At 46.1% G+C, this 71,854-nt stretch overlaps 3 protein-coding genes across 7 annotated transcripts; 1 reads left to right on the top strand and 2 right to left on the bottom strand.

The window, feature by feature from the left end:
• Window positions 1-20,743: 20,743 nt before the first annotated feature.
• LOC106592860 (kinesin heavy chain-like) lies at window positions 20,744-45,921 on the bottom strand. The gene is given in 26 exon segments (XM_045699420.1): window positions 20,744-21,023; window positions 21,025-21,050; window positions 21,275-21,491; window positions 23,575-23,679; window positions 25,757-25,828; window positions 26,095-26,257; window positions 29,026-29,135; window positions 29,283-29,359; window positions 29,457-29,574; window positions 29,788-29,985; window positions 30,275-30,421; window positions 30,678-30,797; window positions 31,213-31,299; window positions 32,567-32,635; window positions 32,889-33,070; window positions 33,488-33,636; window positions 36,955-37,103; window positions 38,208-38,312; window positions 38,724-38,848; window positions 39,267-39,354; window positions 39,738-39,793; window positions 40,154-40,202; window positions 40,505-40,609; window positions 41,221-41,294; window positions 42,309-42,396; window positions 45,440-45,921. Coding segments are annotated over 26 exon segments (2,880 nt in total). The 5' UTR covers window positions 45,569-45,921; the 3' UTR covers window positions 20,744-20,951.
• Window positions 45,922-46,242: 321 nt separating this feature from the next.
• LOC106593260 (methyl-CpG-binding domain protein 5) lies at window positions 46,243-65,168 on the bottom strand. Its single transcript, XM_045699419.1, is given in 13 exon segments — window positions 46,243-49,217; window positions 50,965-51,040; window positions 52,252-52,325; window positions 53,351-54,322; window positions 54,324-54,698; window positions 54,942-55,192; window positions 57,999-59,877; window positions 59,880-60,205; window positions 60,208-60,492; window positions 60,932-61,112; window positions 61,843-61,945; window positions 62,156-62,656; window positions 64,588-65,168. Coding segments are annotated over 12 exon segments (4,716 nt in total). The 5' UTR covers window positions 62,278-62,656; window positions 64,588-65,168; the 3' UTR covers window positions 46,243-49,145.
• Window positions 65,169-66,124: 956 nt separating this feature from the next.
• On the top strand, window positions 66,125-71,561 carry LOC106574755 (origin recognition complex, subunit 4). 5 transcript variants are annotated; one of them, XM_014150796.2, is made up of 14 exons: window positions 66,335-66,448; window positions 66,666-66,734; window positions 67,068-67,144; window positions 67,936-68,026; window positions 68,131-68,206; window positions 68,294-68,379; window positions 68,461-68,509; window positions 68,609-68,760; window positions 69,095-69,268; window positions 69,405-69,491; window positions 69,662-69,770; window positions 69,895-69,990; window positions 70,076-70,143; window positions 71,177-71,561. In XM_014150796.2, exons 2-14 carry the CDS (start codon window positions 66,678-66,680, stop codon window positions 71,357-71,359), a joined length of 1,305 nt encoding a protein of 434 aa, XP_014006271.1. In that variant the 5' UTR covers window positions 66,335-66,448; window positions 66,666-66,677; the 3' UTR covers window positions 71,360-71,561. The 5 variants fall into 5 exon arrangements, with proteins under 5 accessions (XP_045555373.1, XP_045555371.1, XP_014006271.1 ...); XM_014150799.2 differs by having other exon boundaries at window positions 66,395-66,532; XM_045699417.1 differs by lacking the exon at window positions 66,335-66,448 and adding an exon at window positions 66,125-66,237 and having other exon boundaries at window positions 68,294-68,509.
• The last annotated feature ends 293 nt before the right edge of the window (window positions 71,562-71,854 follow it).

Genomic DNA, 71,854 nt, shown 5'->3' with positions numbered 1-71,854 from the left:
CACAAAATGGGACAAACACCAAATTGAGAGAGTGCATGCAGAATTCTGCAAAAATATCCTCTGTGTACAACGTAAAACACCAAATAATACCTGCAGATTAATTATCAAAATCTAGAAAAATAGCTGTTAAATTCTACAACCACCTAAAAGGAAGTGATTCCCAAACCTTCCATAACAAGGCCATCACCTACAGAGCAATGAACCTGGAGAAGAGTCCCCTAAGCAAGCTGGTCCTGGGGCTCTGTTCACAAACACAAACACACACCACAGAGCCCCAGGACAGCAACACAATTAGACCCAACCAAATCATGAGAAAACAAAAAGATAATTACTTGACACATTGGAAATAATTTTTGGGGCCCTTAACAGAGAGTACACAGTGGCAGAATACCTGACCACCGTGACTGACCCAAACTTAAGGAAATCTTTGACTATGTACAGACTCCCAAATGTATGATAATATTAGAGACACATATTTCCCTAAAATTACACAGACCCACAAAGAATTAGAAAACAAATTCAATTTTGATAAACTCCCATATCTATTGGATGAAATATCACAGTGTGACATCACAGCAGCAAGATTTGTGACCTGTTGCCACAAGAAAAGGTCAACCAGTGAAGAACAAACACCATTGTAAATACAACCCATATTTATGTTTATTTATTTTCCCTTTTGTAACTATTTGCACATCATTATAACACTGTATATAGACATAATATGACATTTGAAATGTCTTTATTCTTTTGGAACTTTTGTGAGTGTAATGTTTACTGTTAATTTTGTATTGTTTATTATCTTGCTTTGGCAATGTAAGCATATGTTTCCTATGCCAATAAAGCCTCTTAAATTGAAAATTGAAAATTGAAATTGAGAGAGAGAGAGAGGAGAGAGAGGAGAGAGAGAGAGAGGAGAGAGAGAGAGAGGAGAGAAAGAAAGAAAGAAAGAAAGAAAGAAAGAAAGAAAGAAAGAAAGAAAGAAAGAAAGAAAGAAAGAAAGAAAGAAAGAAAGAAAGAAAGAAAGAAAGAAAGAAAGAAAGAAAAGGGAGTTGATAAAATGATGACTTCTTCGTTGGTTCCTAGAGGGCATCATTACAATCAAACATTCCTGAGGATACCATGGTTAACTGGGTTGGATTCATTCCTGAGGATACCATGGTTAACTGGGTTGGATTCATTCCTGAGGATACCATGGTTAACTGGGTTGGATTCATTCCTGAGGATACCATGGTTAACTGGGTTGGATTCATTCCTGAGGATACCATGGTTAACTGGGTTGGATTCAAACAACATAGTGTGACTGACCATCCATTACAAAGCTGTTGCGAAGAATCCACAGGATACATAAACGTGATGGATACTAGGACAAAGGACAGAATGACCCATGTAATGTCAGCCAAGCCTAGTGAACCTTTTCAGTGAGGAGTCCAGCCAAGCCTAGTGAACCTTTTCAGTGAGGAGTCCAGCCAAGCCTAGTGAACCTTTTCAGTGAGGAGTCCAGCCAAGCCTAGTGAACCTTTTCAGTGAGGAGTCCAGCCAAGCCTAGTGAACCTTTTCAGTGAGGAATCCAGCCAAGCCTAGTGAACCTTTTCAGTGAGGAATCCAGCCAAGCCTAGTGAACCTTTTCAGTGAGGAGTCCAGCCAAGCCTAGTGAACCTTTTCAGTGAGGAATCCAGCCAAGCCTAGTGAACCTTTTCAGTGAGGAGTCCAGCCAAGCCTAGTGAACCTTTTCAGTGAGGAGTCCAGCCAAGCCTAGTGAACCTTTTCAGTGAGGAGTCCAGCCAAGCCTAGTGAACCTTTTCAGTGAGGAGTCCAGCCAAGCCTAGTGAACCTTTTCAGTGAGGTATCTTTTCAGAAGGACCAAAAGTGAACAGGGACTCTATGGGGTATGAGTTATACATGGTATCAAGGGAAACCTCTGTCCTGCAGCACCGTCTGTCCTAAACATGTTATAAACCTCTGTCCTGCATTACGGTCTGTCCTAAACATGTTATAAACCTCTGTCCTGCATCACGGTCTGTCCTAAACATGTTATAAACCTCTGTCCTGCATTACGGTCTGTCCTAAACATGTTATAAACCTCTGTCCTGCAGAACCGTCTGTCCTAAACATGTTATAAACCTCTGTCCTGCATCACGGTCTGTCCTAAACATGTTATAAACCTCTGTCCTGCATCACGGTCTGTCCTAAACATGTTATAAACCTCTGTCCTGCATCACGGTCTGTCCTAAACATGTTATAAACCTCTGTCCTGCATCACGGTCTGTCCTAAACATGTTATAAACCTCTGTCCTGCATCACGGTCTGTCCTAAACATGTTATAAACCTCTGTTCTGCAGCACTGTTTGTTCTAAACATGTTAGAAACATTATAGTCTATCAATTATGTATTAACACATTTTAATGTTTCAACAATGTTTACATGAACTTGAGGAAATGATGTCATCTAATATGTAAATACTGTAAATTCTCTTGATTAATTCTAACCGTATCAACCTGTTACAACTGGATTCAGTGATGTCATATGTAGAGACAGGCTATCTAGTATTGTAGGTCCCCCCTTTAAAGCATACATCTTTACACCTGACAGCCGTGGTCCCTGCGGCTGCTACTATAGCTTATCATAATACTATTTACCAGGTTTACTGTCCTAAATGATATAGCAGTGTTGTGATATTGGACATCAAAAGGAGGTCAGCTGCTCTGCATGGTTGAATATGTTGTCTTCTGCTGCCTACTCAAACAAACTGTATGTGTGTGTTACAGTGTGCATGTGTGTGAGCTGTCTGTCTGTCTGTCTGTCTGTCTGTCTGTCTGTCTGTCTGTCTGTCTGTCTGTCTGTCTGTCTGTCTGTCTGTCTGTCTGTCTGTCTGTCTGTCTGTCTGTCTGTCTGTCAGCCTGGGTGGTCTGTGACCCTGTGATGACATTTTGTCTCATCTGTGACCTACTCTATGGTGTCTCAGAAGGCTATTCTTACTTCCTACCCTGGCCTGACATGCACCGATCCCTCAGAGGCCTGTCATCAGCAGCAACACAGTGGCAGGCAGAGTCAGTCATTCTACCATCCACTCGTGTTACCTTTTCAAGTTTAACTTCCATGTGTAATGAATATATTGGAAAACTTACTCATTCACTGACTGCACAGAGAGACTATCCGCCCACTGAACTTGAAGATGACTATCTGACACAATAATTCATCTCGGTTACCCAGAAGTACTTCTGTGGGGATTATAGTTAAAGGAGCAATATGCAGGAATCGCTCCACCATTTCCTGGTTTGTAAAGTTCTTATAGTTCTCCTGATATCAGTTTATGTGCCAAATCAAGCAGTAGTAGATCTTTAACCTAAATTATTGTATTTTCAGCTGTTTGAAGCTGGTGTACAAAACCGAAAGTAAAAGACGAAAAAATGGAACTTAAGCACGGGAAGCATAGAAATAGCATACATCTACCTGTCACGCCCTGACCTAGGAGAACAGTTTTTTCTCTGTTTAGTTAGGTCGGGGTGTGATGGGGGTGTGCCTTCTATGTTTTTGTTTCTATGTTTTGGCCGGGTATGGTTTCCAATCAGAGGCAGCTGTCTATCGTTGTCTCTGATTGGAAGCCATACTTAGGCAGCCTTTTCCCACTTGGTTTTCGTAGGTAGTTGTTTTCTGTTTCGTTTGTGTAACCTGGCAGAACTGTTGGCTGTTGTTTATTTGTCTAAGTGTTCGATTTCATTAAAATTCAAGATGAGCACTCAACACGCTGCGCCTTGGTCCCCCCTATACGACGCCCGTTACACTACCGCTTCTTAGACTTGCTTTCAATGAGAATGACAGATCTATAACTCACAATTCTATGTGAATTTGGTCAGGTCGACCCAAAAAGTTACATACTGCAGCTTTAACAATTGTGCAAAGGAAGGAAGCAACGTCTCCTCCCTCGCAAACGGAAACTCGGCCATACCCCTCCCTTCTGCTAATTTCACCTGTGTTTATCACAGCCAAAAAGCACATTTTTGTTATCATACATTGTTATGATACAGACAATTATGACTTTGTGACTGTGGTATCTAGTGGAAAAATTGTATTATCCGCACATGGGGTTGAAAATCACAGCACCAGTTTAAGCACCGCCAATCGCCCAATCCTGATTCGTCCAAATAATCAACAACAAAAACCCCAAACCAGGAACTACTGCTGCTTGAAATCACATAATTCTATGCAGGCCATGACAGATTCTCGCCTTTTTATGTCCATGAGAATTTTCCCACAATAATTTTTATTTATTATTTAACCTTTATTTAACTAGACAAGTCAGTTAAGAACAAATTCTACCCCGGCCAAATCCGGACAACACTGGGCCAATTGTGCGTCGCTGTATGGGACTCCCAATCACGCCTGGATTCAAACCAGGGACTGTAGTGACACGTCTTGCGCTGAGATGCAGTGCCTTAGACCGCTGCGCCACTCCCAAATTACAAAATAATAAAAGAATATGAAAGTCATGTCAATATAATAATAATATAATTTACAGATTGAAAGTGAAGCTTGTTTTTCAACCTCTGCCCACATGATGTCAGTTACCTCCTCTTAAACTCTGCTAGTCTCGCTAGGTGCCACTTAGGGGTTAAGACTGCCTTTGAGGCGCCTGCTTAGCCTGCTTAACAGGGCTGATCGCCCCTGAGCCCCCAACGGCCTGTAAAACAGACAGAAGAAAGTGTTGGAATCCCTCTACGACATGAACAATTAGTGCACTGACCTCTGGCCGCTGGAGGAATGTTAATCCAGACAGATGTAGAGATATTAACAGAATGCACATAACACAGAATAACACTATTTAGCACTGGGATAGCACATTCAGTAATAACACTACGAGGGCTGTTCAGCACTGGGACAGCACATTCAGTAATAACACTACGAGGGCTGTTCAGCACTGGGACAACACATTCAGTAATAACACTACGAGGGCTGTTCAGCACTGGGACAACACATTCAGTAATAACACTACGAGGGCTGTTCAGCATTGGGACAGCACATTCAGTAATAACACTACGAGGGCTGTTCAGCACTGGGATAGCACATTCAGTAATAACACTACGAGGGCTGTTCAGCACTGGGACAGCACATTCAGTAATAACACTACGAGGGCTGTTCAGCATTGGGACAGCACATTCAGTAATAACACTACGAGGGCTGTTCAGCATTGGGATAGCACATTCAGTAATAACACTACGAGGGCTGTTCAGCACTGGGACAGCACATTCAGTAATAACACTACGAGGGCTGTTCAGCACTGGGACAGCACATTCAGTAATAACACTACGAGGGCTGTTCAGCACTGGGACAGCACATTCAGTAATAACACTACGAGGGCTGTTCAGCACTGGGATAGCACATTCAGTAATAACACTACGAGGGCTGTTCAGCACTGGGCCAGTACATTCAGTAATAACACTACGAGGGCTGTTCAGCACTGGGACAGCGCATTCGGTAATAACACTACGAGAGCTGTTCAGCACTGGGACAGCCCATTCAGTAATAACACTACGAGGGCTGTTCAGCACTGGGACAGCACATTCGGTAATAACACTACGAGGGCTGTTCAGCACTGAGACAGCACATTCAGTAATAACACTACGAGGGCTGTTCAGCACTGGGACAGCACATTCAGTAATAACACTACGAGGGCTGTTCAGCACTGGGACAGCACATTCAGTAATAACACTATGAGGGCTGTTCAGCACTGGGACAGCACATTCAGTAATAACACTACCCGGGCTGTTTAGCACTGGGACAGCCCATTCAGTAATAACACTACGAGGGCTGTTCAGCACTGGGACAGCACATTCAGTAATAACACTACGAGGGCTGTTCAGCACTGGGACAGCACATTCAGTAATAACACTACGAGGGCTGTTCAGCACTGGGACAACACATTCAGTAATAACACTACGAGGGCTGTTCAGCATTGGGACAGCACATTCAGTAATAACACTACGAGGGCTGTTCAGCACTGGGACAACACATTCAGTAATAACACTACGTGGGCTGTTCAGCACTGGGACAGCACATTCAGTAATAACACTACGAGGGCTGTTTAGCACTGGGACAGCCCATTCAGTAATAACACTACGAGGGCTGTTCATCACTGGGACAACACATTCAGTAATAACACTACGAGGGCTGTTCAGCATTGGGACAGCACATTCAGTAATAACACTACGAGGGCTGTTCAGCATTGGGACAGCACATTCAGTAATAACACTACGAGAGCTGTTCAGCACTGGGACAGCACATTCAGTAATAACACTACGAGGGCTGTTCAGCACTGGGACAGCACATTCAGTAATAACACTACGAGGGCTGTTCAGCACTGGGACAGCACATTCAGTAATAACACTACGAGGGTTGTTCAGCACTGGGACAGCACATTCAGTAATAACACTACGAGGGCTGTTCAGCACTGGGACAGCACATTCAGTAATAACACTACGAGGGCTGTTCAGCACTGGGACAGCACATTCAGTAATAACACTACGAGGGCTGTTCAGCACTGGGACAGCACATTCAGTAATAACACTACGAGGGCTGTTCAGCACTGGGACAGCACATTCAGTAATAACACTACGAGGGCTGTTCAGCACTGGGACAGCACATTCAGTAATAACACTACGAGGGCTGTTCAGCACTGGGACAGCACATTCAGTAATAACACTACGAGGGCTGTTCAGCACTGGGACAGCACATTCAGTAATAACACTACGAGGGTTGCTCAGCACTGGGACAACACATTCAGTAATAACACTACGAGGGCTGTTCAGCACTGGGACAACACATTCAGTAATAACACTACGAGGGTTGCTCAGCACTGGGACAGCACATTCAGTAATAACACTACCAGGGCTGTTCAGCACTGGGACAGCACATTCAGTAAGCAGAGAACATCTTTATGAGTATGGAAGAGGATACCAGTTTCAAAAGAGCATGCTCTGCTAGATGACCCTTTCATAGTCCTACAAGCATATCAGAAAACCCCACACTAGTATTATGCTTCAGATGATACTTCTACTCAAAATCCCAGCACAAGATATGCATCCAGTCGTATAGACAGAGGACTGTATATGTTTCCCAAGGAGGATCAACGACACAGTCATATAGACAGAGGACTGTATATGTTTCCCAAGGAGGATCAACGACACAGTCATATAGACAGAGGACTGTATATGTTTCCCAAGGAGGATCAACGACACAGTCATATAGACAGAGGACTGTATATGTTTCCCAAGGAGGATCAACGACACAGTCATATAGGCAGAGGACTGTATATGTTTCCCAAGGAGGATCAATGACATGAGCCCTTCAGTCATCCCTGAAATATCTCTGATAATTTCTCTGACATGAGAAGCACAGAGGATGGGGATGATGACGGCTGTACTGACAGTCCCATGATGACGGCTGTACTGACAGTCCCATGTTGACGGCTGTACTGACAGTCCCATGTTGACGGCTGTACTGACAGTCCCATGTTGACGGCTGTACGGACAGTCCCATGATGACAGCTTTACTGACAGTCCCATGATGACGGCTGTACTGACAGTCCATAATGACGGTGGTACTGACAGTCCCATGATGACGGCTGTACTGACAGTCCCATGATGACGGCTGTACTGACAGTCCCATGTTGACGGCTGTACTGACAGTCCCATGATGACGGTGGTACTGACAGTCCATGATGACAGCTGTACTGACAGTCCATAATGACAGTGGTACTGACAGTCCCATGATGACGGTGGTACTGACAGTCCCATGATGACAGTGGTACTGACAGTCCATGATGACAGCTGTACTGAGAGTCCCATGATGACGGCTGTACTGACAGTCCATGATGACGGCTGTACTGACAGTCCATGATGACAGCTGTACTGACAGTCCATGATGACGGTGGTACTGACAGTCCATGGTGACGGTGGTACTGACAGTCCCATGATGACGGTGGTACTGACAGTCCCATGATGACGGTGGTACTGACAGTCCATGATGACGGTGGTACTGACAGTCCCATGATGACGGCTGTACTGACAGTCCATGATGATGGTGGTACTGACAGTCCCATGATGACGGCTGTACTGACAGTCCCATGATGACGGCTGTACTGACAGTCCATGATGACGGCTGTACTGACAGTCCATGATGACGGCTGTACTGACAGTCCATGATGACGGCGGTACTGACAGTCCATGATAACGGTGGTACTGACAGTCCATGATGATGGTGGTACTGACAGTCCATGATGACGGCTGTACTGACAGTCCATGATGACGGCTGTACTGACAGTCCATGATGACGGTGGTACTGACAGTCCATGATGACGGTGGTACTGACAGTCCATGATGACGGTGGTACTGACAGTCCATGATGACGGTGGTACTGACAGTCCCATGATGACGGCTGTACTGACAGTCCATGATGACGGCTGTACTGACAGTCCATGATGACGGCTGTACTGACAGTCCATGATGACGGCTGTACTGACAGTCCATGATGACGGCGGTACTGACAGTCCATGATAACGGCGGTACTGACAGTCCATGATGATGGTGGTACTGACAGTCCATGATGACGGCTGTACTGACAGTCCATGATGACGGCTATACTGACAGTCCATGATGACGGTGGTACTGACAGTCCATGATGACGGTGGTACTGACAGTCCATGATGACGGTGGTACTGACAGTCCCATGATGACGGCTGTACTGACAGTCCATGATGACGGCTGTACTGACAGTCCATGATGACGGCTGTACTGACAGTCCATGATGACAGCTGTACTGACAGTCCATAATGACAGTGGTACTGACAGTCCCATGATGACGGTGGTACTGACAGTCCCATGATGACAGTGGTACTGACAGTCCATGATGACGGCTGTACTGACAGTCCCATGATGACGGCTGTACTGACAGTCCCATGATGACGGCTGTACTGACAGTCCATGATGACGGCTGTACTGACAGTCCATGATGACGGTGGTACTGACAGTCCATGATGACGGTGGTACTGACAGTCCATGATGATGGTGGTACTGACAGTCCCATGATGACGGCTGTACTGACAGTCCATGATGACGGCTGTACTGACAGTCCATGATGACGGCTGTACTGACAGTCCATGATGACGGCTGTACTGACAGTCCATGATGACGGCGGTACTGACAGTCCATGATAACGGCGGTACTGACAGTCCATGATGATGGTGGTACTGACAGTCCATGATGACGGCTGTACTGACAGTCCATGATGACGGCTATACTGACAGTCCATGATGACGGTGGTACTGACAGTCCATGATGACGGTGGTACTGACAGTCCCATGATGACGGCTGTACTGACAGTCCATGATGACGGCTGTACTGACAGTCCATGATGACGGCTGTACTGACAGTCCATGATGACAGCTGTACTGACAGTCCATAATGACAGTGGTACTGACAGTCCCATGATGACGGTGGTACTGACAGTCCCATGATGACAGTGGTACTGACAGTCCATGATGACAGCTGTACTGACAGTCCATAATGACAGTGGTACTGACAGTCCCATGATGACGGTGGTACTGACAGTCCCATGATGACAGTGGTACTGACAGTCCATGATGACAGCTGTACTGACAGTCCCATGATGACGGCTGTACTGACAGTCCCATGATGACGGCTGTACTGACAGTCCATGATGACGGCTGTACTGACAGTCCATGATGACAGCTGTACTGACAGTCCATGATGACGGTGGTACTGACAGTCCATGGTGACGGTGGTACTGACAGTGCCATGATGACGGTGGTACTGACAGTCCATGATGACGGTGGTACTGACAGTCCCATGATGACGGCTGTACTGACAGTCCATGATGACGGCTGTACTGACAGTCCATGATGACGGCGGTACTGACAGTCCATGATGACGGTGGTACTGACAGTCCATGATGATGGTGGTACTGACAGTCCATGATGACGGCTGTACTCACAGTCCATGATGACGGCTGTACTGACAGTCCATGATGACGGTGGTACTGACAGTCCATGATGACGGTGGTACTGACAGTCCATGATGATGGTGGTACTGACAGTCCCATGATGACGGCTGTACTGACAGTCCATGATGACGGCTGTACTGACAGTCCATGATGACGGTGGTACTGACAGTCCATGATGACAGTGGTACTTACAGTCCATGATGACAGCTGTACTGACAGTCCCATGATGACAGCTGTACTGACAGTCCATGGTGACGGTGGTACTGACAGTCCCATGATAACGGCTGTAATGACAGTCCCATGATGACGGTGGTACTGACAGTCCATGATGACGGCTGTACTGACAGTCCATGATGACGGCTGTACTGACAGTCCATGATGACGGTGGTACTGACAGTCCCATGATGACAGCTGTACTGACAGTCCATGATGACGGCTGTACTGACAGTCCATAATGACGGCTGTACTGACAGTCCATGATGATGGCTGTACTGACAGTCCCATGATGATGGTGGAACTGACAGTCCATGATGACGGCTGTACTGACAGTCCATGATGACGGCTGTACTGACAGTCCATGATGACGGCTGTACTGACAGTCCATGATGATGGCTGTACAGACAGTCCCATGATGACCGTGGTACTAACAGTCCCTTGACAAATGTAGGTATTTCAGTAGTAAATGTCCAGACAGACGGGAAGGAACCGTACTAGCCCGACAGATGGAGGTATTTCAGTAGTAAATGTCCAGACAGACAGGAAGGAACCGTACTAGCCCGACAGATGGAGGTATTTCAGTAGTAAATTTCCAGACAGACAGGAAGGAACCGTACTAGCCCGAAAGATGGAGGTATTTCAGTAGTAAATGTCCAGACAGACAGGAAGGAACCGTACTAGCCCGACAGATGGAGGTATTTCAGTAGTAAATGTCCAGACAGACAGGAAGGAACCGTTTGGTGGTGCAGTAGTGACGGCCTAGTCCATCTTCATTAATCCATGTCACAGCATGACACACACGTTCCCTGAAGGCACTGACATCCTTCTACGGCTACAGACTTCGTCTAAACTTTAAAGGGATGTGTCATCAATTAAAGTGGGTCTCTAAATAACCTAGGACAGAAACAAGGTCTGTCATATGTCACATGTGGAACAGAGAGGTGATGTGGAAGCCGTGGCTTCATCTAATCTGTATGTTTCTGGAACAACTCAACGCTTTGCAAGAAAGCACACAAGATGCCCAATGTTCCTTTGAATGAATGATATGACTTACTGCTCTTTAAAGCTAAGAAAATGTCCACACAGATTCTAACTCAACCAGCCTGCAGGACTCTAGAACTCAGTAGAGTAGCAAAAAGGCGAACAACAGCTATTGCACAGCGTTGTTTAGAAGTATTTAAAGTAGTGTTTGCGGCACAGGCAATATTGACAGGAATGGCGATCAGTTGCCCAATGTGTTGTATGACTTATACTCAGGTTACTGAAACGCTAGGATGGGGGTGACACAGTGCATGGGAAAGTAAACTGAAAAACACAGTCAGAGAAATCCAAACACATCCCATACATCTCTGGTTCAACAAACAGACCCTCTGAACCAACCCACTTGGTACACAACACATGACTGAGTCGGTTGAAAAACAATTCATCAGGTTTTTAGTAATACCCACACGGCAGTCATAGACACTGGTTAACATGGATCTTGCATTGATGAATACACAATAAAACATGATGCATTGCTGTTGTCCACATTTTGAAAATATTGTGTCTATAAACTTGTAATCAGTTAGTCTGTTATGAACAGATCAGTCAGTTAGTTTGTTATGAACAGGTCAGTTAGTAGTCTGTAATGAACAGGTCAGTCAGTTAGTCTGTTATGAACAGATCCGTTAGTTAGTCTGTTATGAACAGATCAGTTAGTTAGTCTGTTATGAACAGATCCGTTAGTTAGTCTGTTATGAACAGATCAGTTAGTTAGTCTGTTATGAACAGATCAGTCAGTTAGTCTGTTATGAACAGATCAGTTAGTTAGTCTGTTATGAACAGATCAGTCAGTTAGTAGTCTGTTATGAACAGATCAGTCAGTTAGTAGTATGTTATGAACAGATCGGTCAGTTAGTCTGTTATGAACAGATCAGTCAGTTAGTAGTCTGTTGTGAACAGATCAGTTAGTTAGTCTGTTATGAACAGGTCAGTCAGTTAGTCTGTTATGAACAGATCAGTTAGTAGTCTGTTGCGAACAGATCAGTTAGTTAGTCTGTTATGAACAGATCAGTTAGTTAGTCTGTTATGAACAGATCAGTCAGTTAGTCTGTTATGAACAGATCAGTTAGTTAGTCTGTTATGAACAGATCAGTCAGTTAGTCTGTTATGAACAGATCAGTTAGTAGTCTGTTATGAACAGATCAGTTAGTTAGTCTGTTATGAACAGATCAGTTAGTAGTCTGTTATGAACAGATCAGTCAGTTAGTAGTCTGTTATGAACAGATCAGTCAGTTAGTCTGTTATGAACAGATCAGTCAGTTAGTCTGTTATGAACAGATCGGTTAGTAGTCTGTTATGAACAGATCAGTCAGTTAGTCTGTTATGAACAGATCAGTCAGTTAGTCTGTTATGAACAGATCGGTCAGTTAGTCTGTTATGAACAGATCAGTCAGTTAGTCTGTTATGAACAGATCAGTCAGTTAGTCTGTTATGAACAGATCAGTTAGTAGTCTGTTATGAACAGATCAGGTAGTTAGTCTGTTATGAACAGATCAGTTAGTAGTCTGTAATGAACAGGTCAGTCAGTTAGTAGTCTGTTATGAACAGATCAGTTAGTAGTCTGTTATGAACAGATCAGTCAGTTAGTCTGTTTACGAACAGGTCAGTTAGTAGTCTGTTATGAACAGATCAGTCAGTTAGTCTGTTATGAACAGATCAGTTAGTAGTCTGTTATGAACAGATCAGTTAGTAGTCTGTTATGAACAGATCAGTCAGTTAGTCTGTTATGAACAGATCAGTCAGTTAGTGTCTGTTATGAACAGATCAGTCAGTTAGTCTGTTATGAACAGATCAGTCAGTTAGTCTGTTATGAACAGATCAGTTAGTTAGTCTGTTATGAACAGATCAGTTAGTTAGTTGTCTGTTACGAACAGATCAGTCAGTTAGTCTGTTGTGAACAGATCAGTTAGTAGTCTGTTATGAACAGATCAGTCAGTTAGTCTGTTATGAACAGATCAGTTAGTAGTCTGTAATGAACAGATCAGTCAGTTAGTATGTCATGAACAGATCAGTCAGTTAGTCTGTTATGAACAGATCAGTTAGTTAGTCTGTTATGAACAGGTAGTCAGTTAGTAGTCTGTTATGAACAGATCAGTCAGTTAGTCTGTTATGAACAGATCAGTCAGTTAGTCTGTTATGAACAGATCAGTTAGTAGTCTGTTATGAACAGATCAGTCAGTTAGTCTGTTATGAACAGATCAGTTAGTAGTCTGTTATGAACAGATCAGTGAGTTAGTAGTCTGTTATGAACAGATCAGTCAGTTAGTAGTCTGTTATGAACAGATCAGTTAGTTAGTCTGTTATGAACAGATCAGTTAGTAGTCTGTTATGAACAGATCAGTTAGTTAGTCTGTTATGAACAGATCGGTCAGTTAGTCTGTTATGAACAGATCAGTCAGTTAGTATGTTATGAACAGGTCAGTTAGTAGTCTGTTATGAACAGATCAGTCAGTTAGTTAGTCTGTTATGAACAGATCAGTCAGTTAGTCTGTTATGAACAGGTCAGTTAGTAGTCTGTTATGAACAGATCAGTCAGTTAGTAGTCTGTTATGAACAGATCAGTTAGTAGTCTGTTATGAACAGATCAGTCCATTAGTCTGTTATGAACAGATCAGTCAGTTAGTCTGTTATGAACAGATCAGTCAGTTAGTATGTTATGAACAGATCAGTCAGTTAGTCTGTTATGAACAGATCAGTCAGTTAGTCTGTTATGAACAGGTCAGTTAGTAGTCTGTTATAAACAGATCAGTCAGTTAGTAGTCTGTTATGAACAGATCAGTCAGTTAGTAGTCTGTTATGAACAGGTCAGTCCGTTAGTAGTCAGTCAGTTAGTCTGTTATGACCAGGTCAGCCAGTTAGTCTGTTATGAACAGATCAGTCAGTTAGTAGTCTGTTATGAACAGGTCAGTCCGTTAGTAGTCAGTCAGTTAGTCTGTTATGACCAGGTCAGCCAGTTAGTCTGTTATGAACAGATCAGTCAGTTAGTATGTTATGAACAGATCAGTCAGTTAGTATGTTATGAACAGATCAGTTAGTAGTCTGTTATGAACAGATCAGTTAGTAGTCTGTTATGAACAGATCAGTCAGTTAGTCTGTTATGAACAGATCAGTCAGTTAGTCTGTTATGAACAGATCGGTCAGTTAGTCTGTTATGAACAGATCAGTTAGTTAGTCTGTTATGAACAGATCAGTCAGTTAGTAGTCTGTTATGAACAGATCAGTCAGTTAGTCTGTTATGAACAGATCAGTCAGTTAGTCTGTTATGAACAGATCAGTCAGTTAGTCTGTTATGAACAGATCAGTTAGTTAGTTGTCTGTTACGAACAGATCAGTCAGTTAGTCTGTTATGAACAGATCAGTTAGTAGTCTGTTATGAACAGATCAGTTAGTTAGTCTGTTATGAGCAGATCAGTTAGTAGTCTGTAATGAACAGATCAGTCAGTTAGTATGTTATGAACAGATCAGTTAGTTAGTCTGTTATGAACAGATCAGTCAGTTAGTCTGTTATGAACAGGTCAGTCAGTTAGTAGTCTGTTATGAACAGATCAGTCAGTTAGTCTGTTATGAACAGATCAGTCAGTTAGTCTGTTATGAACAGATCAGTTAGTAGTCTGTTATGAACAGATCAGTCAGTTAGTCTGTTATGAACAGATCAGTTAGTAGTCTGTTATGAACAGATCAGTGAGTTAGTAGTCTGTTGTGAACAGATCAGTCAGTTAGTAGTCTGTTATGAACAGATCAGTTAGTTAGTCTGTTATGAACAGATCAGTTAGTAGTCTGTTATGAACAGATCAGTTAGTTAGTCTGTTATGAACAGATCGGTCAGTTAGTCTGTTATGAACAGATCAGTCAGTTAGTATGTTATGAACAGGTCAGTTAGTAGTCTGTTATGAACAGATCAGTCAGTTAGTTAGTCTGTTATGAACAGATCAGTCAGTTAGTCTGTTATGAACAGGTCAGTTAGTAGTCTGTTATGAACAGATCAGTCAGTTAGTAGTCTGTTATGAACAGATCAGTTAGTAGTCTGTTATGAACAGATCAGTCCATTAGTCTGTTATGAACAGATCAGTCAGTTAGTCTGTTATGAACAGATCAGTCAGTTAGTATGTTATGAACAGATCAGTCAGTTAGTATGTTATGAACAGATCGGTCAGTTAGTCTGTTATGAACAGATCAGTCAGTTAGTCTGTTATGAACAGGTCAGTTAGTAGTCTGTTATAAACAGATCAGTCAGTTAGTAGTCTGTTATGAACAGATCAGTCAGTTAGTAGTCTGTTATGAACAGGTCAGTCCGTTAGTAGTCAGTCAGTTAGTCTGTTATGACCAGGTCAGCCAGTTAGTCTGTTATGAACAGATCAGTCAGTTAGTAGTCTGTTATGAACAGGTCAGGCCGTTAGTAGTCAGTCAGTCTGTTATGACCAGGTCAGCCAGTTAGTCTGTTATGAACAGATCAGTCAGTTAGTAGTCTGTTATGAACAGGTCAGTCCGTTAGTAGTCAGTCAGTTAGTCTGTTATGACCAGGTCAGCCAGTTAGTCTGTTATGAACAGATCAGTCAGTTAGTATGTTATGAACAGATCAGTCAGTTAGTATGTTATGAACAGATCAGTTAGTAGTCTGTTATGAACAGATCAGTTAGTAGTCTGTTATGAACAGATCAGTCAGTTAGTATGTTATGAACAGATCAGTTAGTAGTCTGTTATGAACAGATCAGTTAGTAGTCTGTTATGAACAGATCAGTTAGTAGTCTGTTATGAACAGATCAGTCAGTTAGTATGTTATGAACAGATCAGTTAGTAGTCTGTTATGAACAGATCAGTCAGTTAGTAGTCTGTTATAAACAGATCAGTCAGTTAGTAGTCTGTTATGAACAGATCAGTCAGTTAGTAGTCTGTTATGAACAGGTCAGTCCGTTAGTAGTCAGTCAGTTAGTCTGTTATGACCAGGTCAGCCAGTTAGTCTGTTATGAACAGATCAGTCATTCATACTCATGGGACAACACATTGGTCTATTCACACCACTGACTGTCTGTAGACCTGAACATGAACATGGGAGAGGGATTTAAATCCAGAGGTATTAGTAAATGATTCATTAAGATACAAGTAATCTGCCCAGGTGTGTCGGGGTTAGATGTTCTGGATTTCATAGGGCTACAGCAGAATACAGTGTTTAATTCAGTTCTGGATTTCATAGGGCTACAGGAAAATACAGTGTTTAATTCAGTTCTGGATTTCATAGGGCTACAACAGAATACAGTGTTTAATTCAGTTCTGGATTTCATAGGGCTACAACAGAATACAGTGTTTAATTCAGTTCTGGATTTCATAGGGCTACAGCAGAATACAGTGTTTTATTCAGTTCTGGATTTCATAGGGCTACAACAGAATACAGTGTTTAATTCAGTTCTGGATTTCATATGGTTATAACAGAATACAGTGTTTTATTCAGTTCTGGATTTCATAGGGCTACAACAGAATACAGTGTTTTATTCAGTTCTGGATTTCATCACTGTTGAACTTTCAGAGCATTACATTTTTTACCTCCTCCAATGCTGAGTAGATTTTACTGAATTTTTGTGGTGAACTGTTTGTGTGGACGTGCTGTGTGTGGGAAACAACGAAGAAACTGAGGAAAATGTGACTGTTATCAACCCTCTATTGACTAAATAAGACATGCTATGTTAGTTAGCAGATGTTCCACTCCCTGGACACATCAGAGCTTGACATCATTCAGTCATGTTTAACCTGTTGGGGTGTAGGGGGCAGTATTTTCACGGCCGGATGAAAAACGTACCCAATTTAAACAGGTTACTACTCTGGCCCAGAAACTAGAATATGCATATTATTAGTAGATTTGGATAGAAAACACTCTGAAGTTTCTAAAACTGTTTGAATGGTGTCTGTGAGTATAACAGAACTCATATGGCAGGCAAAAACCTGAGAAAAATCCAAGCAGGAAGTGGAAAGTCTGAGAATTGTAGTTCTTCTTTTGATTCTCAATCGAAACTACAGTGTCTGTGGGGTGACGTTGCACTTCCTAAGGCTTCCATTAGCTGTCAACAGCCTTCAGAAAGTGGTTTGAGCATTCTCCTGTCACTGGGCAGAGTATAGAAGCTCAGTTACTGAGTGGTCTGCCTGGCAACAAAGGGATTCGATATGCTCGGTCCCGCGAGCACGCCGTTCCTTCTTTTTCTTCTTGAATGAATATGCTATTGTCCGGTTGGAATATTATCGCAATTTTACGTAAAAAATACCATAAAGATTGATTTTAAACAGCGTTTGACATGCTTCTAAGTACGGTAATGGAACATTTTGACTTTTCGTCTCTGGTTCCGCGCTCGCGCGTTATGCCTTTGGATAAGTGATCTGTACGCACGAACAAAACTGAGGTATTTGTACACAAATATGGATTATTTCGAACAAAAACAACATTTCTTGTGGAAGTAGCAGTCCTGGGAGTGCATTCTGACGAAGATCAGCATAGGTAAGAGAATATTTCTAATACTAATTCTGAGTTTAGGTTGCCCCGAACTTGGCGGGTGTCTGTATAGATCGCTGTGATGGCTGAGCTATGTACTCAGAATATTGAAAAATGTGCTTTCTCCGTAAAGCTATTTTAAAATCTGACACAGCGGTTGCATCCAGGAGTAGTCTATCTATAATTCTTTAAATCATTTTTATATATTTTGTCAACGTTTATGATGAGTATTTTTGTAAATTGATGTGCACATTCACCGGAAGTTTTGGTGGGAATACATTTTCTGAACATCACGCGCCAATGTAAAATGCTGTTTCTGGATATAAATATGAACTTTATCGAACAAAACATACATGTATTGTGTAATATAATGTCCAAGGAGTGTCATCTGATGAAGATCGTCAAAGGTTAGTGTTTCATTGAGCTGTGTTTTGGGTTTTATTGACATGTCCTTGGAAAATGGCTGTGTGATTATTTTTGTCTATGTACTCTCCTAACATAATCTAATGTTTTGCTTTCGCTGTAAAGTCTTTTTGAAATCGGACAATGTGGTTACATCAAGGAGAAGTGTATCTTTAAAATGGTGTAAAATAGTTGTATGTTTGAGAAAGTTGAATTATGACATTTTGTTGTTTTTGAATTTGCCGCCCTGATATTTCACTGGCTGTGTCCCGCAGGTGGGCCCACGTAGCCCATAGAAGTAATCAACAAACTAAGAGCCTTGTGTAAACTTGAGTGAAGTTTCAATAAAAACAAACAGTTTGTTAAATATCTTTATTTATTCGCTTCGATTTAAACATTTAAAATGAATTATACACCATGCAGTTATAATTGCCATTAATCAATCATATTCCTGCTTTTATTTTGAGCCATCCATATGTTCACAGGCAGAGTTCAAAGCAACATCTCAAAGCTAATTTGCCTTGTGGTGCTGTTCCTTCATTGAGGGAACGTCTTACAATATCCCATAGCCATACTACGGTAAGCAGCTATAGGCATGGTGGTGAAAGCTGAAAAAAATTCATAATTTACAAATGGAACACACATCTAGAACCTTATGTACATATATCCAAATCATGCTCTGAGATGATCAAATTAAAAGCATGACAGAATTATCAACACATACTTGGGGATGGATCTCCATTCAGATTAAACATAATTCACTTCCTGATGAGATTTATTTACATGACCTTACTTAAAATGAGTTTATATTAGGCGAGTCAGTTACGAAGACATGTTTATTTACAATGGCGGTTTGGCAAGTGGTGAGAGGCAAGTACGGTGATAAATAACTAAAACAATTGGAGCCACAGTGTAAGTAAAAAGCTTACATTAAAACCTACATTTTTACCATCTTCTCTTTCTGTGTTTTGGATATGGAGTGTATTGCACTGTTCCCCAGGATCACTGCATGAACATCTCTGATTGGCTGATCAGCATCACTGCATTAGCCTAGTATAGATACAGTGCAGTGCACTAAACTGTCAAACACTGCCCTCTACTGGTGGATGTTGAAATCTACCTCACAATTTGAGGCTCTTGGTAAAATTGGGAAATTGTTTTTGGTCTATGCCCCACAAGTTTCTCAATGCAGTGGTCATTACAATCAGTTGCATAATTGAAATTAAAACTGGGTGGTTCGAGCCCTGAATGCTGATTGGCTGACAGCCGTGGTATATCAGACCGTATACCACGGGTATGGCAAAACATACATATTTTACTGCTCTAATTACATTGGTAACCAGTTTATAATAGAATATGGCACCTCGGGGGTTTGTGGTGTATGGCCAATATCCCACGGCTAAGGTCTGTATCCAGGCACTCCACGTTGCGTCGTGGTTAAGAACAGCCCTTAGCGGTGGTATATTGGCCACATACCACACCCCCTCAGGCCTTATTGCTTAAATAGAGCACAGCTTGTTTTGTAAGTGAATTAAAACATTACATTCAGACTTAGCTTCTTTTAAGAATAAAGTGTCCCTAAAAGCATTGGTAAACCATTATCAATATGCTTACCAATAGAATAGAGTAAAAACAATGTGCTGATCATAACTGAAGTAAATGAATGTGGTGAAAAAAACAGTGCAGGTGGGTGATCATTCCAATCTGAACTTTGAACTTCTTTAGGTAAACTATCATACATTCCTAATGCAGTCGGCAAAGCAAAGGATTCTTCAACAACAAGTCAAGATCCAGTTTACATTACTGTGACTGTCATATACTATACAATGTGGTTCTTAGTGATGGCATAACACCCTCTGTAATATACATGTAACCTATCAGCACACATCTTCTCCTCCAAGACAACACTACAATGAAATATATATGTACATGTACAATGGAAAAGAGAGAGACATACAGTATGTGAAAACTATGAAAGATGCCACAGAGTAGAGTGGAAGGGGGCAGAGGGGTCTTACTCCTAGACCCAGAGGAAGGACAGGAGGATTAGGACAGAGGGGTCTTACTCCTAGACCCAGAGGAAGGACAGGAGGATTAGGACAGAGGGGTCTTACTCCTAGACCCAGAGGAAGGACAGGAGGATTAGGACAGAGGGGTCTTACTCCTAGACCCAGAGGAAGGACAGGAGGATGAGGACAGAGGGGTCTTACTCCTAGACCCAGAGGAAGGACAGGAGGATGAGGACAGAGGGCTCTTACTCCTAGACCCAGAGGAAGGACAGGAGGATGAGGACAGAGGGGTCTTACTCCTAGACCCAGAGGAAGGACAGGAGGATTAGGACAGAGGGGTCTTACTCCTAGACCCAGAGGAAGGACAGGAGGATGAGGACAGAGGGGTCTTACTCCTAGACCCAGAGGAAGGACAGGAGGATGAGGGCAGAGGGGTCTTACTCCTAGACCCAGAGGAAGGACAGGAGGATGAGGGCAGAGGGGTCTTACTCCTAGACCCAGAGGAAGGACAGGAGGATGAGGACAGAGGGGTCTTACTCCTAGACCCAGAGGAAGGACTGGAGGATGTGGGCAGAGGGGTCTTACTCCTAGACCCAGAGGAAGGACAGGAGGATGAGGACAGAGGGGTCTTACTCCTAGACCCAGAGGAAGGACAGGAGGATGAGGACAGAGGGGTCTTACTCCTAGACCCAGAGGAAGGACAGGAGGATGAGGACAGAGGGGTCTTACTGGGAATGGGACAGTCTGTACCTACCACACATGCACTCGTGACTCAGGATCTACATTCTACATGGTTACTTGGTGCTGTGGTTGTAGCTGTGGCTGTAGAGGCCTCCTCCTCTGATGACTGTAGGGGAAGACAGGGGGGTGTTGGCCTGGCCGGATGGGCTTAGCTGGAAGACAGAACATAGTCATCAATACAAACACACACTGCCACCCCCACACACTCCACCAACCCACCCTCTCCTCCCTCCCTTCCTTCCTTCCTCCCTCCCTTTCTCCATCCTTACCGATCTGAGCGGAGTTTCCTCTCCTGGCCATGTTCTTAGTCATCAATACAAACCCACCCTCTCCTCCCTCCCTTCCTTCCTTCCTCCCTCCCTTTCTCCATCCTTACCGATCTGAGCGGAGTTTCCCCTCCTGGCCATGTTCTTGGCCCTGACAACCTCCTTGATGCGGTCCACCTCTAGCTGGTAGCGTTTCCTGTCCCTCATAGCGTTCTCCTTGGCCTCCTTCAGGGCATTCTCCAGGGCCTTGACCCGCTCGGCAGTGGCCCGCAGACGCTTCTCCAGCTTGGGAAGCTCGCAGCGCAGGTCCGCATTGTCACGCACCAACTGGAAGGGAGAGGGGGAGACAGGGAGGGAGGGAGGGAGAGGGGAGAGACAGGGAGGGAGGGAGGGAGGGAGGGAGGGAGGGAGGGAGAGACAGGGAGGGAGGGAGGGAGGGAGGGAGGGAGGGAGGGAGGGAGGGAGGGGAGAGAGGGAGGGAGGGAGGGAGGGAGGGAGGGGGAGAGACAGGGAGGGAGGGAGGGAGGGAGGGAGGGAGAGAGGGAGGGAGGGAGGGAGGGAGGGAGGGAGGGAGGGAGGGAGGGAGGGAGGGAGAGGGGGGAGACAGGGAGGGAGAGGGGGGAGACAGGGATGGAGGGAGACAGGGAGGGAGGGAGACAGGGAGGGAGGGAGGGAAAGGGGGGTCACAGGGAGGGAGGGAGAGGGGGGAGACAGGGAGGGAGGGAGGGAGGGAAGGGGGGACACAGGGAGGGAGGGAGGGAGGGAAAGGGGGGACACAGGGAGGGAGGAGGGAGGAGGGAGGAGAGGAGGGAGGGAGGGAAAGGGGGGAGACAGGGAGGGAGGGAAACAGAGATATGAGGGTCAGCTTACAAAGCTTGCAGCTCAGGTCCGCGTTATCATGCACCAACTGGATGGACACTGCCAGAAGGGACAGGAATGTTAATAAATCAATCAAATGTATTTATCATTTTGAACAAATCAAACAATCAGACGATACATTTTCTCCACCTGCAAAGGTGTCCCAGTAAGGTGCCTGCTTAATAATGTCCCAGCACAGTACCTGCTTAATAATGTCCCAGTACAGTACCTGCTTAAAAATGTCCCAGTAAAGTACATGCTTAATAATGTCCCAGTACAGTACCTGCTTAATAATGTCCCAGTGCAGTACCTGCTTAATAATGTCCTAGTACACTACCTGCTTAATAATGTCCCAGTGCAGTACCTGCTTAATAATGTCCCAGTACAGTACCTGCTTAATAATGTCCCAGTAAAGTACATGCTTAATAATGTCCCAGTACAGTACCTGCTTAATAATGTCCCAGTGCAGTACCTGCTTAATAATGTCCCAGTGCAGTACCTGCTTAATAATGTCCCAGTACACTACCTGCTTAATAATGTCCCAGTGCAGTACCTGCTTAATAATGTCCCAGTACAGTACCTGCTTAATAATGTCACAGTGCAGTACCTGCTTAATAATGTCCCAGTACAGTACCTGCTTAATAATGTCCCAGTGCAGTACCTGCTTAATAATGTCCCAGTACAGTACCTGCTTAATAATGTCCCAGTAAAGTACATGCTTAATAATGTCCCAGTACAGTACCTGCTTAATAATGTCCCAGTGCAGTACCTGCTTAATAATGTCCCAGTGCAGTACCTGCTTAATAATGTCCTAGTACACTACCTGCTTAATAATGTCCCAGTGCAGTACCTGCTTAATAATGTCCCAGTACAGTACCTGCTTAATAATGTCACAGTGCAGTACCTGCTTAATAATGTCCCAGTACAGTACCTGCTTAATAATGTCACAGTGCAGTACCTGCTTAATAATGTCACAGTACAGTACCTGCTTAATAATGTCCCAGTGCAGTACCTGCTTAATAATGTCCCAGTAGAGTACCTGCTTAATAATGTCCCAGTGCAGTACCTGCTTAATAATGTCCCAGTACAGTACCTGCTTAATAATGTCCCAGTACAGTACCTGCTTAATAATGTCCCAGTGCAGTACCTGCTTAATAATGTCCCAGTACAGTGCCTGCTTAATAATGTCCCAGTACAGTACCTGCTTAATAATGTCCCAGTACAGTACCTGCTTAATAATGTCACAGTACAGTACCTGCTTAATAATGTCCCAGTACAGTACCTGCTTAATAATGTCCCAGTACACTACCTGCTTAATAATGTCCCAGTACAGTACCTGCTTAATAATGTCCCAGTAAAGTACATGCTTAATAATGTCCCAGTACAGTACCTGCTTAATAATGTCCCAGTACAGTACCTGCTTAATAATGTCACAGTACAGTACCTGCTTAATAATGTCCCAGTACAGTACCTGCTTAATAATGTCCCAGTACAGTACCTGCTTAATAATGTCCCAGTACAGTACCTGCTTAATAATGTCACAGTACAGTACCTGCTTGTGGACTTTAGTGAGTTGCTCCAGGTTATTCTCCAGGAAGGAGATCTTCTGTTTCTGGGCGGCGCTGCCCACTCCATCCTCACAGTCCAGCTCTGCACTCTGGACACAACAGGAGAGAAGACAGACAGTCAATACAGACTACTGTCCACAACAGGAGAGAAGACAGACAGTCAATACAGACTACTGCCCACTCTGCACTCTGCACTCAACAGGAGAGAAGACAGACAGTCAATACAGACTACTGCCCACTCTGCACTCAACAGGAGAGAAGACAGACAGTCAATACAGACTACTGCCCACTCTGCACTCTGGACACAACAGCAGAGGAGAGAAACATCAGTCAGTATATCAACACAGAGCACAGACTATAGACTACAGAACACAGACTATAGACTACAGAACACAGACTATAGACTACAGAACACAGACTATAGACTACAGAGCACAGACTATAGACTACAGAGCACAGACTACAGAGCACAGACTATAGACTACAGAGCACAGACTACAGAGCACAGACTACAGAGCACAGACTATAGACTACAGAGCACAGAATATAGACTACAGAGCACAGACTACAGAGCACAGACTATAGACTACAGAGCACAGACTATAGACTACAGAGCACAGAATATAGACTACAGAGCACAGACTACAGAGCACAGACTATAGACTACAGAGCACAGACTACAGAGCACAGACTATAGACTACAGAGCACAGACTATAGACTACAGAGCACAGACTACAGAGCACAGACTATAGACTACAGAGCACAGACTACAGAGCACAGACTATAGACTACAGAGCACAGACTATAGACTACAGAGCACAGACTACAGAGCACAGACTATAGACTACAGAGCACAGACTATCAGAGCACAGACTATAGACTACAGAGCACAGACTATAGACTACAGAGCACAGACTACAGAGCACAGACTATAGACTACAGAGCACAGACTATAGACTACAGAGCACAGACTATAGACTACAGAGCACAGACTACAGAGCACAGACTATAGACTACAGAGCACAGACTACAGACTACAGAGCACAGACTACAGAGCACAGACTATAGACTACAGAGCACAGAATATAGACTACAGAGCACAGACTACAGAGCACAGACTATAGACTACAGAGCACAGACTATAGACTACAGAGCACAGAATATAGACTACAGAGCACAGACTACAGAGCACAGACTATAGACTACAGAGCACAGACTACAGAGCACAGACTATAGACTACAGAGCACAGACTATAGACTACAGAGCACAGACTACAGAGCACAGACTATAGACTACAGAGCACAGACTATAGACTACAGAGCACAGACTACAGACTACAGAGCACAGACTAGACTACAGAGCACAGACTATAGACTACAGAGCACAGACTACAGACTACAGAGCACAGACTACAGAGCACAGACTATAGACTAAAGAGCACAGACTACAGAGCACAGACTATAGACTACAGAGCACAGACTATAGACTACAGAGCACAGACTATAGACTACAGAGCACAGACTACAGAGCACAGACTATAGACTACAGAGCACAGACTACAGACAATAGAGCACAGACTACAGAGCACAGACTATAGACTACAGAGCACAGACTATAGACTACAGAGCACAGACTATAGACTACAGAGCACAGACTACAGAGCACAGACTATAGACTACAGAGCACAGACTATAGACTACAGAGCACAGACTACAGAGCACAGACTATAGACTACAGAGCACAGACTATAGACTACAGAGCACAGACTATAGACTACAGAGCACAGACTACAGAGCACAGACTATAGACTACAGAGCACAGACTACAGAGCACAGACTACAGAGCACAGACTATAGACTACAGAGCACAGACTATAGACTACAGAGCACAGACTACAGAGCACAGACTATAGACTACAGAGCACAGACTACAGACTACAGAGCACAGACTACAGAGCACAGACTATAGACTACAGAGCACAGACTATAGACTACAGAGCACAGACTACAGACTACAGAGCACAGACTACAGACTACAGAGCACAGACTACAGACTACAGGTCCTCACTGAACGACAACAGACTTCAGACGAGTATCTCTGACATTCTGCAGACAGGTTGGTGCATTCTGATACACAGCCTCTCTTACATGGGAGAATACCTCACCTTCTTGACACGTGTTGTGAGGTCTTGAACAAAGAGCCTGCGTAGGTTATGAAGAGTCTGCAGCTCTTTGGCCTTTAAAGACAAAACAGAGAGAAGACACACTTGTGCTCAGTGTGAAACGTTGAAATGGACATCTATGATGTATTGGTTTACCTGCAAGATTTAGGAAGTGAAGAGCTATAGTCAGTCAGCCAGCCAGCCAGCCAGCCAGCCAGCGAGCCAGCCAGCCAGCGAGCGAGTCAGTCAGTCAGTCAGTCAGTCAGTCAGTCAGTCAGTCAGTCAGTCAGTCAGTCAGTCAGTCAGTCAGTCAGTCAGTCAGTCATAGAGCCTTGACGTACCACAGTCTCCTCCAATCCCTTGAGGTCCTGTCTGGCCTGCTCCCTCTGCTCGTTGAAGATGACCAGCTTCTGGAGCTTCATGTCCTTCTCCTGTTCCTCCACCTTCAGCTTCTCATGGTCAGACATCAGCCTCCTCTGCTCCAGCATCAGGCCCTGGTTCAGACTGGGAGAAATATGGAGGAGAGGGGGAGAGGAGAGGTAGCGAAGAGGTAGGGGAGAGGTAGAGGAGAGGAGAGGTAGAGGAGAGGTAGAGGAGAGGTAGGGGAGAGGTAGAGGAGAGGTAGGGGAGAGGTAGAGGAGAGGTAGGGGAGAGGAGAGGTAGAGGAGAGGTACGGGAGAGGAGAGGTAGGGGAGAGGTAGAGGAGAGGTAGGGGAGCGGTAGGGGAGAGATAGAGGAGAGGTAGAGGAGAGGTAGGGGAGAGGTAGAGGAGAGGTAGGGGAGAGGTAGGGGAGAGGTAGATGTAGAGGAGAGGTAGGGGAGAGGTAGAGGTAGAGGAGAGGTAGGGGAGAGGTAGAGGTAGAGGAGAGGTAGAGGTAGAGGAGCGGTAGGGGAGAGGAGAGGTAGAGGAGAGGTAGGGGAGAGGTGAGGTAGAGGTAGAGGTAGGGGAGAGGTAGGGAGAGATAGAGGAGAGGTAGAGGAGAGATGTAGGGGAGAGGTAGAGGAGAGGTATGGGAGAGGAAAGGTAGGGGGGAGGTAGGGGAGAGGAGAGGTAGAGGAGAGTTAGGGGAGAGGTATGGGAGAGGAGAGGTAGGGGGAGGTAGGGGAGAGGTAGGGGAGAGGTAGGGGAGAGGAGAGGTAGAGGCGAGGTAGGGGAGAGGTAGAGGTAGAGGAGAGGTAGGGGAGAGGTAGGGGAGAGGTAGAGGTAGAGGAGAGGTAGGGGAGAGGTAGAGGTAGAGGAGAGGTAGGGGAGAGGTAGAGGTAGAGGAGAGGTATGGGAGAGGAGAGGTAGGGGAGAGGTAGAGGTAGAGGAGAGGTAGGGGAGAGGTAGAGGAGAGGTAGAGGAGAGGTAGAGGTAGAGGAGAGGTATGGGAGAGGAGAGGTAGGGGAGAGGTAGAGGTAGAGGAGAGGTAGGGGAGAGGTAGGGGAGAGGAGAGGTAGAGGAGAGGTAGAGGAGAGGTAGGGGGAGAGGTAGAGGTAGAGGAGAGGTAGGGAGAGGTAGAGGTAAAGGAGAGGTAGAGGTAGAGGAGAGGCAGGGGAGAGGTAGAGGAGAGGTAGGGGAGAGGTAGAGGTAGAGGAGAGGTAGGGGAGAGGTAGGGGAGAGGTAGAGGAGAGGTAGAGATAGAGGAGAGGTAGAGGAGAGGTAGAGGTAGAGGAGAGGTAGGGGAGAGGTAGAGGTAGAGGAGAGGTAGGGGGAGAGGTAGAGGTAGGGGAGAGGTAGAGGTAGAGGAGAGGTAGAGGAGAGGTAGGGGAGAGGTAGAGGTAGGGGAGAGGTAGAGGTAGGGGAGAGGTAGGGGAGAGGTAGAGGTAGGGGAGAGGTAGAGGTAGAGGAGAGGTAGAGGTAGAGGAGAGGTAGGGGAGAGGTAGAGGTAGGGGAGAGGTAGAGGTAGGGGGAGAGGTAGAGGTAGAGGAGAGGTAGGGGAGAGGTAGAGGTAGGGGAGAGGTAGAGGTAGGGGAGAGGTAGAGGTAGGGGAGAGGTAGAGGTAGAGGAGAGGTAGGGGAGAGGTAGAGGTAGGGGAGAGGTAGAGGTAGGGGAGAGGTAGAGGTAGAGGAGAGGTAGGGGAGAGGTAGAGGTAGGGGAGAGGTAGAGGTAGGGGAGAGGTAGAGGTAGAGGAGAGGTAGGGGGAGAGGTAGAGGTAGGGGAGAGGTAGAGGTAGGGGAGAGGTAGAGGTAGAGGAGAGGTAGGGGAGAGGTAGAGGTAGGGGAGAGGTAGAGGTAGGGGAGAGGTAGAGGTAGAGGAGAGGTAGAGGTAGAGGAGAGGTAGGGGAGAGGTAGAGGTAGAGGAGAGGTAGGGGAGAGGTAGAGGTAGAGGAGAGGTAGGGGAGAGGTAGAGGTAGAGGAGAGGTAGGGGAGAGGTAGAAGTAGAGGAGAGGTAGAGGAGAGGTAGAGGTAGAGGAGAGGTAGAGGAGAGGTAGAGGTAGAGGAGAGGTAGGGGAGAGGTAGAGGTAGAGGAGAGGTAGGGGAGAGGTAGAGGTAGAGGAGAGGTAGGGGAGAGGTAGAGGTAGAGGAGAGGTAGGGGAGAGGTAGAGGTAGGGGAGAGGTAGGGGAGAGGTAGAGGTAGAGGAGAGGTAGAGGTAGAGGAGAGGTAGAGGTAGAGGAGAGGTAGAGGTAGAGGAGAGGTAGAGGAGAGGTAGAGGTAGAGGAGAGGTAGAGGTAGGGGAGAGGTAGAGGTAGAGGTAGAGGAGAGGTAGAGGTAGAGGAGAGGTAGGGGAGAGGTAGAGGTAGGGGAGAGGTAGAGGTAGAGGAGAGGTAGAGGTAGAGGAGAGGTAGGGGAGAGGTAGAGGTAGAGGAGAGGTAGAGGTAGAGGAGAGGTAGAGGTAGGGGAGAGGTAGAGGTAGAGGAGAGGTAGAGGTAGAGGAGAGGTAGGGGAGAGGTAGAGGTAGAGGAGAGGTAGGGGAGAGGTAGAGGTAGGGGAGAGGTAGAGGTAGAGGAGAGGTAGGGGAGAGGTAGAGGTAGAGGAGAGGTAGGGGAGAGGTAGAGGTAGGGGAGAGGTAGCGGTAGAGGAGAGGTAGGGGGTGAAAAGGAGGAGAGAAAAGACTAAGTTATTGAGGCTTTATGGAGCTTTATAAGGCCTATTATAGATGCTTCAGATGTAATGACCTTTTATACCACCTTTCATTTAGTACTGCATTATGACAGCCTGTAAAGGATTTGTGAAGCCTTTATGAATGCCCTATGAAGCCTTTATGAATGCCCTATGAAGCCTTTATGAGTTGCAGTTAGAAAAGTGTTGTCAAACACAGAGTCGCCGGACGGTATATATAACTTCTCACTCTGTGAGTTCATCCAGCATCCTCTGTTTGTCATCGATCTCGTCCCTGAGTCGGGCCAGCTGCTTCTGGTGGGCCTCTCTGTGAGCCTCCATCTGCTGTTCTAGAGTCTTCTACAGGATGGACAGGAGGACGGATCAGAGGACACACAGAGACACACACACACACGGGTAAAACTAATCTGTTTCTCCAACAGAATAATCATCCTAAGAGTACTTCCAGATCCACCTTGTGGATGTCTTAATCCCGGGTTTAATCACCTTAATCTCCTCTTCACCCTCCAGTCTACTGATGTGCTCCTTCTCCGTGTCCACCACTGACACCTCGTGCATTTTCTCTGAGGAACAACAGCGTGAACAACAATGTGAAGCATGTTATAAAGGCAGCAGTGGTGTCGATAGAGGGGATGTGTAGAGCGAGTCCGTGCGTCTCACCCTGAGCGTGCATCTTGGCCAGCTCCTCAGTCAGAGCGTCCTGACTCTCCTCCAGCTGTCTCTTCTTCTGTTCCATGTTCTGCATGTAGTCTGTCAGGGACTTGATCTTGGCCTGGTGCTACAGCACAACACACAAACACAGGGTCAGCGCTTCAAAACCTTCCCTGTTGTCACACCTACTGAACACAGCCCTGTTTCGCCGTTTTGTAGGGCTTTAGCAAAGAGTGAAAAGATATTCAGAGACTCAACTTAAGGACAATGAAAGTGCATTTCTGCATCGGCCTTTAGAATGCTTCACAATTACAGGGAAACCTGGCCCCTCCTCTGTTACCTGGGAGATGAGCAGCTGACAGGAAGCCAGCTCCTTCTCGTTGGCGGCCATCTTGCGTGAGTTGTCACACTGGGAGCTTTCCAGCTGCTTGGAGCGGTTCACCAGAGACTTGACCTCTGACCTCATCTTACTGATGTAGAGACGGGTCATGGTGAACTCTTCCTCAATCACTCCACCGTTACCGTTCCCCTCAACCATCTAGACAGGAAACAGAAGACTGTCTATAAAGCCTGGAGGATGAACAGTATGATTAGAACAGTCCAGGAAGAAGATATACTGTTAGGAAACTAAAGAGCATCAACTCTGACTCATGTTGTGTTGTATGTTGTGGAGAGGTTTGCTAGCTACACAGGTCAACGATGTTACAACCCGTTAAGTTAACAGGACTGTTGTGAATGGGTCTGTCTGTATTTGGTTCGGTGTGTGTGTGTGTGTGTGTTTCTACTTTATGTGTGTCTATGTATATCTGCTGTGTAGGTCCCCTCACCACCTTGATGTCGCTGGTGCCCATGGTGGCTCCTATCTCACTGAGGTCTCTGAGCAGCAGGTGGAGGATCTCTGCAGCTCTCTTCTTCTGGTGTCCACTGAGCTCCTGGAGCGTGACCAGCTCCCTCTGAACTGACAACAGGACCGTCTGGGGAACACACATCAGTCACATGCCAGTTGTCCTTCACCGCATCATTAAGGACCCTCTATACGGTTCTAGTACCTCATCTATCCACAGTGGAAACTTGGGAAGACTCATTAGAACATAGGTATATGGATCACTCACACATCAGGGGGTACCTCGGCAGAACAAAATGTAATTAGGGGTGCGGTAAACCCCATAATAAGCTAAGGCTGAACTGCTCTAGGCCCCTCTATCCCATCCATCATGCCCATAGACCCACAGTCCTCTGCTGCAGCTCCTCCTGCAGCTGTTGGTTGGCCTGGCTCCTGTCCTCCACCTCCTGGCTCTTCTGGTCGTAGTTGACAGCCAGCTCCTCCAACGCCTGCAGCACCTCCTTCACCTAGAGCCATAAGACAATAATGATGAACATCTAGTCTGGCTACCCAGACTATTCACATCTCCCCCATCCCCTCTCCACACCACTGTCACTCTCTGTCGTCATCGATGCATAGTCACTTTAATTAACTCTGTACATACTACCTCAACTAACCGGTGCCCCCACACACTGACTGTGTACTGGCACCCGCCTGTATATATTGTTATTTACTGCTCCTCTTTAATTACTTGTTACTTTTATCTCTTATTCTTATCCGTATTTCTTGAAACTTTACTGTCGGTTAGGGGCTCGTAAGTAAACATTTCACTGTAAGGTCTACACCTGTTGTATTCTACGCATGTGACTAATAAAATCTGATTTGATGGACTCATTTAGAATTCTAGAATAATATGGATTCATTCAGAATGTTCTCCTTCACCTCCTCCTTGGCTGCCTCGTTCTCCGTCTGCAGACGAGACAGATCCTCATGGATCTTCTCAGAGTCCCTTCTTGTCGACGCCAGCAGCTGAGGAGAGACCCACACGGGGACACACATACACACAGGGACACACATACACACAGGGACACACACAGGGACACACATACACACAGGGACACACACAGGGACACACATACACACAGGGACACACACAGGGACACACACAGGGACACACACACACAGGGACACACACACACACACAGGGACACACACAGGGACACACACACAGGGACACACACACAGGGACACACACACAGGCACACACACAGGGACACACACACAGGGACACACATACACACAGGGACACACATACACACAGGGGCACACACAGGGACACATACACACAGGGACACACACAGGGACACACATACACACAGGGACACACATACACACAGGGGGACACACACACACAGGGACACACATACACACAGGGACACACACAGGGACACACACAGGGACACACATACACACAGGGACACACACAGGGACACACACAGGGACACACATACACACAGGGACACACACAGGGACACACACAGGGACACACACACACACAGGGGCACACACAGGGAGACACACAGGGACACACATACACACAGGGACGCACACAGGGACACACACAGGGACACACACAGGACGCACACAGGGACGCACACAGGGACACACACACAGGGACGCACACACACACGGGGACACAAACAGGGGCACACACAGGGACACACACAGGGACACACATACACACAGGGGCACACACAGGGACACACACAGGGACACACACAGGGACACACACACACGGGGACACACACACACGGGGACACAAACAGGGACACACACAGGGACACACATACACACAGGGGCACACACAGGGACACACATACACACAGGGACACACACACACAGGGACACACACAGGGACACACACAGGGACGCACACACACACGGGGACACACACGGGGACACAAACAGGGACACACACGAAAAAGGGACGACACACAGACAAATGCACACCATTTAACATGGTTGAATCCCCCTTAGATGTAGATCATCCATTTGAAAGCATCATCAAGACATTGGACTTTCAAGAAGAACAGTGTTTCCAGCCACATCATCATGACGAAGAAGCAAAATGCATCAGATGACTCAAAACATCCAATATCTTGACAACTTGACTGCTGACATGCAGAACATTTTGGGACTGTATCAACAGTGGACTAATGAAAACAATACCAAAATATAGTTTTTGAGTGACATTCCCCTTTAACATGAGAAAAGAGGGTTGTTCATGATTGGTCACCTCATCCTGGTCTAACATCTGTTCCTTCAGTTTCTCAGCCAGCTGGCTCTGCTGGTTGATCTCATCATCCTGGGGGACACAAACAAAACAAGCAGCAATTTACATTTCAGTTAGAATAGAATAGGAAGCATTGATTTGACTGTATAAAAAATCCAACCCCTTCCTGTTCCTGCCCATTCTAGCCTACCGTTTAATGTTGATGATGTCTGTTATTTAAACTGTATTTTAATGTCTGTTATTCTTTATGTACGTTGCGTTTATATGCTCCAAAATGAATTGACTCAGTTCTCTAATCTAGTCTGGTTGGATTTCCCTGGTTGACCTTGTCGTCCAGTTGTTTGTACAGATTGCTGATGTCCTCCTCGTACTTGCTCTTCTCCTCGGTGGAGACCAGGACCAGGCCGTTAGCTGGAGCCATGTTATCTATGATGGGAGTGTTGTCACACGGCTCCAGGTGCTTCTGCTCCTTAGCACTCAGCTGCTCCTCCTCAGGGACGTTCTCACCTGAGACAGGGACAGACAGCTAGTTAGATCACACTTCCCTTCTCCCTTAACTGTGCACTTATTCACTCAATGTCTACCATGGGAACACTAACTCATGTTTAACTCAGTGTGGCTCTGTTGATTTCATACAAGGGTTTCAATCACATCTCTCTCTCTCCCTCCCTCCCCATCTCTCTGTCCTCTCCCCCCTCCCTCCCTCCCTCCCCCATCTCCCTCCCTCCCTCTCCCCCCTCCTCCCTCCCATCTCCCTCCCTCCCTCCCTCTCCCCCTCCCTCTCCCCCCCCTCCCTCCCTCCCTCCCTCCCTCTCCCCCCTTCCTCCCCCTCCCTCCCTCCCTCTCCCCCCTTCCTCCCCCCTCCCTCCCTCCCCCCTCCCTCTCCCCCCACCCTCCCTCCCTCTCCCCCTCCCCCTCCCTCACCGTTCCTCCAGCGGTTGAGCTCCATCTCCAGTCTGTGGATGACGTTCTTCAGACTCTTGTTCTTGTCTTTCTCCTTGTTGTACTTGTTCTTCCACTCCTCAGCAGTCAGCTCCAGGTTCACAGACACTGTGTTCTTGATGGTCTTGGCTCTGTGTGGAGGGTGGGATAGACACTCAGATTCCTATATCTAATCACACCCTATACAGCAGTGCACTACTTTGACATGGCTAATGGGCTGTAATTCATCCACCAAAGGACATTGTGGCCTAATTTACTCATCCCTTTTTTCTCCACAGTATTATTCTTTGTCAGAACAGGAACAGATTGATAAACATTGAGTCAACACAACTGGAGGAGATGATCCAATAAGAAGCAGGGAGGCAGATAGCTCCATATTTGAACTGGTCTGAGATCTATTGCAGGAGGTTGTCCCCTGTGAAGGTGACCAGGGACTAATTAGCACTGCTGGGTACTGTAGACTGTTGAATGATGTGTAAAGTCCAACTCCTCTCAGCCTCTTCTCACAGACAGTGGTGGTCACATGGGTGCAGACAGTGCAGCAGAGCGCACCACACCACGCCGCACCGCAGCACATCACTCTGTAGCCCCTACTGTTCTACCTCTATCTAGCTCCTCTCCTCAGCCTGGCAGGGCAGCAGAAACAGAATGTTCTGGATGTCCCCCTGTGTCCTCTGGCAGGGCAGAAGAGATAGAATGTTCTGGATGTCCCCCTGTGTCCTCTGGCAGGGCAGAAGAGATAGAATGTTCTGGATGTCCCCCTGTGTCCTCTGGCAGGGCAGAAGAGATAGAATGTTCTGGATGTCCCCTGTGTCCTCTGGCAGGGCAGAAGAGACAGAATGTTCTGGATGTTCCCTGTGTCCTCTGGCAGGGCAGCAGAAACAGAATGTTCTGGATGTCCCCTGTGTCCTCTGGCAGGGCAGCAGAGACAGAATGTTCTGGAAGTCCCCTGTGTCCTCTGGCAGGGCAGAAGAGATAGAATGTTCTGGAAGTCCCCTGTGTCCTCTGGCAGGGCAGAAGAGACAGAATGTTCTGGAAGTCCCCTGTATCCTCTGGCAGGGCAGAAGAGATAGAATGTTCTGGAAGTCCCCTGTGTCCTCTGGCAGGGCAGAAGAGATAGAATGTTCTGAAAGTCCCCTGTGTCCTCTGGCAGGACAGCACAGACAGAATGTTCTGAATGTCCCCTGTGTCCTCCGGCAGGATGGTAGAGACAGAATGTTCTGGAAGTCCCCTGTGTCCTCCGGCAGGATGGTAGAGACCGAATGTTCTGGAAGTCCCCTGTGTCCTCTGGCAGGGCAGAAGAGATAGAATGTTCTGGATGTCCTCTGGCAGGGCAGAAGAGACAGAATGTTCTGGAAGTCCCCTGTGTCCTCTGGTAGGGCAGCAGAGATAGAATGTTCTGGATGTCCCCTGTGTCCTTTGGCAGAGCAGCAGAGATAGAATGTTCTGGAAGTCCATTGTGTCCTCTAACACACAGAGCAGCCTAGGCTAACTCCCACTGATGCTACTGTTGCTGTCCAGGCAGGAGGCAGGATAAAGCCCTATGGATCAGGATTTAGTGGAGTGGATGGATGTAACACTTAGCTAAAGGTCAGAGGGATGAACAATGTCTTCATCATCTGGATAAAGATTTAGAGAAGAGGCTTGTTATGCAACGACTCAGTCAGCACTGAATAGGAGGGAAGATACTGGGAATCACCAGCTCTACTCATCATCAACAGTCCCTGTCCGTCTCCTGGTGGATTAAGGACGGCCCATCTGCCATGGGAAACCTTTAACTGTTCACATAAAATAGGGGAACTGGGTATGGTGCAGTGGACTGGTGCTGATCCACTTCTGTCCCATCAGGGAAGACTTATGTTAACAGTCTGTCACTAGACCAGGTAAACTGTAGAGAGGTGCTGACCCACCTCTGTCCCAACAGGGTAGACTTATGTTAACAGTCTGACACTAGACCAGGTAAACTGTAGAGAGGTGCTGACCCACCTCTGTCCCAACAGGGGTAGACTTATGTTAACAGTCTGTCACTAGACCAGGTAAACTGTAGAGAGGTGCTGACCCACCTCTGTCCCAACAGGGTAGACTTATGTTAACAGTCTGTCACTAGACCAGGTAAACTGTAGAGAGGTGCTGACCCACCTCTGTCCCAACAGGGTAGACTTATGTTAACAGTCTGTCACTAGACCAGGTAAACTGTAGAGAGGTGCTGACCCACCTCTGTCCCAACAGGGTAGACTTATGTTAACAGTCTGTCACTAGACCAGGTAAACTGTAGAGAGGTGCTGACCCACCTCTGTCCCAACAGGGTAGACTTATGTTAACAGTCTGTCACTAGACCAGGTAAACTGTAGAGAGGTGCTGACCCACCTCTGTCCCAACAGGGTAGACTTATGTTAACAGTCTGACACTAGACCAGGTAAACTGTAGAGAGGTGCTGACCCACCTCTGTCCCAACAGGGTAGACTTATGTTAACAGTCTGTCACTAGACCAGGTAAACTGTAGAGAGGTGCTGACCCACCTCTGTCCGAACATGAGGGTAGACTTATGTTAACAGTCTGACACTAGACCAGGTAAACTGTAGAGAGGTGCTGACCCACCTCTGTCCCAACAGGGTAGACTTATGTTAACAGTCTGTCACTAGACCAGGTAAACTGTAGAGAGGTGCTGACCCACCTCTGTCCCAACAGGGTAGACTTATGTTAACAGTCTGTCACTAGACCAGGTAAACTGTAGAGAGGTGCTGACCCACCTCTGTCCGAACATGAGGGTAGACTTATGTTAACAGTCTGACACCAGACCAGGTAAACTGTAGAGAGGTGCTGACCCACCTCTGTCCGAACATGAGGGTAGACTTATGTTAACAGTCTGTCACTAGACCAGGTAAACTGTAGAGAGGTGCTGACCCACCTCTGTCCCAACAGGGTAGACTTATGTTAACAGTCTGTCACTAGACCAGGTAAACTGTAGAGAGGTGCTGACCCACCTCTGTCCGAACATGAGGGTAGACTTATGTTAACAGTCTGACACCAGACCAGGTAAACTGTAGAGAGGTGCTGACCCACCTCTGTCCGAACATGAGGGTAGACTTATGTTAACAGTCTGTCACTAGACCAGGTAAACTGTAGAGAGGTGCTGACCCACCTCTGTCCGAACATGAGGGTAGACTTATGTTAACAGTCTGTCACTAGACCAGGTAAACTGTAGAGAGGTGCTGACCCACCTCTGTCCGAACAGGGTAGACTTATGTTAACAGTCTGTCACCAGACCAGGTAAACTGTAGAGAGGTGCTGACCCACCTCTGTCCCAACAGGGTAGACTTATGTTAACAGTCTGTCACTAGACCAGGTAAACTGTAGAGAGGTGCTGACCCACCTCTGTCCCAACAGGGTAGACTTATGTTAACAGTCTGTCACTAGACCAGGTAAACTGTAGAGAGGTGCTGACCCACCTCTGTCCGAACATGAGGGTAGACTTGGTCTCACACTCGTTGTAGATAGAGGGAGATGCACAGATGATGATGGTGGTCCTACAGTTCCCCCCTAGAGAGTCCTGCAGGATACGGGTCATCTTGCTGTCTCTGTACGGGACGTGGGTTTTCTGAAAACAAACAACACATCATTTACCCATCAGGGCCTTTCAGCAGACAGCAGACAGCCTCATAGATAACCAGTCAGCCATCAGGGCCTTTCAGCAGACAGCAGACAGTCTCATAGATAACCAGTCAGCCATCAGGGCCTTTCAACAGACAGTCTCATAGATAACCAGTCAGCCATCAGGGCCTTTCAACAGACAGTCTCATAGATAACCAGTCAGCCATCAGGGCCTTTCAACAGACAGCCTCATAGATAACCAGTCAGCCATCAGGGCCTTTCAACAGACAGTCTCATAGATAACCAGTCAGCCATCAGGGCCTTTCAACAGACAGTCTCATAGATAACCAGTCAGCCATCAGGGCCTTTCAACAGACAGCCTCATAGATAACCAGTCAGCCATCAGGGCCTTTCAACAGACAGTCTCATAGATAACCAGTCAGCCATCAGGGCCTTTCAACAGACAGTCTCATAGATAACCAGTCAGCCATCAGGACCTTTCAACAGACAGTCTCATAGATAACCAGTCAGCCATCAGGGCCTTTCAACAGACAGTCTCATAGATAACCAGTCAGCCATCAGGGCCTTTCAACAGACAGCCTCATAGATAACCAGTCAGCCATCAGGGCCTTTCAACAGACAGTCTCATAGATAACCAGTCAGCCATCAGGACCTTTCAACAGACAGTCTCATAGATAACCAGTCAGCCATCAGGACCTTTCAACAGACAGTCTCATAGATAACCAGTCAGCCATCAGGGCCTTTCAACAGACAGTCTCATAGATAACCAGTCAGCCATCAGGACCTTTCAACAGACAGCCTCATAGATAACCAGTCAGCCATCAGGACCTTTCAACAGACAGCCTCATAGATAACCAGTCAGCCATCAGGACCTTTCAACAGACAGCCTCATAGATAACCAGTCAGCCATCAGGACCAGATCAGAGGAAAAACATGACCTCACCGCTGATGCATAACTTTTTTCAGCAAAAGCACATTTTGGTTTATTGTTTTTACACGATTTCAATGTCACATATGCTAAGTATTCAGTAATCCCTGCTGATGTCACTATATTAAAGAGAGAAGGGTAAGATATATAGAGAGAACTCACAGTCCCCTCAGCCAGAGCAGAGATGACATTCCCCAGAGCAGAGAGGGACTTATTGATATTTTTAGCTTCGTCCAACACGGCTCCTTCAGCACCTGTCTTACTGACCTTAAAGAGACAAACAGAGAGAGAAAAGACTCTGTCAGCAGGAGAGAGGCCACACAATGCAGCAGCATCCTCTAACTGACAGGCCTGGAGTTATAACACATTATAAAACAGTTATAACAGTCATAACACAAAGTCTGTCTTCATGAGTCAGCAGGTGGGAGAGGACATATGATGCTTCAGCATCTTACACCTGAGTGACAAGCTGGGAGTTATAACAGCTTATAACACAATCATAGCACAGTGATAATACTGTTATAACACAGGGGTGCAGTTCTAACAAGTTATGGCGGTTCATTGGTGTCTTCATCAGACAAGCCTAGAGTTATAACACAGTTATGACAAGTTATAAACAGTTCTAACACAAGTTGTGGTGGTTTGTTGGAGTCTGTCTTTACCATCATAGTGATTTACCTTCTCACTACCAGCCAGATCCACCAGGTATAACTTCCCTGACAGTTTCTTCTCTGTTTCCACATTCTCTTGTTTGATGTTGATCAGGAAGATGCTGTGACTTCTGGAACTGTGCTCATTCATGTCTATGAACAGGACAAAATACGCATATATTAAAGAAGAAGTATATATTATAAAATAAGTATATCTTATAGAAGAAGTATATCTTATAGAAGAAGTATATCTTATTGAAGAAGTATCTATTATAGAAGAAATATATATTATAGAAGAAGTATATCTTATGAAATAAGTATATCTAATTGAAGTCTATATTATAGAAAGAGTATATATTATAGAATAAGTATATCTTACAGAAGAAGTATATATTATTGAAAAAGTATATATTATAGAAGTAGTATATATTATAGTAGCAATGATACACCCTTCTAGGGAGTGTTTCCTGGCCTCTGTGCGTCTGCTTGCAACTGTTGATCTAAGAAGGGCTTCATAAATAAATGTGATTGATTGATTGATTGATTGATTGATAGAAGAGACACAACATACTTGTCACAGCCACGTGCCGGTTGGCCTTTCCCTCATCGATGACATCCATGACTTCCTCTGGACTGGACACAAAGCGTTCTGTACAACCCTGGGACAGGATCACATCACAGCTTTAACAGGTCGGTGCCTTTTCTGATTTCTCATTTTTTTATTTGAACAATTAACTAGGCAAGTCAGTTTAAGAACAAATTATTATTTAAAATGACAGCCTACCCTGGCAAACCCTCCCCTAACCCGGACGCTGTGCGTCGCCCTATGGGACTCCCGATCACGGCCGGTTGTGATACAGCCCGGGATCAAACCCGAGTCTGTAGTGACGCCTCTAGCACTGCAATGCAGTGCCTTAGACCACTGCGCCACTCGGGAGGCAGCCTTATAATAAGACATTATGTAGGCTGATACATGCTTATGACAAGTAATAAAGCATTATACACCTGCAGAATGTGTTACCTAACCATCTGTACTGCTCACCTTGACATAGGGAACTCTGTTCTTGTCCTCATGCACAGCCAGGTTGGTCTTCGACACTGGAAAAGAGGGAAACGAGTCATTAGGAAAGGAAAGGGGGGATAGCTAGTCAGTTGTACAACTGAATGCAATCATCTGAAATGTGTCTGAATCAGAGAGGTGGGGGGGCTGCCTTAATCCACATCCATGTCATCAGCACCCGCAGAGCAGTTGCTGTCGGGGGTTAACTGCCTTGTTCAAGAATAGAACGGCAGATTTTTCCACCTTGCCGCCTCAGGGATTTGAACCAGCGACCTTTCGGTTACTGGCTCAAATCTCTTAACCGCTAGGCTACCCCATTATGATCTGTCTAAAATGATCTCTGTTCATCTTCAAAAGACTTCTCTTTTTGAAGTCCATCCAATACGAGTTCTTCTTACCATCTAGTAAGTCTCGGATCTTGTCCAGGTAGATTTCAAAATACGAGACCTGCACAAGAAAACAGGAATCAATACAGGGTACATTTTGATGACCATAGAAATGGTAGGAGGTCGTCTGTGCTCCTTAAAGGTCCTTGATACCAAATAGTGTCTGTTCCAGGTATGTAGGTATCAACATGAGAATACTGGAAGGGATGGAGACAGACACACTGTTTAACCTCTGGATTTATTCCGATTTTTTTTACATTTTGATGACCAGACATCTTGTTGATATTGATACTTGTAGAATGACTTTGTCTTTTTTATTGGCACCTGAGGGGATAAATAAAGTTGAATTTAACAATTGAATACCTTGATGTGGAACTCGAGGTTCTCGTCCATGGAGTAGATGTGATCGAAGATGTCGTGAGCGATGCGTGGGATGATGCCCATCAGCTGGGGGTCGTGGAGCTTGCCCTGCGAGGAGGAACAATACATTACATCACACTCAATACTGATTATTATCACTAAATAGTCTGGGGAACATCCCTTATAGCCAGCTGTTCTATATACACTGAATATCTACAGCGGTTCTATATAATATACATCTATACCCCCAAGAAGCAGCTGTTCTATATGCTGTTCTCTATCTACTGCTGGCTTTAGCTGATCCTTGCTGTTCTCAGTGAAGAAGAAACAACTGCCACTTTAAAAAGCCATTAACTGCTCGAGGACAAATGCAACCTATAGTGTTGGTGGTCCAGTTCTGTAAATCACCCACACTACAAAACCATAATCTCATCCTAAATCAATTCAGTCTCAGAGAGTAATGAAATGACGCAATGTATGTCTGCCCCACTAACTGATCTGATGTGTTTTACTGCTCTTAGAAAGGCTGGACTGACTTCCAGTGAAATATCATGTCAGAAGGTGCTCTGCTGAACTGTCTGAGAATAATCAGTTCAGTCGTCTCGGTAACGTGTTCTCAGGGCATACTGTACCTACAACATATAGGTTGCCTTTAGATCATATATTTCACGTCTCTCTTCATTTAGGCAGGTGCCATTACTACAGAGAATCAGGCTGACCTCCATGGTGTGGGTCTTCCCCGAGGAGGTCTGTCCATAGGCAAAGATGGTTCCATTGTATCCTCCAAGGACGTCTGTGTGAATACAATACAATTCTGTTCAACTTTATTAGTCCAGAAATGTGTATTTTTGCTGTCTTGTGTTTTTTACCAACCCGCCAGACACCACACATACACAAGGAATGTGGATCAGTCATAATAACACTTATTCTACAAGGGGAAGGACTCACCAGCTGGGGTTAGCCTACCTTCAACAATCTGTTTGGGGTTAGCCTACCTTCAACAATCTGTTTGGGGTTAGCCTACCTTCAACAACCTGTTTGGGATTAGCCTATCTTCAACAATCTGTCCGGGGTTAGCCTACCTTCAACAATCTGTTTGGGGTTAGCCTACCTTCAACAATCTGTTTGGGGTTAGCCTACCTTCAACAACCTGTTTGGGGTTAGCCTACCTTCATCAACCTGTTTGGTGTTTGCCTACCTTCAACAATCTGTTTGGGATTAGCCTATCTTCAACAATCTGTCCGGGGTTAGCCTACCTTCAACAATCTGTTTGGGGTTAGCCTACCTTCAACAATCTGTTTGGGGTTAGCCTACCTTCAACAATCTGTTTGGGGTTAGCCTACCTTCAACAATCTGTTTGGGGTTAGCCTACCTTCAACAATCTGTTTGGGATTAGCCTACCTTTAACAATCTGTCTGCGGTTAGCCTACCTTTAACAATCTGTCTGCGGTTAGCCTACCTTCAACAATCTGTCTGCGGTTAGCCTACATTCAACAACCAGTTTGGGGTTAGCCTACCTTCAACAATCTGTCTGCGGTTAGCCTACCTTTAACAATCTGTCTGCGGTTAGCCTACCTTCAACAACAAGTTTGGGGTTAGCCTACCTTCATCAATCTGTTTGGGGTTAGCCTACCTTTAACAATCTGTTTGGGGTTAGCCTACCTTCAACAATCTGTCTGCGGTTAGCCTACCTTTAACAATCTGTCTGCGGTTAGCCTACCTTCAACAACAAGTTTGGGGTTAGCCTACCTTTAACAATCTGTTTGGGGTTAGCCTACCTTTAACAATCTGTTTGGGGTTAGCCTACCTTTAACAATCTGTTTGGCACAGGCATCGTAGACCTGCTCCTGGGCTGTATTGGGAGGCAGGACGCGGTCAAAGACATACGGTTTACCCTGTCCAGAACAGACAAAATGCACAGTGATTACAGGGCTCTATGGGAAAGAGGTAATGGGTAAATACCACCTCATCCTATATTCTCTCTAACAACACTATGTTAATGGTAATGAATCATCAATAGCAGAGCTTGTGAATGGTAATCAATAATCAATAGCGGAGTTTGTGAATGGTAATTAATAATCAATAGCAGAGCTTGTGAATGGTAATCAATAGCAGAGTTTGTGAATGGTAATAAATATTCAATAGCAGAGCTTGTGAATGGTAATCAATAGCAGAGTTTGTGAATGGTAATCAATGATCAATAGCAGAGCTTGTGAATGGTAATCAATAGAAGAGTTTGTGAATGGTAATAAATATTCAATAGCAGAGCTTGTGAATGGTAATCAATCATCAATAGCAGAGCTTGTGAGACAATTATAATAGAGCTACAAGCAGCAGGTTTAATCATCACGATCCAACCTGGTCTATGGGGACGGACACAACACAAGACTCCCTCATTTGACAACCAGCCTGTCAGCAGCTGAGCGGTCTGTAGACTACAGGAGAATGAGGAGATGTCTGTACCAGCTGAGCTGTCTACAGGCTACAGGAGAATGAGGAGATGTCTGTAACAGCTAGTAGGCCTACTGCTTTAAACAGAGGCTTCTGTTCTTTGGAACTAAAGTGATTGATGTGAGATCTCATAGGCCTTCATAGTACACAACTGTATTAGGCCTCAATTTCATATTATATTCGGTAAATATGTGGTATACAGTGTACTTCCTTAACACACACACTGACACAATGTTTCATTATGATGGCAGGCAACCTTATGCATAATACATGAACACTAAACGGGTGTTGAGCAACGGGAGGAGCATAATGACGAGATACTGTTCACAGACAGACAAGCTATTGTGATGAGAACTCTGTAGGCCTGTACAGAAGACATTTTAATAAAATTCTGCACTTGAGCATGCAAAATAAGACCTTTAGTTCTAATCTAGATGTTTTGTAAGAATCTATGTCGACACTTGCTTGTCGAACATCTTATTCCAAATTCATGGGCATTAATATGGAATTGGTCCCCCTTTGCTGCTGTAACAGTCTCTCCACTCTTCTGGGAAGGCTTTCCACTAGATGTTGGAACATTGCAGCGGGGATTTGCTTTTATTCAGGCACAAGAGCATTAGTGAGGTCGGGTACTGATGTTGGGTGAATAGGCCTGGCTCGCAGTCGACGTTCCAATTCATCCCAAGGGTGTTCGATGGGGTTGAGGTCAGGGCACTGTGCAGGCCAGTCAAGTTCTTCCACACCATCTCGACAAACCATTTTTGTATCGACCTTGCTTTGTGCACGGTGGCATTGTCTTGCTGAAACAGGAAAGGGCCTTCCCCAAACTGTTACCACAAAGTTGGAAGCAAAAGATAATCTAGAATGTCATTGTATGCTGTAGCATTAAGATTTCCCTTCAATGGAACCAAGGGGCCTAGTCCGATGCATGAAAAACAGCCCCAGACCATAATTCCTCCTCCACCAAACTTTACAGTTGGCACTATGCATTCGGGCAGGTAGTGTTCTCCTGGCATCCGCCAAACCCAGATTCGTCAGTCGTGCTGCCAGTTGGTGAAGCGTGATTCATCACCCCCAGAGAACGCGTTTCCACTACTCCAGAGTCCAATGGTTGCGAGCTTCACACCACTCCAGCCGACACTTGGCATTGCAGATGTTGATCTTAGGCTTGTGTGCGGCAGCTCGGCCATGGAAACCCATTTCATGAAGCTCCCAACAAACAGTTCTTGTGCTGCCGTTGCTTCCAGGGGCAGTATGGAACTCAGTAGTGTGTGGGGCAACCGAGGACAGACGCTTTAGAAGCACTACTTGCTTCAGCGGTCCCGTTCTGATAGCTTGTGTGGCCTACCACTTCACGGCTGAGCTGCTGTTGCTCACAGATGGTTCCACTTCACAATAAAAGCACTTACAATTGACCGGGGCAGCTCTATTAGGGAAGAAATTTGACCAACTGACTTGTTGGGAAGGTGGCATCCTATGACAGTGCCACGTTGATAGTCACTGAGCCCTTCAGTAAGGCCATGCTACTGCCAATGTTTGTCTATGGAGATTGCACGGCTGTGTGTTCGATTTTACACACCTGTCAGCAACAGGTGCGGCTGAAATACCTGAATCCATTCATTTGAAGGGATGTCCACATACTTTTGTATATATAGTGTATATTGATTAGGCAGGTGATGGGCACACACAGCGTAAGGCTGGAGAAGTGCATGTCTCCCTTGCCACTAGCTGATAACCTGAACTTGAAGAATCATTCAAGCCAAGCCAGGTCATCCAACTACTGTACTGTAATCCCTAGACATCAATTTAACAGGCTTGCCACTTTTAAATTAGTAACATTAAATAAATCCTATTAGATCCAATCCAATCAATACATTCAAAGGTATAGGCTGCGTGTGCTTTATGTTAGTAGAATGAGAGAAAATGCCTTATGCTGTTTATTTTCCTATTATGAGTGCTTTCATTCACCACAGGTGACAGAGTAGAACAGTATGTTAGCCACCTGTAATCTGCCATCTCAGCAGAGTGAATACCGCATAACAGCAGTGTCAAAGCACGATCTGCCTCTCTGGCAACAGCCCCGGGTCCCTGTCTCTCTCTGGCAATGGCCCAGGCCCTGTCTGAAAACAATTCCCAATACTCCATCTCAGGCCATCAGCTGCCGCTGGAGATAGCTACAGCAACACAATCAAAACATGTAGGCTACCAACAAATGCTCTGCAGAGGGTCCCAAGCATTTTTTGGGATGTTTGTGGAAGTTGCCACATATTTTTTTTTTATTACAAAAATCTATAGGCTACAAGCCAATGTGCTGCGTGTAAAGATTGTCAATACATTGGGCGCTCTATTGGAAATGCTCACTGCATTGCACATTTCCTCTGCGCGTTTTGCTGGTGTTTCAGTAGTCTAGTTGTGGCAACAATATACCTACCTACACAAGCAACGTTATATTCAGCAGATAAATTAACTATTAGATGCAGCACTTACAGTTATAACCACGGTGTCGTCTTCTTTAAATTTGGGGATGTATTTGTCTCCTCTTGTTATTTCGGATTCATTTAGTGGCCTGAATCGGCACATTACTTTCACGCCGTATTCGGCTGCAGCATCCGCCATGGTTGCGTTCTGTCCAGGCAAGCAGATATCCAGATCAACTTTGATCCGCGGATGGTTTTTATCTGTTGAATGATTGTAAGTAAACCAACGCGTCCTTCACTCAAAGTGCCTCTAATTCGCTACGCCATGGGCATTCAGTTGAGACAGAGAAATCAACTGCAGTCGTCCATTCCGATCAGAATGCAAAATATTGGTCCGGAGACAGTCTTGGATGAAAAAAAAAATGATCAAAATCCTACAAAAATATAATTTAGAAGGGGATAGGTAAAGCCTATCCTTCAGAAGAGACGAGTGCCACGGAGTTGAGAAACCCCCGCATCGTCCTGCACGTTGCTCTGCGCTCTTCTCTTCCACACTGCATCAGCATCAGTACCACTCCCCTTCCTCCTCCCCCTCCTTTCTCCTCCTCCCCTCGGGCTGGGGCCCAGCATCTCGCTGCTCTATCCTCGAAATAACAGCTAGAGGTCAGTACTTAACCCTAAAGGAAATGTATCCGTTTCAAATGTGAAATTCTATTGACCATCAATGGAAAAAAATACTACCTGCAATTAACTGCAATATATTTAAATTCCTTTTGATAGCATGTGATGATTGGATGTCCATGCACTTTAAAAACAGTATCATGTGTATCAGTACATAAAAGTTCAATAAGAAGGGTGCACTTAAATGCCAAATAATTCAAGTAGGAGTGACCAGTTTTTAATATCTTAAACATCTGTGCAACATTGTTCAAATGTTACATCACTTTATGACCTGTAATGTTTACAATATTTACAAAATAAAAAACGGCTGCTTACATGAAATAATAGAAAACGCCAAACAATGAGAAAATATGGGACTTCACACTATTTGTCCTAGCACCCACAATGCAACAAATGACATCAAGTGCACAACATACTTTACAAAGTAGTCTACTTTTGTAAAGTACACACAAACACACACACACACACACACACACACACACACACACGTGAGAAAACTTAGTTACATGTGGAAAAACCAACACTGACAACAGCAACATGTTAATAACACAGAAATAAAGATTCAAAGAGCAAGCAAGGGTAAGAAAAACAGCACACACACACACACAGATAGCTCCAAAAATAAAATACACACGTGTGAAGAAATTGGGCTGCACTGACCATTTGAGCGACAACAGAAAGGTAAAAGGTAAAAGACATTATACAACATGGGGTTTGAACATGAGACTGACTGGGTCTCTAGGTCATTGCACAAGGGCAGAATGAACTTTACCCGAAATAGTTCACGTGTTCTCTTGACTGCTCTCAAGGGTATTTGTGAAAAGCTTCATTAAAAGCATGAATACTTTTCTAGAAGGAGAGTGAAATACTTCTGTCTGGAGTGAATTACAGTTGATCCATCTAGACATAGTTTGTAACATAAACAGTTACTGTTTTTCATTTTTTTTTATTTTAAAGATTGACGTTCTGAAGTTGATTTATGATGTAACTTATTTGTATTGCACACAATAAACTGTAGTGAATATAAGTCTGTTTTCAATGGGTCCATAAAAAGCATCCAAATCGCATCAGCACAAAACGTAGTGAAGCAGTTGTATGTGTGTGGACAGTCTGCAATTAACAAACTTCTATTGAAATTCTATTCAGTAGTGATTTCTCCACCAATGTAAACAACTCTACGACAGCCCTGACAGGGCTCAGCCTGAAGGGCCAAATTATCACTTCTTTCCATACTAAGATAACATACTGCATATTATCCATTTTAAACGTTTATTCTATCCTTTAAACTATTATTGTACTATCTGCACTGATTTTAATGAATCATTTAGGTCGTTAAAAAAAATTAAATCTGAATCAACTTTTAAAGACAGCATGCTGTCTAAATATATAGTGAAGCCTTTTCAGACCCAAGCATGGTCCCCAGAGACTGTGGAGATACGCAACTTAAACTTTCTGGAAGGAGGCAGTCGATGACCTCTTCAGGACATGTCGACATGATCTACTGTAACAAACACTACAGAAGAAATAGCTAGCAGAAGGGAAAAACACAGTAGTACACAACGTCAAGGGATCCAAAAAGAACACGTTTTAAATCAAACTGGAAAACAGTCAGGTTAATGGCTAAACTGAATACAGCATATAGGCTATTCCTGTGTAAAAGAAACACGTAAGGCTTTGAGTTTTTAACTCTTGGTTGTATTATTGCCATCTAGAATATTGTAAAGCTTCAAATAAATATGAAATACTGTACATAAATAATTTATAACAAACTACACATAAGGCCCCTAAATTGTAGGATGAACTCTTTTCCACCATTTTACCTCAGGCAGTTAGTGTTATTTTCACAATCCACTCTTACGTCATAATAATAATATACTGCATCTATGCTTTTCAAGGTTGGTTACGCGATCTAAAGCTATAGCTGTGTGATAAAATGACGACACTATTTCAAAATGATATTAAGAAAAATAAGTCACATCAAAAAGAAAATTAAATTGCGCAAAAACAGCTGACTGGTATTTGACAACTTAGTCTGTGGTTTTAGTAGGGTGAGATCCTGGAATTAGAAGGATGCTTCATTCCAATCATCCTTTTTCTATGGTACCGTAGAAACAGAAAGCCTTTCAGCTGGTAAAGTTCACTCTGTTTTTAAAACACATAAATGAACAAACACTTAGTGGTGTTGAAGTAATGCCTGTTTCTCCTGGGTCTGTATTCATAAAGCGTCTCAGAGTTGGGAGTGCTGAACTAGGATCAGTCTAGCCCTTTTTAGATCCTAATGAATAAGATGATGTGGACAAGGGGGGGACCTGATCCAAGATCAGCTGATCCTACTGCCAGTGATACTCTAGTAGCAGGCCCCCCTCTGTATATGAAATCTTATTCATTATAATATAAAAAGTTCAACTGCTCCTAGATCAGCACTCCTACTCCTCGAATGCTTTCTGAATACAGACCCTGCTTTTCAATACAATAAACAGCATGTCTATAACATAACCATATAAAAGCTTTAGGCTGTATCTTGTCTTTATTTGTCCCTTGCATACAGTCATAATGACTGTGTATGTATTGAATAAAAACCAAGACATTGGTGCACTTCTTCTGCTGCTGCTGCTTTGTACAATACAAGTTCAAATGTGCATTATTAAGTATGTTGTACATTACCATTGTACAATATTTACATACGTTTCTTAATATTCATGAAATCTTCCGTATTACCTATATACATATTGAAAATGTATCAGAAATATTTGGACTGTCTATTTTCTTTAAAATGTAGTATTTTTCTTCTATTTATCAGTTTTTTTTTAAATGTTATTTTAGAAAAAAATAGTTCATTCAGCTAGCTGTAGACAAATTACAACCGTCGTTTTTTACAGTTGAAATTCAAAACTGTCATATTTTTGTTTGGCTTTTCCAGTACTTTCAATGTCAGTCAGCTAGGGAGGTCGTGGGACGATAATGTACCACTACTATCCATATTGTAGCACCTGGTTGGAGTTCAAAGGTCGTGGCGGGGCGGTCTGAACCGTTGTTCCAAGGCTGGGTACTGGCTAGATACTGGACTGTCATTAGCTGACCAAACACATTCAATGTTATCTGGAGATCTTTCTCCTCTTGGGCTTGGACAGCTTCACCTGTCTGTCTCTGGAAGGGATCTGATGAACCTGAGGACAGAGAAGACATAATACATTAATGCATAACCAGGGCTCTAATTTAACTGGGTGGTTCCAGCCCTGAATGCTGATTGGCCGACAGTCGTGATATAATCAGACCGTATACCACGGGTATGACATTTCTTTTTACTGCTCTAATTACGTTGGTAACCAGTTTATAACCGGGGTATACTGGCCACATACCACACCCCTTCGGGCCTTATTGCTTAAATGTAACCCTAACATTTAAATAACATTTAACCCGAACCCTAACTTTTAACCTTAACATTTAACCCTTACCTGAGGACAGAGAAGACAATAGAAGACGTATTAATACCAACCAAACAACCCAGTCTCTGTTGGCTTGTGCGGCTAGTAGCGTACATTCTACAGTGTTTAATAGCACCTGAGTTCAGACAGAACTCCATAGACATCCTAATCTGACTAAGCTGTCCTCTTTTCCACTCACAGTGTCTGGTTTCATATTTAGCCTGTCTGAATTCAAAGGAAAGGCAGAAAGATGCATTAACAGCACAGTGAATCCTTTTCAAATTGAAATGTGGTGCTGGTTGAGGGGTTGTTGCAGCTTGTTTATGTAATCCTCTGACTGGGGGGGTTTGTGTGTGTGTGTGTGTGTGTGTGTGTGTGTGTGTGTGTGTGTGGTGTCTCCCAGCTGACACAGAGACAGCCCTTTGATCAACAGTGGCTGTAGTCTTAGCTCTGCTCAGCTTAGCCTGGGGGACAGTCTAGAGAGAGAAGGAGGGGAGAGGTAGAGGGGCAGAGGGAGAGAGAAGGAGGGGAGAGGTAGAGGGGCAGAGGGAGAGAGAAGGAGGGGAGAGGTAGAGGGGCAGAGGGAGAGAGAAGGAGGGGAGAGGTAGAGGGGCAGAGGGAGAGAGAAGGAGGGGAGAGGTAGAGGGGCAGAGGGAGAGAGAAGGAGGGGAGAGGTAGAGGGGCAGAGGGAGAGAGGAGGAGGGGAGAGGTAGAGGGGCAGAGGGAGAGAGGAGGAGGGGAGAGGTAGAGGGGCAGAGGGAGAGAGTCGGAGGGGAGAGGTAGAGGGGCAGAGGGAGAGAGAAGGAGGGGAGAGGTAGAGGGGCAGAGGGAGAGAGAAGGAGGGGAGAGGTAGAGGGGCAGAGGGAGAGAGGAGGAGGGGAGAGGTAGAGGGGCAGAGGGAGAGAGAAGGAGGGGAGAGGTAGAGGGGCAGAGGGAGAGAGGAGGAGGGGAGAGGTAGAGGGGCAGAGGGAGAGAGGAGGAGGGGAGAGGTAGAGGGGCAGAGGGAGAGAGAAGGAGGGGAGAGGTAGAGGGGCAGAGGGAGAGAGGAGGAGGGGAGAGGTAGAGGGGCAGAGGGAGAGAGGAGGAGGGGAGAGGTAGAGGGGCAGAGGGAGAGAGGAGGAGGGGAGAGAAAGAAGGAGGGGAGAGGTAGAGGGGCAGAGGGAGAGAGAAGGAGGGGAGAGGTAGAGGGGCAGAGGGAGAGAGGAGGAGGGGAGAGGTAGAGGGGCAGAGGGAGAGAGAAGGAGGGGAGAGGTAGAGGGGCAGAGGGAGAGAGGAGGAGGGGAGAGGTAGAGGGGCAGAGGGAGAGAGAAGGAGGGGAGAGGTAGAGGGGCAGAGGGAGAGAGAAGGAGGGGAGAGGTAGAGGGGCAGAGGGAGAGAGAAGGAGGGGAGAGGTAGAGGGGCAGAGGGAGAGAGAAGGAGGGAGACAGAGGAGAGGCCATCTGGGAGAGCATGGTGTTGTAATCTTTCTAGATGGTACTTGTATACTCACAGTCCCTGACATCTTGTCCAGCTCACTCATGGCCTCATGTATAGCAGCTTCTAAATGATTATTCAACTTCCCAGCTCTGTTGGGAACAATGAAAACAAAATCATGTTTCAGAAACATCAATAAGTCAACAACTAAACACTAATCATTTTCTTTTTAGCTTTCGACAAAAATATGAATAGATTTGTTCAACTCTGCCTCCTGCTACGGAAGGATAAAGTATGCAATTATAACATGAGCTGAAAGCAATGAGACTGACTGTGGTCCAGGTACATTTTACAGAACATTGAGGGAGAAGAGCTAAGGTGAGGTAAGCGCTGTGTGTGTGTGTGTGTGTGTGTGTGTGTGTGTGTGTGTGTGTGTGTGTGTGTGTGTGTGTGTGTGTGTGTGTGTGAGAGAACAGGTGTAGTGGAGGAGGTTTTTCATCATCAGGGGCTAAAGACTAGCCAGCCAGGGCAGCATCAGGGGGTAATGACTAGCCAGCCAGGGCAGCATCAGGGGGTAAAGACTAGCCAGCCAGGGCAGCATCAGGGGGTAAAGACTAGCCAGCCAGGGCAGCATCAGGGGGTAAAGACTAGCCAGCCAGGGCAGCATCAGGGGGTAAAGACTAGCCAGCCAGGGCAGCATCAGGGGGTAAAGACTAGCCAGCCAGGGCAGCATCAGCGGGTAATGACTAGCCAGCCAGGGCAGCATCAGGAGGTAAAGACTAGCCAGCCAGGGCAGCATCAGGGGGTAAAGACTAGCCAGCCAGGGCAGCATCAGGGGGTAAAGACTAGCCAGCCAGGGCAGCATCAGCGGGTAATGACTAGCCAGCCAGGGCAGCATCAGGAGGTAAAGACTAGCCAGCCAGGGCATCCAGGGGGTAATGACTAGCCAGCCAGGGCAGCACCAGGGCATCATCAGGGGTAATGACTAGCCAGCCAGGGCAGCATCAGGGGGTAATGACTAGCCAGCCAGGGCAGCAGCATGGAAGCGGCAGTCCCAAAAACACCCTATTCAGTGCATTACTTTTGACCAGGGCTCAGAGTGAGACAGAGAGTACAGACAGGCGATTCAGTAGTATTAACCTCTCCTCAACACAGAGCAGCCAGCCAGGATGGAACTAGCCAGCCAGGATGGAACTAACCCGACCCATCAACATTCTAGAATGGAATTCCACTCTTAAAATAGAGCAAATAAAACACATCCGTTCATCTTTTTAAAACACAGGAGAAACTGGTTCCACATACACACTGATATAAATAATCACAACATGTACAGTACCATCCATCCTACAGCAATATAACTTACTTTCTGTTCCTCTTGGTCGCTCTGTCGAGGGCCTCTAGGTCATGTGTTAGTGTTTTCAGCTTCTCTGGCTCCACCTGGGGTAATAACAGATGTCAGACAGTGTTTTCAGCTTCTCTGGCTCCACCTGGGGTAATAACAGATGTCAGACAGTGTTTTCAGCTTCTCTGGCTCCACCTGGGGTAATAACAGATGTCAGACAGTGTTTTCAGCTTCTCTGGCTCCACCTGGGGTAATAACAGATGTCAGACAGTGTTTTCAGCTTCTCTGGCTCCACCTGGGGTAATAACAGATGTCAGACAGTGTTTTCAGCTTCTCTGGCTCCACCTGGGGTAATAACAGATGTCAGACAGTGTTCTCAGCTTCTCTGGCTCCACCTGGGGTAATAACAGATGTCAGACAGTGTTTTCAGCTTCTCTGGCTCCACCTGGGGTAATAACAGATGTCAGACAGTGTTTTCAGCTTCTCTGGCTCCACCTGGGGTAATAACAGATGTCAGACAGTGTTCTCAGCTTCTCTGGCTCCACCTGGGGTAATAACAGATGTCAGACAGTGTTTTCAGCTTCTCTGGCTCCACCTGGGGTAATAACAGATGTCAGACAGTGTTCTCAGCTTCTCTGGCTCCACCTGGGGTAATAACAGATGTCAGACAGTGTTCTCAGCTTCTCTGGCTCCACCTGGGGTAATAACAGATGTCAGACAGTGTTTTCAGCTTCTCTGGCTCCACCTGGGGTAATAACAGATGTCAGACAGTGTTTTCAGCTTCTCTGGCTCCACCTGGGGTAATAACAGATGTCAGACAGTGTTCTCAGCTTCTCTGGCTCCACCTGGGGTAATAACAGATGTCAGACAGTGTTCTCAGCTTCTCTGGCTCCACCTGGGGTAATAACAGATGTCAGACATTATGTTGGGTCTAAGAACAGGACCAAAAGCCAGACTAGGTCCCATCAACATGACCATCAGTAGCATGTCTAAAGAGCTCAGAAGTAGTGATCGCCGACAGTTACTTTCATCTGAAAAGGTACAAAAGTAAAGTCAATAGTGAAAGAACTAGATTTGTGGGTGTGCATTTTTCTTTCACCTCTCTCCGAAGACATCTCACCTTGCTGTCCTCTCTGAGCTGCAGGCTGCCATGGTGGTGATGGTTGTGGCCCACCTCCTCCCCTGACAGTTTACCAGGCCAGGATGGGAACCCTTTAAAGCCCTGTCCCCAGACCAGATCCCCCATGTTAAACGTCCTGGGTCTATAGTGGAGCATCTCTGACGAGGGGCTGTCCGGCTGCCTCAGGTCCTCCTCGCTGCTCAGGGACTTGGTGTCAGACGGGCTGGGGACACAGCCTCCGTTGAAGTGACCGTTGTAGTGGCCCACGTACTCTTTAACCAACGGACCCTCCAGGCTGGTGGAGGAGCTGGGAGACTGGTCGTCCCCGGTTAGGTCCCCCTGTCTGGGGGGGCCGAGGGGGTCAGACACACCGTACCCCCTTAGAGAGAACTGGACCTGGGGGGGTCCGACGCCACCTCCGTTCATATGGGCGCATCTCTCCACAGTCTGATCCAACCTCTCTTTGTAGTTAACGATGTTCACGGCCGTCCGGTTGCAGTTGTTGAAGCGGTTGAATCCATCCTCCAGGAAGGCCTTGTCTGAGGGGACGGGGAGAGAGTGGTGGTGACCTTCGTGGGGGGCGCTGTCGGCTGGACAGGGGGGTGCAGGAGCTAGACTCCCAGGTCTCTCCATACAGGGGCTGCTGCGGACATGAGTGGAGCACTCTAGGAACTCCTCACCGCCCCACGCCGTGTGACCTCTGTCCAGACTTCCAGGGTACACGGTCTCGCCTTCCCACTGCCCCCTGGGGGTGCCATGGCCTGGGGATCTGAAGTAGTCCTGGTGGGAGGCCTCTGGAAGAGCTCCCTGACCCTCGGGGATGCTAACAGTACTCTTCCCCTGACCAGAGTTCTTCCGGGGCCGTCCTGCTCTGACCTGCCTGGGTCTGGGCTGTTGGCTCAGGGTCGGTGTCTGCTCCCCCTCCTGGTGCGCTACCCGGTGGCCACTATGGCTGACTGCAGCATGGCTGTGAGGGAGGTTATGGTTGAGGCTGAGCGGCTCCCCCTACGGAGTTAGTGAAGGCAGTCATGGTGCTGAGTGAGGGTACAGGGCTGGACTGGGTAGTGCCACTATCCGTGGTGGTGATGACTACATGCAGTCCTTTACTGGCAGCATCCACCACAGCCCTGTAGATGGCGTCTACAGACTCCACCCCTCCGCTGGGTAGCCTATCAGAGCCGTGCATCCCTGGGGGAAGCCCCTCTCCCTGCGTCTGCTGCATCTCCCGTTGGCTGACACCAAACTGGGTGTGTGACACCATCCCCTGAGACTCAGGAAGTGATGTCATCCCAGACTGAGAGATCATCTGTGAGTGAGGGACTGAAATGCTGTTGTCTGGCAAACACCCCTGAAACAACACAGACGCAAAGTTCATTGAGACAAAAGGAGAAGGTGTCATTATCACTCCTAGCATGTCAGAGAACCCACAACTACTGGGCCTTTTGAGGAGGACGGAATGTATCATGTAGATCGTCCACCCGTAGTCAAGAGTGAATCAGATAATCTTGTAATCTCTATTCATTCTATTTCTATCTGCAACGTTCAGAGAGTTTCACGTCACTGAACACAGCCTTCAAATAGACAGACTAACCTGGAAGTTCTGGAACAGGCAGGCCATAGGGTGGGAGTTGGAGGAGTTGTTGTTTTCAGGGAAGCCAGGTTGCTGTGAGCCCTGGTAGCCAGGAGGGAGGCCCTGCATGGCCCGCTGAATGCCCTGATGAAGCTGCTGCTGCTGGGCATGATGCTGCTGGAACACCTGGGTACCACCACCACTGCTGGAGCTGTTGATGACGTGGGGCTGGAGGCTGGCCATGCTGCAGTTTACTAGGTTAGATGGGTCTCCTGTTGGGGTGGAAGAATAGTACTGTTCATTGTTATTTTCAAATCAGGGAAATTCCACACCTTAACTGCCTGGAGAAGACAGGTCAGAGGGGTAAATCAATTCTGAACAAAATGATGGAAGAAGAGTGGGAAGATGGAAATTCTTGTAATTGAACGAATAAACTGGAGAGCCCGATGGCTTAGGCTGTAGTACTGTGCTCCACTCCTCACAGGTCTATTTTCTCCTCTCCTCACTAGCTCCCCTCCTCTCCTCACTAGCTCCCCTCCTCTCCTCACTAGTTCCCCTCCTCTCCTCACTAGCTCCCCTCCTCTCCTCACTAGCTCCCCTCCCCTCCTCACTAGCTCCCCTCCCCTCCTCACTTACTAGCTCCCCTCCCCTCCTCACTTACTAGCTCCCCTCCCCTCCTCACTTACTAGCTCCCCTCCTCTCCAGCTCCTCTCCTCACTAGCTCCTCTCCTCTGCTCACTAGCTCCTCTCCTCTGCTCACTAGCTCCTCTCCTCTGCTCACTAGCTCCTCTCCTCACTAGCTCCTCTCCTCTGCTCACTAGCTCCTCTCCTCTGCTCACTAGCTCCTCTCCTCTGCTCACTAGCTCCTCTCCTCTGCTCACTAGCTCCTCTCCTCTGCTCACTAGCTCCTCTCCTCTGCTCACTAGCTCCTCTCCTCTGCTCACTAGCTCCTCTCCTCTGCTCACTAGCTCCTCTCCTCTGCTCACTAGCTCCTCTCCTCTGCTCACTAGTCAAGCTCCTCCTCTCCTCCCACTAGTCTAGCTCCTCCCCTCCCCAGTCTAGCTCCTCTCCTCCTCTCCCCAGTCTAGCTCCTCTCCCCAGTCTAGCTCCTCTCCCCAGTCTAGCGCCTCTCCTCCTCTCCCCAGTCTAGCGCCTCTCCTCCTCTCCCCCGTCTAGCTCCTCTCCTCCTCTCCCCAGTCTAGCTCCTCTCCCCAGTCTAGCTCCTCAGCTCCTCTCCCCAGTCTAGCTCCTCAGCTCCTCTCCCCAGTCTAGCTCCTCTCCCCAGTCTAGCTCCTCTCCCCAGTCTAGCTCCTCTCCCCAGTCTAGCTCCTCTCCTCCTCTCCCCAGTCTAGCTCCTCTCCCCAGTCTAGCTCCTCTCCTCCTCTCCCCAGTCTAGCTCCTCTCCCCAGTCTAGCTCCTCTCCCCAGTCTAGCTCCTCTCCTCCTCTCCCCAGTCTAGCTCCTCTCCCCAGTCTAGCTCCTCTCCCCAGTCTAGCTCCTCTCCCCTCCCCAGTCTAGCTCCTCTCCTCCTCTCACCAGTCTAGCTCCTCTCCTCCTCTCACTAGTCTAGCTCCTCTCCTCCTCTCCCCAGTCTAGCTCCTCTCCTCCTCTCCCCAGTCTAGCTCCTCTCCTCCTCTCCCCAGTCTAGCTCCTCTCCTCCTCTCCCCAGTCTAGCTCCTCTCCTCCTCTCCCCAGTCTAGCTCCTCTCCTCAGTCTAGCTCCTCTCCCCAGTCTAGCTCCTCTCCTCCTCTCACTAGCCTCAGCCTTGCCTCTGCCTCGCCTCCCCTCTCACTCGCCTCCCCTCTGCCTCCCAAGCTCCTCCCCTCACTAGCTCCTCTCCTCCCCCCACTAGCCGCCCCTCTCCCTCGCCTCTCCCTCCCACTAGCCTCCCCCCCACTCGCCTCCCCTCTCACTAGTCGAGCTCCTCCTCTCCCCCTCTCACTAGTCGAGCTCCTCCTCTCCCCCTCTCACTAGTCGAGCTCCTCCTCTCCCCCTCTCACTAGTCGAGCTCCTCCTCTCCCCCTCTCCCTCGCCTCCACTCATCATCGTCCCCTCCCCTCCCTAACGCCTCCCCAGCTCACTCACTAGCCTCTGCCTCCCACTAGCCTCTGCCTCCCACTAGCCTCTGCCTCCCACTAGCCTCTGCCTCCCACTAGCCTCTGCCTCCCACTAGCCTCTGCCTCCCACTAGCCTCTGCCTCCCACTAGCCTCTGCCTCAGCCTCTCCAGCACTACGATATAGTGGTGATGGTTGCCGGGGAGGTTGCTATGGGAACGGTGTGATTGGTGGTGCTGTCTGAGCCGTGGCTTATTTCAGAGGTTGCAGCCTGGGAGAAGACTGGGGGTTGAGGAAGGGATGTGATTTAATGGCCTAGGCAGGGGGATGGGGTCAGAGGCAGGGCTGGATGCTTGGATGGTGGTGGCTGGGGAGGGGGAGCTGTCTGGGCATGAGGTAGGGGAAGAGAAGAGCTTGATTGGAATGAACCCATCTAGGGAGATGGGCTAGCAGTCCACAAAGAGATGAAAGATATGGCATATGTTTCTCAGGAAACCTAGTGGCTATCTTATAGTCTCTAGCATTGTTTCCTGCTATAGTGTTCACACAACAGTAGGCCAACTACAGCCATGTGCAACACAGTGGGCCAAAGGAAAAAATGATCTATTCAGTTAGGCCTATATCAGAGCAGACACATACTAGGGCTAATGAAGGAATACAACCCTTCTCCAAAGGCTTCACCCAGGCCTCCATTCAGAAGCCAGCGTTACTATAGCTACCAGCCAGCTCACACCAGCTCTTCACTATATCTGGTCAAGAGCTCGTTTCTTAAAAAGGAGGTAGAAAAAAGATCTGTTTTCATGTTATTCTGCCACTGAGCTGAGCACTGCAACTAGCATGCTAATAAAGAGAAGCCTGAATGATTATACAAACACGAGGGCCAGCCTCTCAACGTACACTCTCTGAGAGACTAAAGACTGTCGTTCAACTCAAAGGCCATCTAGGTGGATTTACCAAACTCACACACCATCACAGAACAAAGCACGATCATCAAACAAAGTGTGTGTTTCTCTCAGTGGCTCACCTGGCTCAGAGATGGTTGGACCACAACTCCCATCATTGTTGCCGAGAGTCATTCCTGACATACTAGTCCGTCCCAGCGCAGCGTGAAGGTGGCTGTGCTGCTGCTGCTGCTGCTGATGTGGATGTTGACTTGGGTGGGACAGTGGTGGTGGGTTAGTGTTAGGATGGTGGCTCAGGGGCATGTTCCCTGGGCCAAGGCCCACTTGTCCACCAGGCCCCAAAGGGCCACAGTTCACCAACGAATTGGCCGGGATCTGGTTCATCAACCCTGGGAACCGAGGACTGTGGGAATGACGGCCTCCAGAGTCCATACTCCGGCAGTACATACCTTGACCCTCCCCTTGGCCTAGCATCCTCTGTTGGGCCAGTAGGTTCTGCTGCTGGGAGGCTCCAGGAGGCATGAGCCCAGCCACATCGCTGTAGTGCATCTGACCAGGTCCTGGGGGGCCTACAGGGCCTTGGTGCTGGTTATGGTGGTTGTTGTGGTTGCTCATGGACTGAAGCAGCTGGGCCATGGAGGTGTTGGTCGGTAGGCCCCCAAGCCGGGCCACTTTCCTCAGCTGTTCAGCTGAGCTTGGTGGTGGTAGCCTGGGACCTGGACCTCCACCCATGTTAGGAGGCTTGTTGAGCATGTTAAAGACCATGCTGTCGTGGTGGTTGAGGGGGTTGTTGGGCGGTGGTGGGCCTGGCGGCTGCTGCTTGCGCTTACGGAGCAGGGGGTCTCCTCTGTCTCTCTGCTGGGCCATGAGCTTGTCCCGGAGGGCAGCCCGACCGCTCTGGCCCCCTGCTGCTGCTTCCGCAATGGAGGGCATGGTGGAGTTAGGGGGAAGCATTGGGTTTAAAGTGCTGCTACTGGGCCCCTCTATGCCACTGAGAGGGCCGCTGGGATGCCCAACTCCACTACTACCACCACCATTACCATCAACCCTACCTGGGCCTCCACCTCTACTGCCAGTCTCACTGCTGTTGTCACCATGTTTGTTTTGATTTGCTAGCTGTGCTTTGGCTGCTGCTGACAGTAGACTGCTGGCGGGGAAGGAAGCAGCATTCTGCTGGTTCACGATCTGGTTCAGAGGCATCCCTAACAGACCTGGGTGGTTCTGGCCCTTCTGGTTCTGGGCCTGGTGAGGAGCAGCGATGGAGGGACCAGAGGAGGTGGCAGGGGGGTACATGCCGGGGTTGTTGTGCTGGGTGTTGATAGCGTTCTGGTTACTGATCTCAACCAGCAGATGACTGGGTAGGTCTTTGTACTGGTGGAGTGGGTGTGAGTCAGGCTTGGCAGAGGAGGGGCTGGAGGGCATGTTAATGGGCATGGTGGGCCGGGGGGAGCGAGGAGGAACTTTCATCCCGCAACACGGACCCTGACTGGGGCCTGAGGGCATGGCAAAGCTCCCGTGGTCCGAGGAGGTGGACGAGGAGCGGGAGCGCTGGGGAGAGGCCTCCATCCTGCTGCCCAGGACAGGGCCTGACATGTGGACTGGGGATGTGACGGGAGAGGGGGACATGGAGGTGGTTATGGAGGTCTGCTGTTGAGTCCTCTGCATGTGGCCTCCGTGGCTGTGGCCCACTGGGCCGGGTTTGACAGTGGGGAGAGGGAGGTTGCTTGGCAAGGGGACGATGGCGGGAGGAGGGTGGTTGTTCATGTTTACATTCATCATTGCTACCTGAGAGGAGTGGACACTAGGTTGGAAGTTGGAGTTTGTTTTGGAGTTGGTCTGGCTGATACTGATGCTAGGCTTGCTGGGGATGGGGTCTAGGATGCCTAACGGGTCCTTTTCAGAGGTCATCTGCTTTTTCTGGAGGGTGCAGGAGGGAGGTATGGCAGACGGGGGGCCAGGGTGTGGGGCGCCGGGCTGTGTATTGTGGTGAACGGTGCTCGTATGGATATATCCATACTGGGGGATCTGGGGAAGTTACACACAGGCTTCTTCATCATGACTGGGCTTTTGGCAGTGGCAGTAGGGGAGAGGGGCGTGCTAGTCCTTCCTGCCATAGCGCAGGACGTCTGGGCCCCAGCCGGAGAACCGTGGAGGAGCATCCCTGGTGGGGAGAGAGGCGTTCTGTTGGCCCCGTGGATGGGGCTGGAGCTGGTGGCTCCAGGGAAGCCACAGGGGTTGTTTCTAAACCCATCTGGGCTCCCCAGAGGATCAGACCTGAGGCTAGGGGAGAGTGGTGACCCGTCCCTGGGCCCATAGAGCTGGGAGCCGGGGCCCCTGGACTCAGCATGCTACCATAGCCAGAGCAGTACGAAGACCTGGGCCCAGGCTCACTGCTCAGTCTCTGCTGTCTGTTGGGATAACCAGGGTAAAGCTCCAGCTGCTGGGGTGGACCTCCTAGCTCTTGGGGAAAGTGCCGGTGACCTGCTGCAGCCGCCATCATCATTTTGAAAGGGTTCTTGCAGTTCGGAACCACAGAGTTGGGTAGCAGTGACTGGTGAGATTTATTCCGTATTGCTCGGGGATTCGTGGAATGTGACGGGACCATTGATGTTGAACCTGAGGGGGAAGATAAGTGAAATTAGTGTTAAAGCTGAAATCTGCAATAGAGGAAACAGCACCACTGTTTGCCTTAGGACATCTGTTGTTGTTTTTGTTGATGAAACAGAACAGAGGCGATCCACCACTGTGGAGAGAAAGAACAATCAAGTATTTTTTATCGCTCATGCAATGTCAAAGTGAAATAAACAGTGTTTGTTGTTTGAAGCATCATCTTTGTTTTTGTAATACCGCAAAGAGACGTAGCAGTTTCACCATTACGGATTCCAGCTTTAAAACATTGAAAGTGTATAATGCCACTGTGAAGCCAATTTCAAAAGGTCCACCTTTTTTTCTGACATTGTTCTATATCACCCATGAAACAGTCTGAAATCTGTGAGAAATGTATCATTGGAAAGCAACCAAAACAGTAGTGATACACAGTCACTAGGATACTTACTTGTACCTCCACCAGGACTGGTAAGAGTCAGAGCAGGGTGTGGTAGCGCCATAGTTTTGTGTAGAGTGGCCACAGCCAGCAGCTTTCTCTTATGGATACACAGCTTGGTGACGTCTTCATCTGCCCTCACGTCATCTGCCGTCCTCTGTTTAACGGCAGCCCCCGGATCAAAGTTAAACACCTGAGGAAAGGAGAGTCAGCTCTCTGTTACCTGGCCGGTCTTGGTGAAAGGAGCGGCGTTTATCCACAAGGAAGTACATAAAGTAAACATCAGTAGAAAATGGAACGTCCGCTACTTGTCAGGTCATATCCTCCTCCAAGCCTCCTGCGTCTCCAGAAGACTACATCACATTTGCATATGAATACATATTGGCCCCTGCCTTGAATATGAACGCAGTTCCCTGCCCGTCTCTGTTTCCATATAACGCAACACACAAAAAAAGTAGAAATTAAGACTGTATGCAGCAGAAAATGTAGCCTACTATATGATGTTTTTTTTTTTTAATATTACCTGCTATATGAGGGGAAACAACCTCAGTTTAATTGAATACCTGGGTTTAACAAAACTGTTCATTGCATCACTCAGGAGTAAACCTTCATCTCTACCCTTAAAAGGGATACTTCGGGATAATGGAAATGAGGCCTGATACTTCCCCAGAGTCTGATAAACTTGTGGATACCAGTTTTATTTCTCTGCGTGCGGTTTGAATGAAGTTGCTTACTAGCGCAATTGCTAACTCTGCTAGCATGCTGACTCTGGGGAAGTAGATAAAGGGCCTTGTTGACAAAATCCCCAAGTATCCCTTCAAGCTTTGTGTGGTGTTTCTTTGGCAGCTACGCATTCAGAGAGTCAATGTAGGTTAGCTAAAGGCTTAGACAGACAGGACAACCAAGATGGTTAGTTAACGTACCTTTGGGAGGATGAGTGGGCACTCCAGGCCACACTTACAGGTCCCGTCTGTGAGCAGGTAGCTCTTCACCTGGTCTAGACAGGACAGCACCGAGCCACTGGGACTGGAGGTTACAAACCAAAACAAATGCTTAGAACAAAAACATTTATCGTCCAATATACATGAGTGTCTCATAAGGAAATGTATCTGTTGCTTTATCCCAACCTCTCTGAAAGAAACACACAGGTTGGATAGATGATACTAGCCACCAAGACTGTAGGTTACAAACCAAACAGCATCATTACAAAAAACAGAGCACTGCAATGGGTCTTACCTGATGTAGAGGACTCCATTAGTTGGATCCACCTTGCGATGCCAGCCAATAGGGACCTGGACAGGGGCTGTATGCCCCACCCCCTCTGAGACCCCTCCCTTACAGTCCTTTCCTCCATTCATTGTTCTAGTTGGTTTAGTACACAACACCTTAGAGCATATCACACATCAACCAGAGACTTCAGAGTACATGGCATCTTTGTCTTCCAATAAAGAGGAGTTTATTGCAGTGCACTACAATTTCACTCTCAAAGTTGGATGAAGTATGGGCTGGGGTCAGTGTGATGTGAGGCAAGCTCACTGTGAATCCTAACCTTTGAGACCCTTCATAGTTTTACTACTGAACACCAACGAGATTTCCATATTTGTCTCGGTCATTCAGAGCCATAGACACTGAATCAGATTCAGAGAGACTGGGGCAACAGCTGGAACCAGGAGCGGCTCATGAAGACATGCTAGGTATTCCTTCTGGGGCAGGTTATTTGAGGGATTCCCATGGTTCCTGATTGGGAAAAATAAAGAAAAGTATTAGAAAACATTGTTGTATGACATCAATAGACATTTACACAAAACTACCTGCAACAACAAACTGAAAGGTTTGTGTATGTGCAGTGGTTGTAGCCTACATTCATGTTATGTCCAATTCAGACCTACCTGACCTACCCACCATTATCTAACGGTGCAGATTTAACATCAGTTTGATCCACTGAATAATTCCTTGCAGACAAGTTCTGTCAAAGATATAGGAGTGGCACTCCGGGGGTGTAAATGTATTTTCTAAAGACCAAGGATCTTACTATTGTTGTGTGGCCATGCGTTGGCCTTGTCTGTCAGAAGGCTCAGTGCTGTACTGTCACAGGCTACTAATCAAAGCCCTTGTGTGCTGACTCATAACTGTCCCTGTGTAGGAATGGAGGGAGGGGGAGAGCTAAAGAGGCAACACTAGCATCAGGTTCTATCTGGAGTCAAGGTATGGGCGGACGGGTGGAGAGGCGCCCAGGGTCACAACAAGCAGATGGGAAGAGAGAAGGATCTGTATTATATGATGTAGCTATGATAGGGACCCGATGCATCTCTGCTTGGCACTCAGTATTAAGGAGATTGATTGAGGGTAAGGCCCTGCTATAGACTAGCGTCCTGTCCAGGAGGTGTACTTGTACATCAAGCTGCCTCACAATACAGAAACAGGAGATGAGCTGCTCCACTCGCACAAGCCAAGGCTACTTACTTACTACTTATGATAGTTGATTATGGAAAACCCCAATTCACTGTCAAAGAATACCTAATCGTCTTTATGGAAATCGTCATGCCAAAAACACTGAATATGAATACGGAGGTGTTACAGGGCTAATACATCTATGACAAATCTCCTGTGTGAGGATTTGATTTGGTGAAAGATCTACTGGCTGAACCTCTGGAATGTCATGGGGCTGACACATCAGACTGGGCCCATTTTGGGTTGCAGAAAAGCAACGACCCACTTATGACAGCAGGCATAATGGTATTGCACAGCTCTCTGTGAGTCAGGTGCTGCATTTCCACAATATATTTTGAGAAATGACAGCAGGTAGCTCACTAACTCTTATTAAACTGACAACCACACGAAGATGAGGAAGAAACAGACACACACCTGTACAGCTGCGAAACTAGGCGATTGTTAATAATTGTCACGATCTGTGATGGCAAGCTATTGCACCATAGAAATCTGAAATGCCAAATCAAATGGCTTGTGGAAATGGCTCGATCAATGCATCACATCGCATAACGTTACTGTACATAGAGCACTCCTTTTCGTCTGCAGAATCAAAAAGGTCTAGCTCCTATAAATTATTACAAGTTAGCTAGCTACCCAGATAACGTTAGCTAGCTTTGGGGGACACAGAGTTTTTATCTAGCTAACGTTAGCTAGATAGTGACATAGTTGGCTACCTTACCTACATAGCTAGCTACTAAACTAGCATATCAGCTGATATCCAACGTTACTTTACCTAGCTAGCTAACGTTAGCTAGATAGTGACATAGTTGGCTACCTTGCCAACTGAACTATCTACATAGCTAGCTACCAAACTAGCATATCAGCTGATATCCAACGTTACTTAACCTAGCTACCTAACGTTGGCTACAAAGAATCAACATGTTTACTGGTTGGTGGGTGATATCTAGTCACCTGATATTAGCTCACTAACAGTTACCTAACTCTTCGGTCTAACGTTACAAAGTCAATATAAGACGGTTGTTTTAAGAAAAACAACCACTAGCGGTCCTTATTTAGCCCATCGATAATAACTAGCTATCTAACGTTAGCTAGTAGACAGCTAGCAAAACATGAGCTTTCGATGGCAGGCTAGGTAACCAACATAGCTAAGCTAGCTAACTAGCAGAATGCTAATAAGTAGCTAACGTTAACCGAAAAGGAATTGTAAATAAACATACCTGTGTAATCTAACACAAACTCCAAAACATTAACATGCCTTTATCGATATTCCACTGTACGAAAAAAGTATACCCAGAATTGAAATGTCGAAGTTTTTATCATAACTGGGGAGCGTTGAGCGTATTTTCCTATGTGAAACGTCTCCAGCTAGGGACGAGGCAGAGACAGGCCAGTGAAAGAATAGCTGAGCAGAGGGTTGCTTTGCAAAGACAGGAGCTTTTGAGATTCCAATCTTATAGCCTAAAAAAACGTTTTTCCATCTTTCCGAGTATCAAATGATTCCTTGAAAGTCCATGGTGGCTGAAATAGTATATTTCAACTCCCTCCAATTTCCTTCTGGCCCTTTAAAAATAAAAATAAAAAGCCTACCCATCAAATGTCTCGGCTGGTTCTCCCTACGCTTGGGATAAAGATGGAGTGCTTTACTGCTCCTGCGCCTCAGAGAGATGAGGAGAGAGCTGGAGAACACAGCGTTAGCGCAATTCGGAATCCTTGGGACGTCCTTACTCTAAACCTTGCCTTTTTTGCCTTTGCCTATTTTTCATTGCCTTTTTTTGCCTTTGCCTTTTCCCTTTTCCTTTGCCTTTGCCTTTTTTGCCTTTTCCTTTTTTCTTTGCCTTTTTTGCCTTTTTTCTTTGCCTTTTTTGCCTTGGCACTTTGCCTTTTTTGCCTTTGCCTTTTTCCTTTTAAATTGTAACTTTAAAGGGGTGACGTCAGAATTGGGATGTCCCAAGGATTCCATTTAGTATTTTCCGAGAGCACAGCGGGGGAGATGTGTCTGACAGGACAAGAGCAAAGAGCAAAATCAAGAAACACATGGTGTTACACAATTATGGAACCCAACAGAAAAGTGTCTATCCAGATATTAATTCAAATTAAATTACAAATCTGTCACGTTTCACTTCTGCTGATTCAATAAAAGGCAGTGGTGTAAAGTACTTAGGTAAAACACTTTTTGGGGGGTATCTGTACTATACTATTGATATTTTTGACAACTTTTACTCCACTATATTCCTAAAGAAAATAATGTAATTTTTACGCCATACATTTTCCCTGACACCCAAAAGTACTTGTTACATGTTGAATGCTTAACACGACAGGAAAATTGTCAAATTCACACACTTATCAAGAGAACATCCCTGGTCATCCCTACTGCCCCCAATCCGGCTGACTCACTAAACACAAATGCTTCGTTTGTAAACTGTCTGAATGTTGTAGCATGCCCTTGGCTATCCGTAAATAAAAAATAAAATAACACTTGTGCCGTTTGGATTACCTAATAGAAGCTATTTGAAATTATTTATACTTTCACTTTGGATACTTAAGTATATTTAAAAACAAATATTTTTAGACTTTTACTCAAGTAGTATTTTACTGGGTGACTTTCACTTTTACTTGAGTCATTTTCTATGAAGGTATCTTCATTTTTACTCTAGTATGACAATTGGGTACTTATTCCACCACTGATAAAAGGCTCAACACATATGTGTCTGACCTGGCATAGAATAAGTAAAGCTTCCGTGAGCATACTACTACTTCTGGCTACCAAAAGGTCCGGACCATTCATAATACATTCCCATCATAAGTGCTAACTTGGTGGCGGTGGTGGGATAATCACTGTTGGAAGAGAACATCCCCTCCTTGATTAAGTACATTTGATATTAATTAGATGCAGGGAATCTTACATACTGGAATTATTCATTTAAATGTGTGTAGATTGTTTTGTGCAGTGATATAGCCTCCTATTGTAGGTCCAATAATTAGGTGACCCGGAAGTGGGTTGGAGTTGTGATTGTTAAGTGAGAAATGTCTTTGCAAAGATTACAATTTCGCGCTTAGACCACTGTCATCGGGAAAAAAGTAAAGAATTATTATTATTAACGTCACCGAACTTGTAAATATCACTCAGTCATATGTTTCATCTTAGACTTTTATTTTTATAAGGCGAGTCAGCAGCTAGTTCCTATAATAGAGAAATATATCGCTTCGTTTGCACTGCATGCCATGTTGCTTGCTCGCTAGCTAGCTACTGTAGTTAGCTTTAGCTCAAGTCTCTCTTGTGTTTTGTCCATTCTAGACTGTTGCCACCATGAGTAAACGAAAAGTGAAAGAAACACACATGCCAGTCGGCGAATGTATTTCTATGGTTTGTATTCGTTTGTTTTATTGAATGTTTCCATTGAGCAGGCAACGTAAAGGATCAATACATTAGTTGGTTGTGGTGACCTTGCTAGATCGAATCCCCGAGCTGACAAGTTAAAATCTGTCATTCTGCCCCTGAACAAGGCAGTTAACCCACTGTTCCTAGGCCGTCATTGTAAATAAGAATTTGTTCTTAACTGACTTGCCTAGTTAAACAAAGGTTTAAAAAAATCAAATAAACCTTACCCAGATAACACAATAAGATATGATGTCCCATGGACAACATTACTCTCAAATACTTAATAATAACCCTTTTTAGTATGGATTTCTTTTTCAGGTTCAGATGATATTGAGGGAGAGATTCTGTCATCAGAGACTTCCTGAAAAGCCAGTGGGAATGGAATCACAACACAAGTGGGTACCTTGGTGGTGCTGACCTGCTAACTAAGGTTTTATTCATTTACAAATGTGACACTCACTGACTACTGTAGCAGATTGATTAATGTAAGGGTAATGGTATGAGTTGGGTCTATTTGCCATAACACATGACAAGTGTGTTTTATGAGGGGTACTCCACAGGTCATGTGTCATGGCAATGTGCATTTTGTTGGGGGCTGAAAGTCTCAGCATAATAAGCTTAACTGTTCAGATTTTCAATTTCACAAGGACCCAGCTGTTGTTTATTATTTGGCTCCAGCCCCACCTACACCTGTCATGTCTGTTTCTGTGTGTCTATGCTGTGTTACACCGTGTTACACCTTGGTAGCCACCGACCGCGTTCAAAACACCTGGGAACTCTGAGAAATATGAGGTCGGAGCTCTAGAAAGAGGCCTGAGTTCCCGAGTTGGATAACCGTTTAAATAGATTTTTCCCAGTCGGAGCAAATTTTTTCCCCAAGTTCCCATTTGTTTTGAACGCACTGAAGTCGGAGAGTTCCCAGTTGTTTTGAACGCACTGAAGTCGGAGAGTTCCCAGTTGTTTTGAACGCACTGAAGTCGGAGAGTTCCCAGTTGTTTTGAACGCACTGAAGTCGGAGAGTTCCCAGTTGTTTTGAACGCACTGAAGTCGGAGAGTTCCCAGTTGTTTTGAACGCACTGAAGTCGGAGAGTTCCCAGTTGTTTTGAACGTGGCAATTGGCCAGGTTGTATGCTGAGCTGCAGAGAGTGGGGCATTGTGGGTAACGGTCCTTGTGTTAATGTTCCAGACACCTGCTGGAGCTGCTGAGGAGGACAGCTGTCCATGGAGAGAGTAATTCTGTACTCATCGTTGGACCCAGGGGATCTGGGAAAACAATGGTATGGAATGCTACAAGGATAGCTGTGTCCCAGATCTGTTTGTGCTGTATAGCCAACTCCTATTGTTGTCATCATGCATGTTGACTTTCTTCTGTTTTCTACAGCTCCTGAACTGTATCTTGAGAGAGTTGCTGGAGGTGAAGGATATCAATAAGAATGTGTTACCTGTCCACCTGAATGGTTGGTAGTAGGATGTCTGTGATTGTTTTTATGTTTGTTTCTGTGTCTGTTGATTCTCTCCCCAACTCTTCTTCTCTGTCTCTCTAGGTCTTTTACAGACTGATGATAGAATAGCGCTCAAAGAAATCACACGCCAGCTCAATCTGGAGAATGTTGTTGGAGACAAAGTGTTTGTAAGTGTTTACAGAAGTTATGCTGTATGTTTTGTCCCTTTGCAATTTATAGCTTGCTCTTTATTTTATTGTTATTTTCAGGGTAGTTTTGCAGAAAACCTGGCCTTCCTTCTTGAGGCGTTAAAGAAAGGTAATCATTTCTGCACATTGCCCTCACTATAATTTTGAAGAATCCGCCCTCTTTATGCTGACAGTATGTCTCTACAGTGTACTGTTGTCTTTGTCCCAGGTGATCGTAGCAGCAGTCGGCCTGTCCTCTTCATTCTGGATGAGTTTGACCTGTTTGCCCACCATAAGAACCAGACTCTGCTCTACAACCTCCTGGATGTCTCCCAGTCTGCCCAGGCTCCCATCGCTGTGATCGGCCTCACCTGCAGACTGGTAGGGTCTCTTCTACCTCAGTTGTGTACTATCTAGCTTTTAGACCTCTCCAGTGATTAACTAGTTTTAGTTTCAAAAGGATAGGTTTCAATCGAATTATATTCTACTCTACTCACAGGTGGTTCTTTAATTGGGGAGGACAGGCTCTAAGTAATGGCTGGAACAGAATAAATTGAATGGTATCGAACACATGGTTTGTATGTGTTTGATACCATTCTGTTTACTCCATTCCAGGCATTATGAGCCGTCCTCCCCTCAGCAGTCTCCTGTGACTTTACTCTACCTTATTCTCTTCTCTGGTGATCACAACTGGTTTCATCTCTGCTTGCTGCAGGATGTCCTGGAGCTGCTAGAGAAGAGGGTCAAGTCCAGGTTCAGCCACAGACAGATCCACCTGCTCAGCTCCCTGAGCTTCATACAGTACCTGGACAACGTCCGCTCACAGCTCAGCCTGCCACAAGACTTCCCCGACACCAAGTTCCATGACGAGTGGAATGACGGCATCAAGGTGAGGCCAGTCCAGGACTGCAAACTATTATTTAAAAATGTTTTTTTAACAGTACTAGATTTGTGATGTGCTGTAGTTGGCTTTATCTGAAAGGCATTTTTCTTCTTACTCACGATGCCTCCTGACTTTCTTTCAGACGCTATGTGAAGACCAACTAGTGGTGGACGTCTTACAAAGACATTATAACTCCAGCAAAGACTTCCATTCCCTGCACTTGTTACTGGTAGGAGTTTGTATCTGTAGTATAAAAGCACTTGTTACTGGTAGGAGTTTGTATCTGTAGTATAAAAGCACTTGTTACTGGTAGGAGTTTGTATCTGTAGTATAAAAGCAAAGAGTGGAAGAAAAAAACCCTCTAAATGTTGCTTTGTGTGTGTGGACCCCTCTCTGCAGATGCTGGCTCTGAGCCGTGTGAGCGCATCTAAACCTGCCATCAAGCCCACTGATCTTCTGGAGGCCAGTAGAGTCTGTATGGTGGACTCTAAAGCAAACATTCTTCATGGTAATTTAAAGCCTAAAGCCATTAGGGGTAGAGGTCATTATTAGAGGATTTCTTTGATGGATGTATGAACATTTGATAAAACATTGATCATTTGGCCTGCATTTTGCTTTGTTGATCTTTCCAGGCCTGTCCATTCTTGAACTGTGCCTGATAATTGCCATGAAACACTTGAATGACATCTATGAAGGAGAGCCGTTTAACTTCCAGATGGTTCACAATGGTAAGGATCAACAGTTAGTAAGAGCTGGTGTGTAATTGTTGGGAATGACATACGATTGTGTTAATATATATTTTATTTTTGTCAGAGTTCAAGAAATTCCTGCAGAGGAAATCCCATTCTATCCATAACTTTGACAAGCCAGTCGTCATAAAGGTGGGTCTGCATGACATGGTCTCAGTAGAATGACATCAGACCCTTCCAATAGTATATTTCATAAAGATCATATAATGTTTTTGTGGATCGTTCTCAAGGTAAGTTTATTTCACAACGAAGAGTGGATATGTGCTGAATGTTGATGTATACTGAACAAAAATATAAACGCAAAATGTAAAGTGTTGTCAGGCCATGTTTCATGAGCTGAAATAAAAGATCCCAGAACTGTTCCATACGTACATAAAGCTTATTTCTGTTATTTTGTGTACAGATGTGTTTACATCCCTGTTAGTGAGCATTTCTCCTTTACCAAGATAATCCATCCACCTGACAGGTGTGGCAGATCAACAAGCTGATTAAACAGCTTGATCGTTACACAGGTGCACCTTCTGCTGAGGACAATAAAAGGCCACTCTAAAATGTGCAGTTTTGTCACAACACAATGCCACAGATGTCTCAAGTTTTGAGGGAGTGTGCAATTGGCATGCTGCCTGCAGGAATGTCCACCAGAACTGTTGCCAGAGAATTGGATGTTAATTTCTCTACCATAAGCCACCTCCAACGGCATTTTTGAGAATTTTGCAGTACGGCCTCGCAACCGCAGACCATGTGTAACCACACCAGCCCAGGACCTCCACATCCGGCTTCTTAACCTGCGGGATCGTCTGAGACCAGCCAGCCGGATAGCTGATGAAACAGAGGATTATTTCTGGCTCTAATAAAGCCCTTTTGTGGGGAAAAACTCATTTGGATTGGCTGGGCCTATGCCCACCCATTGATGCGCCCCTGCCCAGTCATGTGAAATCCATAGATTAGGGCCTAATTTGTTTATTTAAATTGCCTGATTTCCTTACATGAACTGTAACTTAGTAAAATTGTTGGATGTTGCGTTTATTTTTGTTCAGTGCATAATGCCGTTGGTTGTTCCTTCTCTGTAATACCCCTGACTAAAGTTTATTGTAATACATACAGTCTTGGCATACATGTGGCTATTGTATTATTTGATACTCAACCCAACAACACTCTGTTCCAGGCGTTTGAACACCTGCAACAGTTGGAGCTGATTAAGTCTATGGACAGCTCCACAGCAAAGATCCAGAAGGAGTACCAGCTGGTGAAACTTATGCTGGACCACAGCCAGATCACGGAGGCCCTGCAGAAATACCCACAATGCCCCACAGATGTCAAACAGTGGGCCATGTCTGCTTTTTGTTAAAGGTACATATTCTTCTATATTGGGTCCAGTGGGGCAGTTTTGAAAAAAACAATGAAAGATATGGGACTGTGGCCTGGACCCTGTCCTCAGGGACAGATAATGAATGACCTGACAAATGTTTCTGCCATGTGTTCATTCCTTGTGTGTAAATGTAAATATTTGGCTGTACTTATTGAATAAAGTCATGCAATTGTTTTGGTCATCAGTGTACCAGTTCTTGGAACCTAAAAGTATTCAATGCTAAATGCTGCCATCTAGTGGTCTGTTTTGGAACTGACATTACAGGGTACAAAACTATTCGCATTGAGCAATCATTATGCTTTATGTCAGGGGGAATAGCATACACTTTCTCTGTACTATATTTAACAACCAGGCATCTGAAATTAATGCAAAGATGAATGCATAATTGTCAATGTCACTCAGAAAATAAGAAATTGTAATACTCCTGAACAGTAGTGTGTCGGTTTAAGGTTTTGCATTAAATGTGTAAATGCT

This window comes from Salmo salar, chromosome ssa17, assembly GCF_905237065.1.
Source record: "Salmo salar chromosome ssa17, Ssal_v3.1, whole genome shotgun sequence".
Taxonomy (NCBI): Eukaryota; Metazoa; Chordata; class Actinopteri; order Salmoniformes; family Salmonidae; genus Salmo; species Salmo salar.
Note: the sequence above shows the minus strand (reverse complement) of the source record. Positions and strands in the feature narration are given on the sequence as shown.

Bases quoted from the DNA above. Each gene is read 5' to 3' on its own strand.
- LOC106574755 (XM_045699417.1), top strand. From the start codon at position 66,678: ATGAGTAAACGAAAAGTGAAAGAAACACACATGCCAGTCGGCGAATGT. The intron at 68,761-69,094 runs GTAGGGTCTCTT...TGCTTGCTGCAG, and splicing joins TCGGCCTCACCTGCAGACTG to GATGTCCTGGAGCTGCTAGA. The intron at 70,144-71,176 runs GTGGGTCTGCAT...ACTCTGTTCCAG, and splicing joins ACAAGCCAGTCGTCATAAAG to GCGTTTGAACACCTGCAACA.